The sequence below is a fragment of the Leucoraja erinacea genome, chromosome 35, assembly GCF_028641065.1.
Source record: "Leucoraja erinacea ecotype New England chromosome 35, Leri_hhj_1, whole genome shotgun sequence".
NCBI lineage: Eukaryota > Metazoa > Chordata > Chondrichthyes > Rajiformes > Rajidae > Leucoraja > Leucoraja erinaceus.
Genome location: NC_073411.1, coordinates 5,779,694 through 5,851,782, shown reverse-complemented (window position 1 = coordinate 5,851,782; position 72,089 = coordinate 5,779,694). Strand labels below are relative to the sequence as shown.

The following is a 72,089-nucleotide window of genomic DNA, read 5'->3' as shown; positions in this document are numbered from 1 at the left end:
TGATTTTCTATGGACATAACAAAAAAGCTGTGATCGTGGACAGTCAAAAGCCCATAACCTTCTTAAAAATTAAGAGAACTGAATGAAATGTTCAGTTATCATGGATTGAAGCATTCTGAAACAAATATAAAATAATCTTACTTGGATGACCTGAAATTAAAGCATATAATTAGTTAGTTACCCAATTGTAGCTAATTTCAAACTTCAATTACTAGATCTAAACATCTATCCATTTCTTAACAAATGATTAACATTTTTAAATAGCCCAAGTGTCCAAATAATATTCACAAATAATTCACAATAAAACATGATTTTTAAATCTCATTTACATCAATTTATAGGCCAAATGGAAAGAATTTAGTGTTCAATTGCTGTAAATTAAAGTCAATTTAAATCAGCTTTCTAGTGGGTTCCTGTGAACGCGCTGGTTTAGAACGTTCACATTGCGCTGGATTTGTGCCCTCAAGTGCCCAGAAAAATACTGCGGGATATAAAGAGCCCAAAATGAACTACTCGCTATAGAAAACTTTATAAACAGGGTTCTCAAGAAGCCCCATTTAATGTAAAAATAAGGTACATACCTTTAATTGTTTGCTTTATAAAACCCTGGGGCTGCGAGAGGTTGAGGGTTGAGAGAGTGATTTTTAAACTACTATAACTATTATACAAGGCCATAAAAACTAATAATACCTTTTGCGACGGGGTCTTTCAGTGATTTTCCGTTAATGATTTACTAGGCTGAACATTTTCGATTGCAACAGCCTAGTAAAAATCGCGTTTTAAACCCGCCCCCTCTAAACAGCGCCAAAATCGCGCACATGGGGTAGGGCAGATGCTCAGCCACGATTCAGGTAGGTTTTGTAACATACTTAAATGGGGTGAGTTCAAATGAGCCATCTTTAGACTATGGTCTTTAGAGATACAATGTGGAAACAGGCCCTTCAGCCCACCGAGTCTGTGACGACCAGCCATACTATCCTACATACTCGGGTCATTTAACAATTTTTTACCAAAGCTAATTAGCCTACCTGTAGACGTTTGGAGTATGGGAAGGAACCAGAGCACCTGGAGAAAACCCACGCCATCACAGGGAGAATGTACAAACTCCATAGAGGCAGCACCCGTAGTCAGGATCGAATCCAGGTCTCTGGCGCTGTAAGGCAGCAGCTCTACCTACCTTATCTATGCCTCTTATAATTTGATATACTTCTGGTAGGTCTCCCCACAACCTCTGGCGTTCCAGAGAAAACAATCCAAATTTGTCCAACTTCTCCCTGCAATCCTGGTAAACCTCCTCTGCATCCTTTCCAAAGGCTCCACATCCTTCCCATAATCGGGTGACCAGAACTGTATGCAATATTCCAAATGTGGCCTCATTTCTCTGGCACTGCATGGCAGCAACTCCAGCAGTGCAGCACAGTGCTACCCTACATATACATAACTTTAAGGTGAGAGGGACAAAGTTTAAAGGGGATGCACGGGGCATCATTTCTACACAGAGGAGGATGAGTGCCTGGAACACACGCTGCCAGGGTTGGTGTTTGAGGTAGATGCGACAATGGCATTTAATGGCATCTGGATATGCAGGGTAATGGAGGGGTATGGATTAGGCAGAGGTATATAAGAGATGGTCTTGGCATCATGTTTGGCACAGACATTGTGGGCCGAAGGGCCTGTTCGTGTGCTGTACTGCATCTATATTCTATGATCTATCCCGCTGTTGTTAAGGATCGTGCCATTAATTGTACATTTTCCCCTTGCGTTTGAAACCCAAAGAGCAACACCTCACATTTGCTCGCTTTAAGCTCCAGCTGTCAAACATACTCTATCTACTTGAAGTCGGGGAGTTCAGTCATTAGTCTAGAAGGTGGCAACATGCCCAGAAGTGAAACAGGATTAGAGTAAATGGGCATCTGATGCTTGTTGATGATGTGGTGGGTGGAAGGGGCAGCTCATGTGCTGTAAGTCACTCTGACTCTAATAGTATTGGGCAGAGTTAAAATAGTGTAACGAAAAGTAAATTACATTTGACAAATCACTGCAGGTGTTCCTCGGGGCAATGTACTATGCATAATTATCCTCAGTTGCTATATTAATAATGCCCTTTCTTCTGTTATAATGTCAGAATGGGACATTTTCACAGCTTTAGATTTTGGATGCAACTCGGAAACGGGTTCTTCGGCCCAGCGACTAGCGATCACCCCGTACACTAGCACTATCTTACACACAAGGGACAATTTACAATCCACAAATTACAATTTACAATTTACAATTTTACCAAAGCCAGATTATCTACAAACCTGAACAGCCTTTGGAGAGAGTTGTGCGGGGCTGGTCCCGACATTGTATTGTATTGTATTGTATTCAAATTTATTGTCATTGTCTCAATTAGAGACAACGAAATGAATTTCCCTTTACAGTCAGTATCATAAAAATAAATAAATAATAAATATTAAAACATATTAAAAAAATAAAATAGAATTTAAAAAAAAGCACAAACACAGAAAGTCCACGACACAACCCAACATCGCGCGGGGCTTCCGAAAAACTGACCGTGTTTAAAAATTCCGCGCGGCGACGGTCTGGTTTGGTCCCGCTTGCCGCATGCAGGTCGCATGCTGGTGGGACCGGCCCTTAAGGCAGCAGGTCTACTGCTGCACCATTGTACCGCACCGATGGCACAGTGCTCAAATACATCCACAATTCCACAGAGCATGAGCAGGCTAGGGCATTATTCCTGGTAGCGCAGTTGGTTGAGGGGTTACCTTATAGAGATGTACAAAAATCATGAGAGGAATAGATCAGGTAAAAGCACGGAGTCTTTTGCCCAGAGTACTGGAATCAAGAACCAGAGGATTAAAGTGAGGGGGCAGAGATTTAATGGGAACCAAAGGGTGGCGGGTGTATGAAATGACCTGAAATGAGGAGGAAGCTGGGGCAGGTATACAGCAACATTTAAGAAACATTTAGACAGGTACATCGATAGAATAAGTTTAGTAGGATATGGGCCAAAGATAGGCGGGTGGGACTAGTGTAGATGAGACGAGGAAACACTTTTTCTCACAGAGAGTGGTGAGTGTGGAATTCTCTGCCTCAGAGGGTGGTGGAGGCGGGTTCGCTGGATGCTTTCAAGAGAGAGCTAGATAGGGCTCTTAAAAATAGTGGAGTCAGGGGATATGGGGAGAAGGCAGGAAAGGGGTACTGATTGTGGATGATCAGCCATGATCACATTGAATGGTGGTGTTGGCTCAAAGGGCCGAATGGCCTACTCCTGCACCTATTGTCTATTGGGACATATTGGGCGACGTGGGCAAGTAGGGTCGAAGGGCCTGTTTCCATGATGTATGGCTCTCTGACTGACTGACTGAGGCAAGACCTGGCCAACATTCAGATGTGGACTAAAAAGAGGAAAGTAATATGCATGTCACAGAACTGCCAGGCCAACTTTTCATCGACGTTGGCTCTAAACCCTGGAACTGCCACCCAGCACAGTGGGAGCAAGGACCTCACCACAAGGACCACAGAGATTCAAGGCAGCAGCTCACCGCCACAGGCCATTAGAGATGGGCAGTAAATACTGGCCTTTCCCAGATACCAAAATAATGAATTAATAAAAATTGGGCTCAATGGCACTGTTGGCACAAGGGAGAACCAGCGGATGTTTCCAAACGCCTTGGTATGGTGCCATGCAGGACATTGTCAAACAAAGTTAAAGCATAAGCTATTATGGGTAATGTACTGCATTGAGATTCAAGATTGGCGATCGTATAGAAGAAAAGGGAGTAGGAATGAACTGGAGATTTTTGGTCTGGAACACCTATACCTCTTTCGAGTCCCATCTGGACTTGTATTCCAACAATACAATTATAATATATAATATAATAATAATAATAATCTTATTTATATAGCACATTTTTAGTCAACTTGCATTGACCCCAAAGTGCTTCACATAATTACATTACATTTACACACAGGCAAAGGTGGGTGAAGTGTCTTGACCCAAGGACACAACGACAGTATGCACTCCAAGCGGGATTCGAACCGGCTACCTTCCGGTCGCCAGCCGAACACTTAGCCCATTGCACCATCTGTCATTCCCTGTCTAAACCCTAGAACTGCCACCCAGCACAGTGGGAGCACCTCACCACAAGGATATAAAGACATAAGGAGTGGAAGCAAGGATGGGCCATTTAGACCGTCAGGCCTGCAATGCCATTCAATAATTTGGTGTCATTTGTTATTCTAACACAAACTTACTGCATTGGGACCATTATCATTATTATCTAAACATCCATCAATCTGTAGATACAAGGAACTGCAGATGCTGGTTTACAACAACAAAAAAAGACAAAAGTGATGGAGTAATTCAGGGATCAGGCAGCATCCCTGGAGAACATGGATAGGTGAAGTTCTGGATTGAGACCTTTATTCAGAAGAAGGGTCCTGACCAGAAACGTCATCTGAGAAGGGTCTGGACACAAAACCTCAATCCATAAGGGGTTGAACAGGCTAGATGCAGGAAGATTGTTCCCGATGTTGGGGAAGTCCAGAACAAGGGGGTCACAGTTTAAGGATAAAGGGGAAATCTTTTAGGACTGAGATGAGAAAAACATTTTTCACACATCTCTGGAATTCTCTGCCACAGAATGTAGTTGAGGTCAGTCCATTGGCTATATTTAAGAGGGAGTTAGATGTGGCCCTTGTGGCTAAAGGGATCAGGGGGTATGGAGAGAAAGCAGGTACAGGATACTGAGTTGGATGATCAGCCATGATCATATTGAATGGTGGTGCAGGCTCGAAGGGCCAAATGGCTTACTCCTGCACCTATTTTCTATGTTTCTATGCTTCTATCCATGTTCTGCAGAGATGTTGCCTGACCTGCTGAGTTACTCCAGCAATTTATGTCTTTTTTTGTCCATCATCATTGCCTTGAACTATTCCACAGATTCCCCAATTCTGGGTGAAGCAATATCTTCCCATCTCTGTCCGGAATGGCCGAGCTCCAACTTTGACTCCTAGTTCTAGACAGGGAAACATTGATCAGACTTGCTGAACACATCGAGCATTTCCTGGGTTTATGCCCCAATTTGGGAATCTCTGCCTTTCTTCCCTGTCCGTGCTGTGAGCGAGAGTGGGGGTAAAAAGGGACCAAGGGAGTAACAGGGAAATAAATATTACATGTACATTTAATATTACATATTACATATTAAATATTACATGTCCCGGATACCTAACTGGCTCAGCTACATGAAGCCATTGGCTACATGCCATGGTTCCTTTAAGACATCTTTTTCCCAGATTGGAAATTTCCAACACCTGATGGAATAGCTACATGGTGGAAAGGGCGGCAAGTTAAATGGAGATGTGTGGGACATGTTTTTTACACAGAGAGTGGTGGGTGCCTGGAACCCATTGCCAGGGGTGGTGGTGGAGGCAGATATGATAGTGGCATTTAAGAGGCTTTTGCAAAGTCCCATGGAAGTGCAAGGAATAGAGGGATATGGATCACGTACAGGCAGATCATAATAATAGTAATAAACTTTATTATGGACTCGAGGTCCAGACAAGGGGAAACATTACATAAAAATGCATTGCATATTAAAAAATATCATAAAGTACGTATAAAATCTTAGTATATCACTTATAAAAGCATCATATATATATTAACAAAAAACCACAATACATGAGTTAAAAATCCAGATTAAAAGAATGATCAATGTCCTACAACGAGACAACGATACCAGTGTCTCCACAACTGGGATTCGTAGCGTGTAGCGTTTTAGAGTCATTTATCCTGCAAATGAATTGATACATGTGATTTCTTAGGATAGCTTCTAAAGTACTGACTCCTGCAGCCACAAACATATCAGATCAGTTTAACTTGGCATTGTGTTTGGCACAAACATTGGGCCATAGGGCCGGTTCCTCCGCTGTGCGCAGTGTGCTATGTGAGGGTATGGAACTGCAGATGCTGGTTTACACTGAAGATAGACACAACATTTTGGAGTGACTCGGTGGGTCTGGCAGCATCTCTGCTGGAAAGGAACAGGCGATGTTTTGGGTCGAGACCCTCTCATTGACTGAGGAAGGGTCTGAAAAGTCTGAGAAAGGGTCCCAACCTGAAACGTCACCTATTCCTTTTCTACAGAGATGCTGCCTGACCCGCTGAGTAATGCCCATTGTCCCACTGAACGGAAACCTCTGGAGACTTTGCGCCCCACCCAAGGTTTCCGTGCGGTTCCCGGAGGTTGCAGGTGGTTGCCGGAGGTTGCAGTTAGTGGAGACTGACAAAAACCTCCGGGAACCGCACGGAAACCTTGGGTGGGGCGCAAAGTCTCCAGAGGTTGCCGTTCAGGTTTCCTAAGTGGGACAGGGGCATTACTCCAGCATTTTGTGTCTATGGACAGTAGACGGTTCCAGCAATGCTACGATAGCCTCGTGCATCCAGGACAAAGTGATCCACGATTTGGTACTAAGTGCGATTTGAGGAATAATATTCCTTTCAAAGCATCTTTGTCGTTCAGTCTGTTTGTCCTTGAGGCCTGCGGGTTTCAACTGCCGATGAACACAGCAGAGGAGGAGGGAAGAAGTAAATTGGTTGGCTGAGTAATTTTTGCACATAATCAAACCCATGCTTATTAAGTTTGACTTTGCTGTTAGTACACTGCTGCTCGAAGGTATCGGAAGGCCTTTAGAATGTGTGTAGGCGTTCAGAGGAACACAAAAGTCAGTCTCTGAGGAAGAATTGAATGTGCGTGGGTTTTGCTGTAATAACCAAACTTACATGGAACTTGAGCTCGCTCTGATGCAGTTGGCTGTAACTTTAAAGTGCAATGCTGCACCGAAATATGAATGATCTTTGTACAAAAGTTTCGAGTGGCTCTTAATCCATGTAAGAAACACCAATGGGGTGAGAGACTTACACTGCAGGCTTTATTTCTCTTGATCCTTCGTTGAATATGAGTCATGATAAAAAATATAAAATGGTGAAAGAAATTAAAATCTTTCATTTATACCCAGTACGGGGGAAAGACAATGAGTCCTATTGAGATGCGGTTGCCGTTGAATTGCAGATGGGAGTCAAAGCAATGCAGCATGGAAACAGGCCCTTCAGCCCATCTTACCCATGCTAACCTTGCTGCCTATTTGAGCTGGTCCCACGTGCCTCCACATCACCAGTATCCCTCCAAACCTTTCCTACCCAGTGGCGGACTGGGTCTAAAAATATTGGTTGCCAGGAGACAAAGGGGGCCCGCTTCATCAGAGGCCCACTTGATATCGGGGGCCCAGTTCATCAGGGGCCCACTTGCCATCGGGCAAGCTGACACCCTGGCCAGTCCGCCACTGGATGTACCTGTTCAAATGCCTTTTCAATTGTAGCTGCCTCCAACACTTCTTCCATCAGCTAGTTGCACCAGATACCCTGACTAATGATGGCAAGTGTGCCAAAGTGTAAGTTCATGTCATTGGGACAGATTTAGGCTTTTTGGCCCATGAAGTCTACTCAGCCATTCAACCTTGGCTGATCTAGATTTCTCCTGCCTTCTCCCCATAACTCTTGACACCCTTACTAATCACAAAGGGTGATCACTAATCACAAACCTGACAACCTTTGCTTTAAAAATACTTGGACTCCACAGCCATCAGTAACAATTAATTCCACACATTCACAACCCTCTGGCTAAATCAATTCCTCCTCATCTCCTTTCTAAAGATATCCTTATTATGAGGCTGTGCCCTTTGGTCCTAGACTCTCCCACTAGTGGAAACATCCTCCCCACTTCCATTCAATTCAGGCCAAAGTTTTCTTTGCATCCTATCAACCTGTATCGCTGTTTTCATGGGAATATGTAGGTGCATATGTAGGTGCACCCAGATGTATCTCTGGAGTACAAACCAAAGATCCTATAGCAAGCAAGATAGATCACTCGACGAAAAAGACGGAGTACGGTCATGGGCAGATTCATGGGTAATTTTGGGCCCCATTTGCGTAACCGGCTTCCGTCTCCGCACCAAAGATCCCATAGCGGAGCAAAGATAACTAGTGCGGAGACGGAAGTCGGTTAAGGAAACATCCTCGTAAAAATAAAAGTTATTTGATAAAAATCTTCTCCTCATTTTCAGAATTTTAATTAACACAAGCTGTTCCCCCACAACGTTGATTACACCGCGAGTCGGGTCGGGTTACGGAAATGGATGGAAAAAAAGGCCCACGTTCCACTCTGTTGCGTACTACACGTCCGCCCATTGCATTTAGCGGGAGTAGTCTATCTTGCTCCGCTATAGGATCTTTGGTACAAACTCCCCAGGTCCCTACCATTTACTGTGTAAGTCTTGCCTTGTATGTCTCACCAAAGTACAACCCCTCATAATAATTTGTCTTAAATTCTACCTACCATTCCTCAGCCCACGGGGTCAGTTGATTCAAATCCCGTTGTGATCATAGATAGCCTTCTACACGGTCCACTATACCACTCATTTTAGTGTCATCTGCAGACTTACTAACCATGCCATCTACATTCTCATCCAAGATTCAAGATTCAAGAGAGTTTATTGTCATGTGTCCCTGATAGGACAAATAAATTCTTGCTTTGCTTCAGCACAACAGAACATAACAGGCATGAAAAGCACTGGACCCAGAAATAAGAATCCCTCTGGCACACTAGTTGTTATAGGCCTTGAGTCTGAAAACAACCCACTGCTTTCCCTCTCTCTCTCCACCCCTCCCACACACTAGTCGTCTTACTGGTTTCACTGCTATATCCCTATATGTCTCAACCTGAAACATCACCCATTCCTTCTCTCGCCTGTCCCGCTGAGTTACTCCAGCTTTTTGTGTCTATCGTCCCTTTATTATCACCTCTTGCACAGCCAACAATGGACCATTGTGGGCTCCACCTTCCTTGAGTCATCGGTGCCAGCTGTGATTGCTTCTGTGCTATTTCATACCTCTAGTTTCCCTCTCCCCTGACTCTCAGTTTGATGAACGGTCTCGACCCGAAACGTCACCTATTTCTTTTCTCCAGGGATGCTGCCTGACCCGCTGGGTTACTCCAGCATTTTGTGTCTACCTTCAGTATAAACCAGCACCTGCTGTTCCTTCCCACAACACTACTATCACCCTGGTAGACAAAAGTGCTGGAGAACCTCAGCGGGTGCAGCATCATCTACGGAGCGAAGGAAATAGCCAACGTTGCCTATTTCCTTCGCTCCATAGATGCTGCTGCACCCACTGAGTTTCTCCAGCACTTTTGTCTACCTTCGATTTTCCAGCATCTGCAGCTCCTTCTTAAACACTACTAAAACCCCGTGTCTCCTACAATACCTTCAAGCCCATTTTGCATCCAACCTGTTTCTGGATCCCTTGTGATCTAACCTTCCGGACCAGACTACCATTGTCAAAGGCCTCACTAAAGTCCACGGAGACAGTGTCTAATGCACTGTGCTGAATATCCTTTTTGGTCACCTCTTCAAAAAACTCAATCAAATTCATGAAACACAATTTTCCAAGTTTAAAACCAAATTGACTATCCATAATCTCAACAGAAACACTGACTCATAGTGTGTTACAGCGGGTAACAGGCCCTATAGCCCAACAAAACTATCGAGCAACCATTTGCAACTAATCCTGCATTCATCATATTTTATTCTCTCCACATTCCTAACAACTCTCTCCATATTTCCACCACGCACTGACATAGTAGGGGAAATTTATAGTGGCCATTTAACCGACCAATGTTTTATCTCTAGCATGTGTGAGGAAACTGGAGTTCCAATCGGAAACCCACAGGGTTGCAGAGAGAGCATAGAAACCCAACACGGATAGCCCAGAAAATAGAGGACAAGTCACACCCTGGCCATTCCCTCTTCTCCCCTCTCCCATCGGGCTAAATGTATAGAAGTGTGAAAATGCACACCTCTAGATTCAGGGACAACCCTAGTTTCTTCCCAGCTGCTATCAGACAACTGAATCATCCTACCAACAACTAGAAAGCAATCCTGAACTACTATCTACCTCATTGGTGACACTCGGACTATCTTTGATCGGACTTTACTGGCTTTACCTTGCGCTAAACGTTACCCCCTTATCATGTATCTGTACACTGTAAATGGCTCGATTGTAATCGTGTATTATCCTTCCACTGACTGGTTAGCACGCAACAAAAACTTTTCACTGTACCTCGCTACACGTGACAATAAACGAAACTGAAACTGAAACTGAGGTGACGACTGAGCCCAAGTCATTGCTGTGAGGCAGCAGCTCAAGGCACCAGCAATGTGTCCACAGCAATCTCCCACAAACAGCAAATGCATGATAACCAGATGATATTATAACAGAGCAAATAATCCCAGAGTAATTCACAAGGACATTATCAAACAAACTTCGGCAAGCTAGGTAAGTGGTATTAGGAATTGATCAACGATTCAGCCAATGCGGAGTATCTTAGAGTGGTAGAGAGGTAGATGGGAAGACATTATGACAGCTAAACTGTGACCAAAGATGCCACATTGATTAAATGGTCCTTTATTGTCACGTGTATCGAGGTACAGTGAAAAGCTGTTGTTGCGTGCTGACCAGTCAGCGGAAAGACAATACATGATTACAATCCAGCCATTTACAGTGTACAGGAGCATGATAGGGGAATAACGTTTAGTGCAAGCTAAAGCCAGTAAAGTCCAAACAAAGATAGTCCCAGGGTCACCAATGAGGTAGATAGTAGTTTGCGACTTCTCTCTAGTTGTGGTGGGATGATTCAGTTCAGTGCTGCATGAAATGAATGGTCAAGAGGTCGGAAATGGAAGAGAAATCTCAGTGTTATCTGGAGAGAGATGGACATAGAACAGTACAGCACAGGAACAGGCCATTCGGCCCAACGTATCTGTACCGACCATAATGATATTCTAATTCATTCCATCCACATCCACATGGGAGTATCTGTCCATTCCCTATCTCTTGTTGTGTCAAATTGGCTCTTAAATATTGCTATTATATCTATTAAGTGTATCTTCTACTTCCTAGGCAGTGTGGCCAAGCACCTAACACTCATGTGACACTTGCTTCTCATTTATGAATCTATGCCCTCTAGTGTTTCATGTTTCCACCCTACTGAAAAAAAACGGTGACTATCTAAGCAATGTTGCACGTAGCATATGTGCATTTTATATATTTTGTTTGGGCAGTGGGCAGGAGCTATAGACCTACATGGCAAGGTAGACGCTCCCGTCCCCACGAGTCTCGGGCAGATGGGGCTCATCAGCCTGGGGGAGAGGCAAAACTAGTCATGGAAAAGGCTCCTGGAGAACACCTCAAGAAAATCTGGAATCGGAGCCCCTAAGGCAGTTCGTCGTTGTCTACGACCTCGCTCTGGCAGCTCCTGCGATGGCGCTGGTGCCAAACTGTAACGGCCCTGCTGTTCCTTTGGATCGACCAGCGATGTGGAGAGGGAGGGACGTGCTGCATGGGCAACAGCCTGTCCTCCATATGACATCGGCCAGGCTTGCATCCGACCAGGATGCATCTCCCATTGTCAGTTATGACGTAAGGGGGCCTAATACATATTTGATCAGGACACTCCTCAGCCTCCAGTGCTCCCTAGTCCAAAATCTGTGCGTAAAAGGGTTACCCCCTCAGGCTCCTAATAAATCTCTTCCATCTCATTTTAAACCTATGAATTCTGGTTCTCAATTCCACTACTCTGGGCAAAAGACTCAGAGTATTTACCCTATCTATTCTTCTCATGATTGTGTGCACCTTTATAAAATCACAGGTCATCATCTGACCTGTGCCCCAGGTCAGATGATGAATAAAGTCGTAGCTTGCTCCACCTCTCCCTATAGCTCAAGCCCCTTGCAACATCCTCGTAAAATCTTCTCTGCACCCTTTCCAGCTTGACAACATTTTTCCTATAACATGGTGACCAGAACTGAAAACAATACTCCAAATTTGACCACATTACCTCTTAAATAACCCAACATGACCTCCCAACTTCTAAACTCAGTGCTCTGACTGATGAAGGCCAATGTTAAAGGGAAAGACCAGGTTACAAGCCAAATGCTAGGGTGAGACTCAAGGCCATTAATACAGTAAGCAAAGGTACTGGGCATCGGATAGTGCACACACCACTTTGGCTGGTAACACCATTAGATAGTTCCTTCCTCTGTGACTGTGGTGCACCTTAAGCTCTGAAGGGTTAAGTTACTTAGCTCATGGTCGAGTAACACTCTGGAGTTTAGAAGGATGAGAGGGCATCTTATTGAAACATATAAGATTGTTCAGGGTTTGGACACTCTAGAGGCAGGAAACATATTCCCGATGTTGGGGGAGTCCAGAACCAGGGGCCACAGTCTAAGAATAAGGGGTAAGCCACTTAGAACGGAGACGAGGAAACATTTTTTCTCACAGATAGTCTGTGGAATTCTGAGGGTGGTGGAGGCCGGTTCTCTGGATACTTTCAAGAGAGAGCCAGATAGGGCTCTTAAAGATAGCGGAGTCAGGGGATATGGGGAGAAGGCAGGAACGGGGTACTGATTGGGGATTATCAGCCATGATCACAATGAATGGTGGTGCTGGCTCGAAGGGCCGATGGCCTACTCCTGCACCTATTGTCTATTGTCTATTGTCTATTGTCTATTGTAAGAGAAAGTAATTTTTACCTCTCAACATGGAGGGAAGGAGTCCAAGGGGTTACGCAGTGTGACGAAGGTTTGCCTTTGCTCTTAATTTCCTGCTCATTCTGCCATACTAAGAATAGAAGGTGTGAGGGGATTGAATGATACAGTGACTCACAAGGGCAGCTTCAAGTTCCCAGAGGCAGAAACACAACGCACGTCAAGGCTGTGCGCAGACTGTGATTTAGAAGATTAGGATCCTGGTTGTCTTCGAGTATCCCATCTCACCATTAGCTCAAATCAAGTCAATCGAATAAAGCCAGCATTCAGTCATCAATGCACCCTGGAAGAATCTTAGGTCTAAGGGTGAGAGCCTGCCCGTGGGAGGTGGGCAGTCGATCTCAGATTACAACTAAATTGACAATGTTTGCATTTCCCAGATCACTTTACGAGCCTGCCACTTATTGAAGCCAACTGTTGTTTGCAATAAAGATTTATGATGCCTAAAAGCATTGAGACAGAGGAGCATTTCCTCTTGGTTATCAACATTTCGGAAACTGCGGTTTTTATTTTTCCACCTACAGGCTGAAGTGGGACGCACATAAACCACCCCTGCACTTTACTGATCTTTACTCCACAAAGCCATGGTTGTGGATTGTGAGGCTCAGTTGTAATTATCGGATAACCCGGAGGCCTGGCTCCTGAAATCGCAAAGTCAGGCAAGAAGATTTGAGGAGGAGTTGAACGACCCACCGATCTTTGGATTGCTGTTACACAAAGTCCAGCATTCTTGCGGTGCCTCTAGACTGCATTGCACTGCCTCAGGAGGCTATATGTCCTTTCCTGCTCTCTCTCGAGGCACCATTTGAAATGAGGTGACTGGTCGGGTGCAATTAATTTGTGCACAGCATAGTGCTATGTACAACCCATGCAGGAGAACCTCGTAGTCAGTTTTTTAGTGACAAAAGTTGTTTGAAGCAGGAAGATGAGATTCCGAGGGGCAAAAGCTTAAAGGAAGTTTTTTTTCAGGGCAGCACAGTGGCACAGCAGTAGAGTTGCAGCCAACACATCACCAGAGACCCAGGTTTGTTCCTGACTATGGGAGCTGGCTGCACAGAGTTTGAGCATTCCCCCCGGGTTTTCTCCGGGAGCTCCGGTTTCGTCCCACATTCCAAAGACGGTGCAGGTTTGTAGGCTAATTGGCTTGGTGTAATTGTAAACTCCCTAGTGTGTAGGATAGTACATGTGTGCGGGCTGATCGCTGGTCGGCAGTGACTCGGTGGGCCAAAGGGCCTGTTTCCGCGGTGCATCTCTAAACCAAACTAAACTGAACTACATAGTGGGTGCCTCGAACATGCTGCCAGGGGTGGTGGTACAGGCAGATGCAAGAGTGGTGTTTAAGAAGCTTTTAGGCAGGCACATGGATATGCAGGGGATGGAGGGATATGGATCACATGCTGGCCGATGAGATTAGTTTATCGTGGTATCAAGTTTGGCACAGATATTGTAGGCTGCAAGACCTGGTTCTGTTCTATATTCTACATTCTAAATGAAGTAGAGTCAAAGGCAATTTCTGTCGTGGGGCCAAACATTTTAACTCCTGGTCCCATTCCCATACTGGCCTGGACCTCCTCCACTGTCAGAGTAAGGCCACAGAACGTTGATTTCTCTGATTTCAAGTAACTCCTGCATTCCCTCCACTCCCCTCTCTCCTCCACCCTAGTCCCACTGGTCGCACCATCTTGTTATCATACATTCCCCAGCCAACAATGGGCCATTGTGGGCTCCACCCTTCCAGAGGTCATCTGTTGCCAAACCCCAATTTGTTCTGTCCTTTTCTTACCTCCACTTTATCCCCCCTCCCCACCTCTACTTTCAGTCTGAAGAAGGATTCTGATCAGTCAGAGGTTATGGGGAGAGGGCAGGAGAATGGGGTTAGGAGCGAGAGATAGATCAGCCATGACTGAATGGCGGAGTGGACTTGATGGGCTGAATGGCCTAATTCTGCTCCAATCACTTATGATCTTATGAAAACGTCACCTATTCTTTTTCTCCAGGAATGCTGCCTGACCTGCTAAGTTATTCCAGTACTTTGTGTCAATCATTACACTCAGAAACAGGCCCTTCAGCCCATTGAGTTTGTGCCAAGCATCAAGCATATATTTACATCATTCCTATTTCATTTTTCCACATTCCCATCAACAGGTCCCAATTTTACTGCTACCACACTACGTACTTTTACAATGGCCAACTAACCTACCAGCGCATCATTTAGGATAAGGGTGGAATCCAGGGTCCCCGTGGGAAATGCATGCATTCACGGGGAGAGTGAGCAAACTTTACACAGAGAACGCCACAGGTCGGGATTGGACCTGAAACACTGGAGCTATGAGGCAGCTATTCCACCAAGTGCCCTGCTCGGCTTCAAACTGTGCCAAAGTAACTGTCGCTGCCCAATGTAATCTCAATCAATAACACCTCATCCTTCGACCATGCACATTGTAGCCTTCTGGAATCAATATTGTTTAGCAATAATAAATATAAATGGAAAATGCTGGAAATACTCAGCGGGTCAGCCAGCTGAACTGTTCTTCCCCGAAGGAAATTGTTCAACAATTTCAGATAATTAGCAATTATGCCATTTTCCACCATCAATTCCACATTCTCCTGGCATTTCTCAGATCGTTGTTCTGCATTTCCACCTCCTCCAGGCTCATCCTTTATCCCCCTTCCAGCTCAAGAGGCAAGAGAGTCAAGAGGGTTTTATTGTCATATGTCCTAAAATGGAACAATTAAATTCTTAGCTGTGGTAGCATAGTAACATACAATAGTACACACACAATAAACATTTTTTTTTAAAGTTCAGTGCATTCTGTATGTGTGTATGTAGGTATAAATATAGAATTGTGTGTGTATGTATATATGTATGTATGCATTTACACATGTGTGTGCATGTGTGTGTTGTCCATTACATTGACAAGAGACATTGTTTTTGTCTTTGCACTACATATATATACATACTTATATACGCACCCACACACACACACATATATATATATATATTGGGGGAACAGACCCAACGGGTCTGCACCTGGTCTAGTATATATATATATATATATATATGTGTGTGTCTGTGTGTTACTTTATTCAGAAGCAGCTTCTTATATGTACAGTATATATATATATATATATATATATATATCTATTATTATATAAAAGTCTGTGGCTGCCGCCTGCCGTCCGTCCGTCCGGGCTGCCTTTCTGTCTTTTGATTCGCTGCTCCTTCCTATCAGCTTCCAACACACTTCAAAACAAAGTTGCAAGGCAGGAACACTCTGAACTTTTCACCTCAATGGGATATCACAGCAAGTGCTTCAACAGGAGGGGGAGGGCCAATTGGTATTGCAATTGGAACTGCTGCAGCAGGCAGGGTAGGTGAAATTTGAATTTTTTTTAAATCCACTGCTGAGGGAGGCAGGGGAGTGCTGGAATCTTACATTTGGGAACGGGTTCAGTTCCGTTGGAGGAGACGGGTGCAAGGTGGAATATTGGGTTGGGGATCACACCATTGGGGGAACAGACCCAACGGGTCTGCACTTGGCCTAGTGTATATATATATATATATATATAATAAGGAATTGCTCCTGAACCTGGACACTTCAGGTTCCTGTGTGTTCTTCCTGATGGCAGGAGTGAAATGAAAATGTGGCCGGGGTGGTAGCTGGGTCTTTGATGATGCTGGCTGCCCTTTTGAGGCTGAGAGTCCTGTAGTCTGTAGTCCTCTACGGAGGTGTGGAGGTCAGTACCTGTGGGGGACTGGGCAATGTTCTGTTTCTCACTTTGTCCCTCCTTTATAACCTCTTCCTTTGGCCAGGTCAGATCTTTTGTGGTCTCCATTCCCCACTCGATTTTATCCAAAGCTTAAAACTTGTCATATTATCACTTCTTATGTAAAGTCACCAGTCGGAAATTTCACATGGTTTCCTCTCCATAGGTGCTGCCTGACCAGCTGTGTATTGCCACAATTTTCCCTCTTTTTTGTCTTTAATTGCTTATTGAGTTGGTTTTCTTAGGAATAGCAGAATCTCTGACAAAGCAACCCTCTCTCAGCTTGGTACTAAGGTCAATAAGGGACTTGTTGAATTTTCCCGCCAACTTTCCAAAATGCCACAGTACTTTACTTTCGACTTTACACCCTACTTTAGACTTTACACTGTAGAAATACAGCCCATGCCAATCAACAATCCCCGTATGCAAGCACTATCCTACACAATTTTACTGAATACAATTAGCCTACAAACCTGTGTTTAAGAAGGAACTGCAGATGCTGGAGAATCGAAGGTACACAAAAAAGCTGGAGAAACTCAGTGGGTGCAGCAGCATCTATGGAGCGAAGGAAATAGGCAACGTTCTGAAGAAGGGTTTCGGCCCAAAACGTTGCCTATTTCCTTCGCTCCATAGATGCTGCTGCACCCGCTGAGTTTCTCCAGCTTTTTTGTGTAGCCTACAAACCTGCACGCCTTTGGAAACCGAAGGACCCGGAGAAATCCCACGCGGCCATGAGGAGAGCATACAAACTCCGTACAGACAGCACCCGCAGCCAAGATGGAACCAAGCTCTCTGATGCTGTAAGGCAGCAAGAACAGAGGATCGTATAACCATTGAAACAGGCCCTTTGGCCCCTCGAGTCCATGCTAACCATTGACCACTCATTTACACTAATCCTACAATAAACTAATTCCATTCTTCCCACATTCCCACATACTGATTCTGCTACTCACTTGGAGCGACTTACAGAGGCCAATTAACCTGCCAATCTACACTTTGAGATGTGGGAGGACCTTTAGCCCATTCTATGAAGACCCAATGGAAACACATGTGGTCATAAGGAGAACGTGTGAATTACACACAGTCAACATGAAGGTCAAGATTGAACACAGGTTAGCTTTGTTTTTAGTTTAGAGATACAGCGTTGAAACAGGCCATTCGGCCCACTGAGTCCGCACCGACCAGCAATCCCCGTATATTAACACTACCCGAGACACACTAGGGACAATTTTTACAGTTACCAAGCCAATTTATCCACAACTCTGCACGTCTTTGGATTGTGGGAGGACACCGAAGATCTCGGAGAAAACCCACGCGGTCATGGGGAGAACGTACAAACTCCGTACAGACAGCACCTGTAGTCGGGATCAAACCCGGGTGTGCGGTGCTACAAGTGCTGTGGGGCAGCAACTCGTGCCACCCCGCCACCCACTTTAGTTGCTGGAACTATGAGGCGGCAGTTCTACTCCCTGTGCCACTGTGCTGCCCAAATCTCCATAACGTCCCCCCTAGGCCTATGGCAACAGAAGCAAAGTACAGCTTGTTTACGCAGCCTTATTTAACATTGGGCATTGAGGAAGGAGAACTTCATTCCTCTGGGACCCACGATCCAGGTCCACAACTTGGAATAATTGGAATTTTTGAATTATAAAGATTGGCTACCAGACCAGAATCGCACAAATCTCCTCAGCCAGTATCCTTTCTCTAATTGTTGAATTACAAGCAAAATATTTTAGTGACTTCACTTGTCCTTGTGACATGGACTTATTTATTGACCACCTGGCATTCCCCAGGGACAATGATGGGTCAACAACTTAGTAGGGGGACTGTAGAGATAGAAATGTAGAAACATAAAAACATAGAAAATAGGTGCAGGAGCCCTTCGAGCCAGCACCGCCATTCAATATGATCATGGCTGATCATCCAAAATCAGTGCCCCGTTCCTGCTTTTACCCCCAATACCCTTGATTCCACTAGCACCAAGAGCTATATCTAACTCTCTCTTGAAAACATCCAGTGAATCGGCCTCCACCGCCTTCTGTGGAAGAGAATTCCACAGATTCACAACTCTCTGGGTGGAAAAGATTTTCCTCATCTCATTTCTAAATGGCCTACCTCTATTTCATAAACTGTGACCCCTGGTTCTGGACTCCCCCAACATCGGGAACATTGGAATTGGATAGGGGTGGCCAAATTCTTCCCTGTAGCTCGGTCATGGTAGCTTTTAAGGTAGCTCTTAAGGTCTTTTCCCTTTGTGATACCAACCCTCAACTTGCTATCAAGACCTGGGATACAGGCCCTGAAATAATGTGTGAGCATGCTGTTATAAGGAGGAAGGAATCAAGGATTTGGGAGGTGCAATGTGTAGTCCCTAATATGTTTCAGTAATGGGATCCCCAAGCAAGTTACAGGGATTCCCCAGAACCTGGGCATTGTATTGATAGCAATTACAAGACTGTCACCAGTTAGGTTCGCCAGACTGATTCCTGGGATGTCAGGACTGTCTTATGAAGAAAGACTGGATAGACTTGGTTTATACTCTCTAGAATTTAGGAGATTGAGAGGGGATCTTATAGAAACTTACAAAATTCTTAAGGGTTTGGACAGGCTAGATGCAGGAAGATTGCTCTCGATGTTGGGGAAGTCCAGGACAAGGGGTCACAGCTTAAGGATAAGGGGAAAATCCTTTAAAACCGAGATGAGAATAACTTTTTTCACACAGAGAGTGGTGAATCTCTGGAACTCTCTGCCGCAGAGGGTAGTCAAGGCCAGTTCATTGGCTATATTTAAGAGGGAGTTAGATGTGGCCCTTGTGGCTAAGGGGATCAGAGGGTATGGAGAGAAGGCAGGTACGGGATACTAGGTTGGATGATCAGCCATGATCATATTGAATGGCGGTGCAGGCTCGAAGGGTCGAATGGCCTACTCCTGCACCTAATTTCTATGTTTCTATGTTTCTATGTTACAACACTTCAATAGCTTCCCATCCCAATTCAACATGTAATTAGTTGCCCATCTCAACTAGACGATATAGTCTTTAAATGATTGCACCAAGCTTACCAGCTAGGTTATCAGGATGTGTAGGAAGGAGCTGCAGATGCTGATTTAAACCAAAGATAGATACAAAAAGCTGGAATAACTCAGCGGGATAGGCAGCATCTCTGGAGAGGAGCAAAGGGTGATGTTTCCGGTCGAGATCCTTCGTCAGACCCGACTCTAACCAAAACGTCACCCATTCCTTCTCTCCAGAGATACGGCCTGTCTCGCTGAGTTACTGGTGTTTATCTTGGGTTGTCGGGATGAATGGCAAAACAATTATTCATGCTTTTGCGTAGTTTAAACTTGACCCTGAGCCCGCTCCAGTATCTGAACAATCTATCAATTGGTGCACAATGCAACCCTTGTGTCCCCCAGTGCTAGCGTTTGTTATAATCCCCTGCCGCAGAGTGCCGAGGGATTGCAAACACTGTGACGTTGCAAACTACAACAGGACTTGGCATTGTTCAGTGTCAGAGCAGATCTATGAGTGTATGATACCACCCTGTGGAGTGCACATGCCGTTGTGTGCAGCCCAGCTCCCAAAGATTGCTTGACAGAGACAGTTACTGCCTGGGGTCAGAAATGTTGAGGGAGAATGCAGGATGGGCTTGCAAGAAAAACACATAGCTTGCACCAAAAACAAGATATAAATAGAGTGGAACATGGTGAAAATTGTCAGAAACCATTACTTTAGTTTAGTTTAGCCTAGATTAGTTTATTGACCATTGAGTACAGAGATACAGTGAAAAGCTTTTCATTGCATGCTAACCAGTGGGAAGACTGTACATGATTACAATCGAGCTGACCACATTGTACAGATACGTGAAGGGGATAATGTATAGTGCAAGATAAAGTCCAGTAAAGACTGATTAAAGATAGTCAGAGGGTCTTCAATCAGCTAGATAGTGCTCAGGACTGCTCGTTTCTTGTTGGAAGGATGGTTCAGTTGCCCGATAACAGCTGGGAAGAAATTGTTTCTGAATCTGGTGGTGTGCGTTTTCACACTTCTGTACCTCTTACCTGAGGGGAGGGGGGAGAAGAGGGAGTGACCAGGGTGAGACTCGTCCTTGATTATGCTGGTTGCCTTGCCGAGGCAGCGTGAGGTGTAGATGGGGTCTACAGAAGGGCGGTTGGTTTGGGTGATGGTCTGGGCTTAACAGGGAAGGAGAGAGTGTGACAGGAGAAATAAAGAGATGGCTAAGACCAAAAGAATGGGCTGTTTGATATCAAACCCCATAGAATGAAATGAGTCCGCTTGCTTTTTGTGTTTTGTAACACATGGAGCCACAGCCTGCAGTGTTGTGTCTGTGCTGTTCCAACTTGTGTAAACGGGGATGAAGGAATTTGATTGTCAATCCCCTGCATTAATAGCAACGTTGCAATAATTGCAGGTGCTGCAACATCAAGCCTCCAAGGGGCCGGATTAGCCCACCACTCAATTATGCAAGTTGGAATCCATCTAGTCGTTGATTCCCTTCTCTGCCAGTCTCAGGAGCTCCAGCCTCTCTCCGACACACTCGCTCTTGGCTACTCCTCAAGGTATGCCAAGCTTAAAAAAGCTCTCGTCCTCTCTCCAACCGGTTCTGCTTGTCCCTCTGTCACTGTTTCCCCCCTCTGTGATTCCTCCTGCTCTTCTGCTCTTCGAATAGGATCCCGACCCAAAACGTCACCTATCCATGTTCTCCAGTGATACTGCATGACCCGCTGAGTTACTCCAGCATGTTGTGTCTTAATTCCCAGGTCTCTACCGTCTACTCTGGGGGGTCCCTCACCTCCATTCCCAGGGTGATTCAGCCACCACGTTGTACGACACGGGTACGCCCTTTTTCAGACCACCTTTTCCATATCAATTGCAATGCCAATCTATGCTAATCCCCTTTGCCTGCATTAAGGGCCTGTCCCACGAGCATGCGACAAGCGCGACTTAACGTGGTCGCTTGAGCCGTACGGCCTCGCAGGGCCGGTCCCACTTCGATCGCTGGAGCCGTCTGGAGTTGTGCGGAGTTGGTCCCAACATCGTGCGGGGCTCCGAAAAACTGACACTGTCCAAAAATTCCGCGCGGCAACGGCCTGCCGGCCCGCAGCCGCATTGAGGCCGTACGCACCGCCTCGATGGGCGTGTGCAGCGTCTCGACGCCGTACGCAGCGGCTTGGCGGCGTACGCCTAGCGCGAACTTCTTGCGGACTTCGCTCGAACTTCACGTCAATTCGTACGGGATCACTCGACCTCCACGCGGCCCCCGCTTCCGGTTTGGTCGCGCTTGCCGCATGCAGTCGCATGCTCGTGTGACAGGCCCTTGAGGCCTGCATTAAGCCTTTCCTATCTGAGTACCTGTCCAAATGCCTTTTAAGTGTTCCAACTTCACTTTAAACTTTAGACTTCAGAGCTACATCACAGAAACATGCACTTTGGCCCACCGAGTCCACGCCGACCAGCGATCACCCCATACGCTAGCACTATCCTACACACTAGGGACAATTTACAATTTTACTGAAGCCAATCAATCTACAAATCTGAGCATCTTTGGAGTGTGGGAGGAAACTCCAATTTGAGTATAGGAGCAGGGAGGTTCTATTGCAGTTGTACAGGGTCTTGGTGAGACCACACCTGGAGTATTGCGTACAGTTTTGGTCTCCAAATCTGAGGAAGGACATTATTGCCATAGAGGGAGTGCAGAGACGGTTCACCAGACTGATTCCTGGGATGTCAGGACTGTCTTATGAAGAAAGACTGGATAGACTTGGTTTATACTCTCTAGAATTTAGGAGATTGAGAGGGGATCTTATAGAAACTTACAAAATTCTTAAGGGGTTGGACAGGCTAGATGCAGGAAGATTGTTCCCGATGTTAGGGAAGTCCAGGACAAGGGGTCACAGCTTAAGGATAAGGGGGAAATCCTTTAAGACCGAAATGAGAAGAACTTTTTTCACACAGAGAGTGGCGAATCTCTGGAACTCTCTGCCACAGAGGGTAGTTGAGGCCAGTTCATTGGCTATATTTAAGAGGGAGTTAGATGTGGACCTTGTGGAGATCAGGGGGTATGGAGAGAAGGCAGGTACGGGATACTGAGTTGGATGATCAGCCATGATCATATTGAATAGCGGTGCAGGCTCGAAGGGCTGAATGGCCTACTCCTGCACCTAATTTCTATGTTTCTATGTTTCTAACTGGAACAGCCGGAGAAAATCCACAGGGAGAATTGTGCAAACTCTGTACAGACAGCACCCATAGTTATGATCCAACATATCGCCCACGCCAACCAACATGCCCCATCTACACTAGTCCCATCTACCTGTGTTTGGCTCATATCCCTCTAAACCTATCCTATCCATGTTCCCATCTAAATGTTTCTTAAACACTGTGGTAGTACCAACCTCAACTACCTCCTCTGACAGCTCGTTCAATATACCTACCACCCTTTGTGTAAAAGAGTTGCCCCTCAGGTTCCTTGTAAATCTTACCCCCCCTCACCTTAAACGCAATGCACCTACAAACCTATAAAACCCACTGTGCTGTGAGGTATGTGGATCAAGGCCAAGGGTAAAAATAGCATCTGGGAAGCTTAGCTTTTTAGTTTTAGTTGAGAGATACAGCACGGAAACAAGCCCTTCGGCCCACCGAGTCCGCACCGACCAGCGATCCTAGGCTAGCACATTGATACTATCCTACACACACACTAGGGACAATTTACACATATACCAAGCCAATTAACCTACATACCTGGACTTTTTTGGAGTGTGGGAGGAAACCGAAGACCTTGGAGAAAGCCCACGCGGTCATGGGGAGAAGTAAGTAAGTAAGTACGTTTATTGGCCAAGTATTCACATACAAGGAATTTGCCTTGGTGCTCCACCCACAAGTAACACCATGACATACAGTGACAGTTACAAATGACTCAGAAAACACTAAACATTAATAACAATAAAACATTAATGATAAAACACCATTGATGTTTTATAGTCAGGATCAAATTCGGGTCTCTGGCAATGTACCCCTGCATCATAATACCGCACTATGCACACAGTTTAGTTTGGTTTAGTTTAGTTTAGTGTAGTTTAGTTTAGAAAGATAGCATAGAAACGGGCCCTTTGGCCCATTAAGTCCATGCCGACCATCAAACACCATTGATGTTTTATAAGATCAATGTTATACGTACAAACTCCGTACAGACAGCACCCGGAGTCGGGATCGAACCCGGGTCTCCAGTGCTGCAAATGCTGTAAAGCAGCAACTGTGCTGCTGCGCTACCGTGCAAGCAGTACCTGTCCGTAAGCTTGCAGCGGATAAATGGAAGATTTGCTGTTCGGTTGAGCAATGTTAGTTTATTTGCATTAATAACACTTCACCACTTCAACATCGATCTCCATCGGCCAGCTCTCGAACCCTCATTAACACAGTCTCCTACTTTTCATCCCCCGGATCTCCTGCCTCCTCCTCCAAGTTCACAAGTTATAGGAGTAGAATGAGGCCATTCGGCCCATTGAGTCTACTCCGCCATTCAATCATGGTTGATCTCTGCCTCCTAATCCCATCTTCCTGCCTTCTGCCCATAACCATTTTATTGCTACCTGTGAGGGTTTGCTGTACGCAAATTGAGTGCAGGTTTGTGAAGGTCCCAATGATGCTGCATAACTACAGCCTTTCTCTGCAGCTGGGCTTATTGATGTAGATACAGGTTATCAGAAGCTTGTGCACTACGCATTCAGGGATTGTTTTGAGAGTTGCAGAGAGGAGGTGGGGGGGGGGGGCTGCTTGTTTTTTTTTCTCACACCGCCGTCTAATTACGGCACATCCTCAGGAATTGCACGTTCCCTTCAAGTGTTAGCGGCTCGGACTAAAAAAACAAGTAATGTCGCACTTTGTGAGAAAGAGATTGGAGTGTGAGTCCCTCGTGTGTTCACACTGCACAAACAGGTCCATGTTTGGCACCAAACTTCAGTGTTGCATTAAAGCATGATTTCCCGTTTAATTCTGGCGTGAAACTCATGGCAGAGTGGAGTTCGATCCTGACTACGGGTGCTGTTGTGCAGACTTTGTACGTCTCCCTGTGACCATGTGGGTTTCACCCGGGTGCTCCAGTTTCCTCAAACATTCCAAGGCGTACAGGTTTGTAGGTTAATTGGCTTCGGTAAAAATTGTCAATTTGCCCTAGTGTGTAGGATAGTGCCAGTGTGCGGGGATCGCTGATTGACATGGACTCGGTTGTTTCCGCGCTGTATCTCTAAACAAAACTAAACTAGGTGCTGTTCAGGAAGGAACAGCAAATGCTGGAAAATCGAAGGTAGACAAAATTGCTGGCGAAACTCAGTCTGTGCAGCAGCATCTATGGAGCGAAGGAAATAGGCAACGTTTCGGGCCAAAACCCTTCTTCAGACTAAATGCTGGACCCTCTGAGTTATTCCTGCACCATGTGTCTTTTTCTGGATTTCGACATTTCTGACATGGGTCTCCCTTTATCTACTTGGTTGCCCTTGGAAGGAAGTGAGTTCTCTCCTGTCTGGTACAATTGAGCACTGTCTTAGGCAGTTAATGCGAGTTGGAAGTCACGTATGAATTAGGCTGGGTAAAAATAAATTCTCTTTTCTAATGGAAAAGAGTGAACTAATTGTTTTTTTCAAGCAATCCCAACAAACTCACTCACTTCACCAGTTAAGCAAGTTTTGAAAAGCTGAATTCAAATCCTCAAAGTAACCATTGTGTTATTTGAACCAACTCTTTCTGCATGTTGAACTTATTTTATAACCACCACCACCACAAACCTCAGACACTTATATTTCGCTTCATTTGATATCCAGTCCAGAGAAAGGGTCCTGGCCTGAAACGTTGCCTGTCTATTTCCCACCACAGATGCTGCCTGACTCTCTAAGTACCCTCAGCCCCCAGCAGTCTGTTGTTTGCACCACATTCCAGCATCCGCAGTCTCTTGTGTGTTGTTCTGTCATAATTTGATATGTTTAGTTTAGTTTCATTTGGTTTAGAGATACAGGGTACAATGTGGACAAATGCCCTTCTGCCTGCTGATCCCGCACTGACCAGCGATGCCTGTAAACCAGCACTGTCCAAATACACTCGGACCAATTTATAATTTTCTCCGAAGCCAAATAACCTACAAACCTGTACATCTTTGGTGTGTGGGAGGAAACCAGGGAACCTGGTGAAAACCCACACGGTCATGGGGAGATTGTATGTACTCTGTACAAACAGCACCCGTAGTCAGGATCAGATCGGGGTCTCTGGCACTGTGCCGCTGAGTCACAATGCCACACTATGTACACAGTTTAGTTTGGTTTAGTTTAGTTTAGTGTAGTTTAGTTTAGAGATATAGCATGGAAACAGGACCTTTGGCCCATTAAGTCCATGCCGACCATCAATTACCCATTCAGACTAGTTCGATGATATCCTACATTTTCATTTGCTCCTTACACACCACAGAGGCCAATTAACCTACAAACCCACATGCCTTTGGGATGTGGGAGGAAACCAGGGCACCCAGAGGAAACACGTGGACACAGGGCGAATGTGCAAACTCTCCACACAGACAGCACCTGAGGTCAGGATTGAACCCGGGTCTCTGGCGCTGTGAGGCAGCAGCTCCACCAGCCGCGCCACTGTGCACGTACAGATCTTGTCCGAAAGTGCATCATGAATTGCAAAGTCGATTAAAATTACATTAATAGGGACAGCACCAAGAGCTGAATTTAAATGTTAATATTTTCACAGGGAATTTAAAAAAAACAAGAAATGCTGGAAATATGCAGCAATGATGGATATAACAGTAAAGGAAAAGCTAGAGAAAAGCAGATTCTAAGGCGTAGAGAAGGAAGGGAGAGAGAAATTAAAACTAAAGATCTTTAAAAGGGCAGAGAGCTTGAGAGATCAAAGGACAAAAGGAATGATTGTGTAAAGCAGCAAAAGGGCAGAGTAGGTAAAAAAGCAGAATGATTATCCAAAATTACCCACTTGGAAAGAATGCTGGAATTAGAGTCATAGAGAGATATAGCACGGAAACAGGGCCGTCAGCCCACTGAGTACATGCCAACTATCAAATACCCATTTACACGTTACATCAATCAAATGTTTTTTCTTCGCCCATCAACTCCCTCAGATTCTACCACTCACTTACACACTACAAGCAACTTAACTTCACCAATTTACTTACCAAGATGCACATAGAGTCATACAGCATGGAAACAGACCTTTCGGCCCAACATGTCCACACCGACCAACTTGTCTCATCTACACTAGTCCCACATTCCTTCTTGGCCCATATCTCTCTGAACCATGTACCTGTCTAAATGTTTCCTAAACGTTGCGTTAGCTCCTGCCTTAGCTACCTCCTCTGGCAGCTTGTTCCATACAGCCACCACCCTTTAAGTAAAAAAGTTACCCCTCAGGATCCTATTAAATCCTTCCTTCCTCACCTTAAACCTATGTCCTCCGGTTCGTGAATGTGGGAGGAATATGGAGGACTGAGGGGATGGGGAGGGAACTACACAGTCACAGGGAGAAGCAAAGATCCTATAGGATACAGGATAGACCACTCCTGCTAAATGCAATGGGATGACGTGTAGTACGCAACGGAACGGAACGTGGGCCTTTTTTTCATCCATTTCAGTAACCCGACCCGACCCGACCCGCAGTGTAATCAACGTTGCGTGGGAACAGTTTGTGTTAATAAATTATAATTCTGAAAATGAGGAGAAGATTTTTGCCAAATAACTTTGATTTTTACGAGGATGTTTCGGTAACCGGCTTCCGTCTCCGCACTAGTATCTTTGCTCCGCTACGGGATCTTTGGAGCGGAGACGGAAGCCGGTTACGGAAATGGGGCTGAACATTACCCCATGAAGCTGCCCATGACCGTACTGTGTCTTTTTCGTCGAGTGGACTATCTTGCTCGCTATAGGATCTTTGGGGAGAACATGCAAACTCCACACCGACAGCATGGAAGTCTCTGGTGCTGTGAGGTAGCAGTTCCACCCACTGCAGGCCTGTGTCTGCCTGGCATTAAAATACTGGAATGCTGGATATTTATGTTGTCGGATTGAATGTTGAGTCTGGAAGTCTGGATGGTACCAAGTAAGAAGTTGAGTTACACCAACTTACATCAAGCTTGAGACAGAGCATGGGGCTAAGGGAAAGGAGGCTGTAGGGGGAGGAAGGTGGATGGTGGATTGTTGACGTGGCAAATTGGTGAGGTGACAAGTGAGTTCCAAGTGGGGTGGAACAGTGGCGCAGCGGTAGAGTTGGTGCCTTAAAACACCAGTTGGGTGTGTGGAACGAGCTGCCGGAGGAGGCAGTTGAAGCAGGTACTATCGCAGCAGGTCAAACGCAGCCAGGTGTGACTAGTGTAAATGGGGCATGTTGGTCGCCTTGGGCAAGTTGGGCTGAAGGGGCTGTTTCCCTTGCTGTATGACTCTAGTAATGGACAGCGCAGTGGCACAGCAGTAGAGTTGTTGCATTACAGTGCCAGAGACCTGGGTTCAATCCCGACTACAGGTGCTGCCTGTAGGGAGTTTGCATGTTTTACCTGTAACTGCATAGGTTTCTCTGGGTGCTCCGGTTTCCTCCCACATTCCAAAGATGTGCAAGTTTGCAGGTAAAATGGCTACTGTAAATTGTCCCAGGAGCGTAGGATAGAATTAGTGTAAAGGTGATTGTTGGTTGGTGTGGATTCAGTGTAATTAAGGGCCTATTTCATAGAAACATAGAAACATAGAAAATAGGTGCAGGAGTAGGCCATTTGGCCCTTCGAGCCTGCACCGCCATTCAATATGATTATGGCTGATCATCCAACTCAGTATCCTGTACCTGCCTTCTCTCCATACCCCCTGATCCCTTCAGCCACTGGCCTCAACTACCTTCTGTGGCAGAGAATTCCACAGATTTACCACTCTCTGTATGAAAAATGTTTTTCTCATCTCGGTCCTAAAAGATTTCCCCCTTATCCTCAAACTGTGACCCCTTGTTCTGGACTTCCCCAACATCGGGAACAATCTTCCTGCATCTAGCCTGTCCAACCCCTTAAGAATTTTGTAAGTTTCTATAAGATCCCCCCTCAATCTTCTAAATTCTAGCGAGTTTCCACACAGTGTCTCTAAATAAAACTCAACTAACTTAAACAACTAAACTAAACTAAGTGGAGAGCCATCCTGGTTGTTGCTGGAATGGACAGAAGGATGACAGCAGAAGTGTGGACATTTTTGAGAGCCCTTTCAACTCCGATGGAGAGGTGAGGAAAGGTTTGGTCACACTGGTGTGGAAGGTCGTATCATTAGGATAAGAGCAACAAAAAATGGGAAACCCAGAAAATGGAGCGGAAGCCAGATAAAAGCTCAGCTTTAGCGATGCAGTGTGGCAACAGGCCCTTCGGCCCACTGAGTCCATGCACACCAGTGATCACCCATACACTAGTTCTATCCTCCACTCTAAGATGAATTTACAGAAGTCAATTAGCCAACAAGCCCACACGTCTTTGGAAGGAAACCCACACACTCACTCCGCACAAACAGCAACCAAGGTCAGGATTGAACCTGGGTCTCTGCCATTGTAAGGCAGCAGCTCTACCAGCTGAAGGAGTTGTATCTGTGGGAGTAGTGGGGTTGCAATGGACATGTGTAGTTCACACTGTATTCAACATGGCCAGTGCCTGCATGTGTTGCCCATCCCTGGCTGGCTTACAAGAAGGGGACAAACCTTAACTTGAGACAACTTCTTGCACCACTGAGCAAAACATCAAGTGCTGGGGAAACTCAGCAGGTCAGGCAATATCTGTGGAGGGCACATGGACTGGTGATGTTTTGTGCCAGGACCTTTCTTCCGATAGTACGACGTGTCCCGACCTGCAACATTACCTGTCCATTCCCTCCCCAGATGCTGCAGGACCCACCACGTTCCTCGAGCTCTTTGTGTTTTGCTCAAGATTTCAGCATCTGCAGTTTCTAGTGTCTCCATCTTGAACCATTGCAAAAGGGAATGGCTACATAGGGATAAGGGAATGGCTACATAGTTCCAAGTCAGGGATGTGTGTGCATTTTGTAGGGGGGATTACAAGTGATGGCACCCCTCTGTATCTGCTGCCATTGTCCTTTCTGGAGATAGGGGCCTGGAGTTAGGGAAATGCACTCGGAGTAGCTTGGGTGAGTTGTTTAGCTTACTTTAGTTTAGTTTCAGGTATTTTAGAGATACAACACAGAAACAGGCCCTTCGGCCCACCGAGTCCACACTGACCAGCGATCCCCACACAATAACTCTATCCTACACACACTAGGGACAATTTACAATTATACCGAGCCAATTAACCTACAAACCTGCACATCTTTGGAGTGTGGTGGAAACCGGAGATCCTAGAGAAAACCCACTCAGAGAGTAGTTGTTCAGTATCTGGAACGAGCTGCCAGAGGAAACTATAGATTCGGGTAGAACGAGGATTTTCAAAATACATTTGGACAGAGGAGTGACACGTTGGCACAGTAGTAGAGTTGCTGCTGTTACAGCGCCAGAGATCCGGGTTTGATCCCATCTATACAGAATTTGTACGCTCTTCCTGCAACCTCGTGGGTTTTCTCCGGGTGCTCCGGTTTCCTCCCACATTCCAAAGACATGCAGGTCTGTGGGTTGATTGGCTTCTGTAAATTGTCCCCAGGGTGCAGCATAGAACTGTAAGGGGTGATTATTGGACAGCATAAACTCCGTGGGCTGAAGGGCCTGTTTCCACGCTGTATCTCTAAGACTAAAAAACAAAACCTAAAACAGATATATGGACAGGAAGGTTCAGCAGGCTGTGGGGCCAAATGCAGGGAAATGGGACTAGCCTAGAATGATAGTCAACATGGGCCAAAGGGTCTTTGATGATGTATAGTTCTGATGAAACTACATATATTCAGGCAAGTAGTGTGTACTCCATTACCTTGATGAGCATCTTGTTGATGGCGGAAAGGTTTCGAGGTGACAGAGGCACAAAGGCACAATGATTGCTGCCTTACAGCACCGGAGACCCACGTTCGATCCTGACTATGGGTGTATGGAGTTTGTGCATTCTCCCTGTGACCACAGGTGTTTTCTCTGGGTGCTCCAGTTTCCTCCCACTTTCTAAAGATGTACAGGTTGGCAGGCTTATTAGTTTTGATAAAATTGTAAATTGTCCCCAGTGTGTAGGATAGTGCTAGTGTACAACCTGATCACTGGTCGTCACGGACTCAGTGGGCCTGAGGGCCTGTTTCTATGCTGTATCTCTAAAGTCTAAAGGTAAGTCATTCACTGATGGTATCCAGCATACCTGTCCTTGCTACAGTATCTAAGTAACTGGTTCAACCTCTTACAGTTCAATTATAATGCACAGGATCTCCCAGAGGAACATTCTACAAAATCATAGCACTTTGAAAGCTAAATAGAAACATAGAAACATAGAAATTAGGTGCAGGAGTAGGCCATTCGGCCCTTCGAGCCTGCACCGCCATTCAATATGATCATGGCTGATCATCCAACTCAGTGTCCCGTACTTGCCTTCTCTCCATACCCTCTGATCCCCTTAGCCACAAGGGCCACATTTAACTCCCTCTTAAATATAGCCAATGAACTGGCCTCAACTACCCTCTGCGGCAGAGAGTTCCAGAGATTCACCACTCTCTGTGTGAAAAAAGTTCTTCTCATCTCGGTTTTAAAGGATTTCGCCCTTATCCTTAAGCTGTGACCCCTTGTCCTGGACTTCCCCAACATCGGGAGCAATCTTCCTGCATCTAGCCTGTCCAACCCCTTAAGAATTTTGTAAGTTTCTATAAAATCCCCTCTCAATCTCCTAAATTCTAGAGAGTATAAATCAAGTCTATCCAGTCTTTCTTCATAAGACAGTCCTGACATCCCAGGAATCAGTCTGGTGAACCTTCTCTGCACTGCCTCTATGGCAATAATGTCCTTCCTCAGATTTGGAGACCAAAACTGTACGCAATACTCCAGGTGTGGTCTCACCAAGACCCTGTACAACTGCAGTAGAACCTCCCTGCTCCGATACTCAAATCCTTTTGCTATGAAAGCTAACATACCATTCGCTTTCTTCACTGCCTGCTGCACCTTCATGCCTACCTTCAATGACTGGTGTACCATGACACCCAGGTCTCGCTGCATCTCCCCTTTTCCTAGTCGGCCACCATTTAGATAATAGTCTGCTTTCCTGTTTTTGCCACCAAAATGGATAACCTCACATTTATGCACATCTAAAATAATGCACATCTAAAATAAGTGAAAAACAAGACACAGCTTGTTTCCAACCTGTTTCGAACCCTTCACACCTGAGCGGGTCGTCCCCGTGAGAATCGTAAGATTTTTATTAAAATGCACAAATATTGGAATAAAGTTGGTAAAATCAAGAGACCCTTCTGTGCCCAAACACCCATGCAATCCTCAGATCACAATTGCAAATGTACGACAGGAATGTGCGGAAGGTTCTCAGCAGGTGAGGCAGCAACTGTGGAGAGAGTAGCCAAGTTCATGTTTCAGATTAGTTTGGTTTTGTTTAGAGATAACATGCGGAAACATGCCGTTCGGCCAGCCAGCGATCACCCTTGTACACTTATTCTATCCTGCACTCCAGGGACAATTTACGGAAGCCAATTAACCTACAAACCTGCACGTGTTTAGAATGTGGGAGGAAATCGGAGCACGTGATGGAAGCCCTCGCCGTCACAGTGAGAAGACCACACGTAGTTTTATGCCCCTGTCCCACTTGGGAAACCTGAACGGAAACCTCTGGAGACTTTGCGTCCCACCAAAGGTTTCCGTGCGGTTCCCGGAGGTTGCAGGTGGTTGCAGGTAGGAAGCAGGTAGGGAGACTGACAAAAACCTCCGGGAACCGCACGGAAACCTTGGGTGGGGCGCAAAGTCTCCAGAGGTTTCCGTTCAGGTTTCCCAAGTGGGACAGGGTTAGGATCAAACACAGGTCTCAGACACTGTGAGACAACAGCTCTATTGCCGCCAGTGTCGGTTAATCGAGCTTTTTAGTGAAAGGCCTGCATAAAATGGGCATGGACAAGATGGTTCCACTAGTGGGAGAGTCTAGAAACAGAGGCCGTTGCCTCAGAATTAAAGGATGCACCTTTAGAAAGGAGATGAGGAGGAATTTTTTTAGTCAGAGGGTGGTGAATCTGTGGAATTCATTGCCACTGACGGCTGTGGAGCCCAAGTCATTGGGTATTTTTAGGGCAGGGATTGATAGATTCTTGATTGTAAGGGTGTCAAGGATTATGCAGGAGAATGGGGTTGAGAGGGGACGTGAGATCAACCATGATTGAATGGCAGGGTAGACTTGATGGGCCGAATGGACTACTTCTGCTCCCATGACTTATGAATCTAAGGACATGCCTTTCAATGTTGGAGGAGTGACGGGAGGGATGTGGATCATGTGTAGGCAGAGATTAGTTTAAGTTGACATCATGTTCAGCATGGACGTTGTGGGCCGAAGGGCCTGTTCCTGTGCTGTACGTGTCTACGTTCTGTGTTTCCAAGTTAATCCATCACACTATATGGTTATAACTGATCATCCAAATTCATTATCCTATTCCACCATGATCCCTTGACCCCCTCAAGGTCTAAGACCAACATTAAATTCCCTCTTGTATACTTAATCCTGTGGCTTCAACTGCTAGGTGTACCATGAGGTCATAAGTCATAGGAGCAGATTTTGGCCATTCGGCCCATCAAGTCTACTCCCGCCATTCAATCATGGCTGATATATCTCTACCTCCTAACCCCATTCTCCTGCCTTCTCCCCATAAACTCTGACACCCACACTATTCAAGGCTCTATGTGTAGGAAAGAACTGCAGATGCTGGTTTAAATCAAAGGAAGATACGAAATGCTGGAGTAACTCAGTGAGACAGGCAGCGTCTCTGGAGAGAAGGAATGGATAACATTTCGGGTTGAGATCAGTTTGAAGAAGGGTCTCGACCCGAAACGTCACCCATTCCTTCTTTCCAGAGATGCTGCCTGTCCCACTGAGTTACTCCAGCATTTTGTGCCTTCCTTCCTTTCAAGACTTTATCTGCCTTAAAAAATATCCTGGCTTAGTCTCCACAGCCTTCCGTGGCAAAGAATTCCACAGATTCACCACACCTTGGCTAAAAAAAATCCTCACCTCCTTCCTAAAGAAACGGCCTTTAATTCTGAAGCTATGTCCTCTAGTTTCTAGACTCTCCCAGTAGTGGAAGCATCCTCTCCACATCCACTCTATCCAAGCCTTTCACTCACTATTCGGTAAGTTTCAATGAGAGGTGTAAGAGAGAATTCACCAGACTCTGGAGAAACAAGCAACCTTTTAATCTTCGTCTTAAATGACCGATCCCTTATCTTTAGATTGGGAGCTTTCCCCCTGAATTCCTGGGCCAAATTCTCTCAGAGTCAGTTCAGTCCTTTTAGAATGCAGACACGGGAGACTGCAGATGATGGAATCCCGAGTTAAAATCAAACTGCTGGAGGGACTTGGCGGGTTGTGGAGGGAAGGGCAGTGGACATTTCCGAATCGGGACCTGTCTATTTCCCTCCACAGATGCCGCCTAGTTCCTCAACCAGATTAATTTGAGTTTGCCCTTGCTGGATGCTGCCTATATTTCCAGCAGGATCTGTTTTTATTCCAGATTTTCAAGAAAATGTGTGTTTTGCTTTGGGATTCTGGATTGCAATTGCTCTCGGTAACATTGCCCTGACCGTGCAATCACACTACTAAAAACCTAGCACCGAAAGAGGCCGTTCGGCCCATCGCTGATATACTTACTCCTCGAGGTTTTTTTTTAGACTAACGTGCCTCGATTTCCCTGAAGTCCCCTCTACAACCCCCCCCCCCCCCCCCCCCCCCACCCACCAAAAAAAAACTTCCCTGCACAATCTTTTCAATGATGTTGAGACTCGTTGTAAAATAGGTCGAACGATCACGCTTGATGTGCCCGGGGAACAGATTGAAACTGCTTCATAATGTCAATTACACTGCACGGTTCTCTGTTAGTTGTGCTTCTCGTCCGTGTGAAGTTGCGCCGGATTACACCTGCGTTGCAATGCAAAAGCGAGATGGCAATCGAGCTTCGGGGAAGGGTTGTCAGCCAGCATGCTGCAGCTGGAAGCGAGCAGAGAGCTGCCGTTTGTGTGTGTGCGCACCCCCTTGGAACTTTTTCGGACACTGATTCCGTGCGCCAAGCGTGGGTATCGCCTCCTGAATGGACGCTTTCTCGGGGCTGCCTTTCATTGGTAGGTATGTCACTGCTTACGATCTCCCTGCATCTTCCCCCCACACCCACCCACCCCCCCTCCCTCCCCACCACCCCCCCCCCCCCCCCCCCCCTCGAGATAACACTTGTATAAATGTGACCGTGCAGTCCACAAAGTCACACGCACACACACACACATAATACACACACACATCTACACACACACTACTCTCTCTTTCTCTTATAAATGCACGTTTGAGCCTCTGGAAGAAAGTCAAAGACGGGGGGCGGAGAAGCCTCGCTTGAATCACAGCGATGTTGCACAGATCAATTCTATTCGCCTTCCTAGTGTGCATTCAACTCGGGAGCAGGTCGGCGGCAAATGAAATCGTCCCACAAGTTGAAGAGCAGAACGACCCAGCGGCGTCTCGAAGGACGAGGCTGTCGGCGCAGAACTCAGGTAAAAAGACACTTGCCAAATCTCGGCGTTGTTTAGCACGGGCAAAGCGGACGCGGACCCCACTTCACTTCGCCCTCTGCGTGCGAGCGAGCGAGCGAGAGACCAACTGAAGGCATTTCACTGCAGTTTTTGCCAGTCTTTCTTATTGTGTGTGTGTGTGGCCAAAACCTGCCTGTAGCCGGTAGAGATGCTGCCTCGCAGAGCCAGAGACCTGGGTTCGATCGCGACCTCGGGTGCTGCCCTGTGTGGAGTTTGCACCTTCTCCCTGGGACCGCGTGGGTTCCCTCCGGCAGCCCCCAGTTTCCCCCCCCACACCACCACGACGTGCATAAAGTTATAAGTTAAAAATTGGCCTCTGTAAAATTGCCCCCGAAAGTGTAGGGAGTGGATGAGAAAGGGGGATAGCATAGAAGTGTGAATGGGTGATCGATGGGCTCGGCGGGCCGAAGGGCCTGCTTCCATACTCTAGCTCCAAACTAAAACGAAAACCCAAATCATCTTTCGTTTATCTATATCGAGATGAGGCTGAGATTTTGTTAATAGCTAAGGAAATATTTGCAGTTTATTAGAAATCTGCTCATCTCGATTTCGAATTGGAACTGGCGTCCTTTCAAATGCATCTACATTAAATGGTTGTATGGAACATGGTTCTTTCTTTCGCTGCGAACTTCTACCGTGGGGGACGATTGGGTGTTCCGTGAATGCTTTCCTTTTTTAAAAAAAGAGCTGATGCTCAAAGGGGGGTTGGAAGTCCTAATTACAGTCACCAGTCATTTTTAACAGCTCACTGCGGATCCGCCTCCATCTCTCTGCAGTGCTGTGTGTGTGTGCGTGTGTCCGTGTGTGTGTGTGTGTGTGTGCCCTCACTCCTAAATGTGTTTATTGTAAGGGGGAAACCACCATCAGGACCGTCACAAATCAAAAACGCTGCCAATTTAAGGAGAAATTAATAAATAGTTGATTTCACCCCCCCAGTCAACGTGTGTGATAGAATGCAGAATGGGATGTTGAATGAGTGAACTTTGTCCCATTGAGGCTGTGACAAAATAGAGTGACCCCTTACCTTCCCCCCCCCCCCTTCTCTTATCTCCCCGCTCCCCCCCCCCCCCCCCCCCCAAGGGTACAGTACTGTGTGAACTGTGCTGTTCAATTTATAGTTTCACCTACAGACCCCACTGAGGCACCTGAGAACCAAAGATCTTATAGCTGAGAACTACCCTCATCATGCATCCCACTCTTCTAAAGGGGCAGGGTCACTGTTTGGTGTCAGGTTTAAACTGTGCAAGCGAGCCGTTGTATAAAGGCCATGCAGAATTTCACAAAGTAGGTTCCATATTCTCAATCCAGCCAAAGGAGAGGGTGATTTTTCTTCGTTGTAATCGAGTACTTGCTACCAGTACCCCAGGACTGTTGCATGTAATAATTTAACTATGTATTGCCCCAGATTTGAAGCATTGTTTGTGGGTATCAGCTATTGGACTCTTATCCTGACCTCTGGAAGTCTTTCTAATGCTTTTTCTCACTGCGATCTTTCATTGCATAATACATTTCTTTGTCGTGCTACCTTAATATTTCATCGCTTTGTATGAAGCAGGGATTTTTTTTTCAATAAATGCTGTAATTTGTGTCTTCCTCCTGTTGGTGGTGGAAAAGATATATTTTGTACAATCTGCTTGGAGGCATCTTCGAGCTTTACATCCCACCAGCTTAATATTTGATGTTATTAGACTGTGGAATGTCGACATCCTCAGCAGAAACTTGAGTTTGGGGGCTGTGATGTCCAACTGGAACCCTGCCTGTAAGATCGGTAATTAAGCCATATGCAGTTAGGTATTGTCCCTTCTCATATATATCCCATGAGAAATGCCATTAAACAGTTGATCTGATCAGTTCTCTCTCTCTCTCTCGTTTTCTCTCATTTTTTTTCTCTCTTTTTCTCTATCGCTGTCTCTCCATCTTTCTCTTCCCCCCCCCCCTCTCTCTCTCTTCTCCCCCCCCCCCCCCCCCCCCTCTCTCTGCCCGTGGGAGCTTCCTGCAGGCAAACTGACTGCTCCATTTCCCCACAAGAGCAGCCAAGGCTCTGTGGGTATTTCTCTCGCTTTCTAGGGCAGAAGGTTGCAGCTTCATGTTCTGTTTTGAACTAAAAGAAAATCTAGGTTGATGTTTTGGTGTAGCTCTAAGGAAAGGCTTTACTGCCACGTTTTGGACGAGGAGTTAAACCGAGCCCCTGTTTGCCATCTGAAGAAGGATCTCGACCCAAAACGTCACCCATTCCTTCGCTCCATAGATGCTGCCTCACCCGCTTAGTTTCTCCAGCATTTTTTGTCTACCTTCGATTTTTCCAGCATCTGCAGTTCTTTCTTAAACCCAGTTTGCCATCGAAAGTCAATGTAAAATAAAAGCTCACAGTGCAATTGTCATTCATGATCACCTTGTTTGCAGTAAAATACTGGTGGGATTTAGGTGCAGTAATACTGATACTGTCTCCTCCATACTGTAGCAATTCCACAACTCTACCTCGTTATAGAGGAGTTTCAATAAAGTCCAGGCCAATATTTATCCCATTCTAAACAGACCACACACAAAAAAGACAGTGTCATTCGGGCAGCACAGTGATGCAGCCTGTGGAGTTGCTGCTTCACAGCACCAACAATTCAGGTTCAATCCTGACCTCTGGCACTGTCTGTGTGGAGTTTGCACGTTCTCCTTGTGACTGTGTGGGTTTCTTCCAGGTGCTCCGGTTTCGCAAAGAGACGTGGGCTGGCGGATGAATTGGCCATTGTAAGTCTCCCGCTGTGTTGTGTAGCTGGTATTATTGATGGGATTATAGGGAAGGATAGGTTACACGGAAAATCAGTCGAATAGCGAGATTCATAAGTGATAGGAGCAGAATTAGGCCATTCAGCCCACTCTGCCATTCAATCATGGCTGATGTATCTTTCCAGCTCAACCCCATTCTCCTGTCTTCAACCCATTACCCCTGACACCGATTGCACAGTGGGCCAGCAGGGACTTGTTTGTCGGGCTGAATGGCCACTGATGTCACGTGGAAATTGACCATGTGTGTTGCTTGTGGGAGCTTGTTGTGATTGTTATTGCACCAGAGGCTGAAGTGGCGTGAAGTCAGATGTGCATGGTCCTTTCGAAACACAAATTGAACTCAGCCTATTTATTTGGTATTGGGAACAGCGGTGAAAACATTGCAGAGAAAAGCTGCAAGGTATACATGAAGGAGGTAACAGTGATCTTTTCCTCGGTAACCTATATTCATTATTGTGCATTGCACATTTACCTTCCAAGTGTTGTCCTCTGGTGATATTTACTGCTAATTTAAAAAAAAAATTAATTTAAAAATCTAATGTTCTGTGTTCAAGAGCCGAGAGTGTTTTATTGTCATATGTCCCAACCAGAACAATGAAATTCTTACTTGCAACAGCACAACAGAATACAGTATGTAACCATAGTACTCTGTAGACAATATAATGAATGAAAAGTAGTTCAGTATAAACATGTGTGTGCAAGAAGGAACTGCAAATTCTGGTTTACAACAAAGATAGATACAAAATGCTGGAGTAACTCAGTGGGTCTGGCAGCATCTCTGGAGAAAAGGAATAGTGACATTTTGGGTCGAGATCCTTCATTACAGATATATGTATACGTATGTATAGATATATGCACACAAACACACACACACATATATATATAATATAATCACTAATATATACAATTATCTGTTCACACTTGCAATGCAAACCACCTCTAAAAATCGATTTGAGTCTTATTGTAGTCCTTGAGACTACAGTGCCTCTGCTGGAAGGAAGGTAAATTATTGCCTCAAGGTTTCACTGAGCGATTGCAGGGGAAATGTTCCTTGTGATCAATGAAAGGAAAAACTAACAGGAACGGCTAGACTATCGTACAGGAATAAAAACTCTAAATTTGCTGTGTCTCGTGTGCAATTCCTTTCTGTAATATCTCAACGGATGTGTTTAAATTAATGAGTTGCTCCAAATTTGAAAGCAAGGAATTTTGCATTGTCTTGAGGCACTGGAGCAAGAATATCTGCAGTCTCCAAACTGCAGGTCTCTCTTCACTTGACTTTGAGGTGTGACCTCGAATCTTTAAAGGGATGTATGTAGTATTGCGCCTTGCATTCTCCGCATGAGCTTGCAGAGCTGGTTTCAGGAGCTAGGCGACCTTCCTCTGCTCATCAGAAACAAATTCCGACCTCTTATTATAAGCATCGCCTCGGGAGATGTGGTAACATTGGGACAATCATTCTGCTGTCCACCTCATGATTATATCACTGGGTTAATGATCCAGAATCCTGAGCTAGAGTCAAAGAAGGGTCTTGAGCCAAAACGTCACCCATTCCTTCTATGCAGAGATGCTGTCCATCCCTCTTAGTTACTCCAGCATTTTGTGTCTGATTTTTTTAATTTAAATCTCGCCATCAATGCTGGCATTTTAAATTAAGTAAATCTGCTCTAAAACGTTAGCAACTCCTGACAATGAAATTACGAAGAGTCCTAACGACCTGTCTTTGTTGATATAACACAATGAAGGAATTCCTCCATCTTTACCCAAGCCATTCTCTACATGACCTTGGTTCAATGCAATGTAATATTATCTCCCAGAAGTGGCCTATTAAGGGATAATTTGAGATGGATAACAGCTGTGATAATTACACAAGCCACATAACAACACCATAGTTATATATCGGGAAACTCCAATGAAATTAGCATGCATCTTGCAATTTCTATATCCTCTCACTGAGCTTGTACACTCCTTCAGATTAATCAAAGGTAGACCCTTCATCTGGTGACCTTTCATTAAGGTAAAGCCATAGAATTGCTGCCTTACAGCGCCAGAGACCCGGGTTCGATCCTGACTTTGGGTGCTGTCTGTATGGGGTATGTCCGTTCTCCCTGTGACCTGCGCAGGTTATTTCCCGGTACTCCGGCTTTCTCCCACACTCCAAAGACGTACAGGTTTGTAGGATAATTGGCTTTGGTAAAATTGTAAATTGTCCCAGGTGTGACAATAGACAATAGATAATAGACAATAGACAATAGGTGCAGGTGTAGGCCATTTCGGCCCTTCGAGCCAGCACCGCCATTCAATATGATCATGGCTGATCATCCCCAATCAGTACCCCGATCCTGCCTTCTCCCCATATCTTTCATATCCCCATGACTCCACTTTCTTTAAGAGCCTATCTAGCTTTCTCTTGAAAGTATCCAGAGAACCGGCCTCCACCGCCCTCTGAGGCAGAGAATTCCACAGACTCATAACTCTCTGTATGTAGGATAGTGTGGGGACATCGCTAGTTGGCACAGACTCGATGGGCCAAAGTATCTGTTTCCACACTGTATTTCTAAACTAAACTAAATTAAGAAGTATCCTGATCTTAAAAGTCACCTATTCATATTGTCCGGCGATGCTATCTGACCAGCTGACTTACTCCAGCACTTATACCATACACTAGCACTATCCTACACACTAGAGACTATTTTACCGAACCCAAATAACCTACAAACCTATACAACTTTGGAGTGTGGGAGGAAACTGGAGCTCCTGGAGAAAACCCACTCGGTCACAGGAAGAACGTGCAAACTCCACACAGACAGCACCCATAGTCAGGATCGAACCTAGGACTGTGACGCTGTAAGGCCATCGCAGCACCACCGTGCCAATGTAGTTGATACATTAATGATTAGGAAAGGCGTCAAAGGTTACGGGAGAAGGCAAGATATTGGGGTTGAGAGGTAAATATAGATCAGCCTTGATCGAATGGCACAGATGGGTCAGATGCCCTAATGCTGCTCCTATATCCTATGGTCGTAATGGGCACAGTGAAGATGAATGTACCAATTGGCCATTGTGGAGTTGTGTGGTGAGAGATTCTGTGATGGACGTTCTTGCTCCGTGCCCATCAGATGCTGCCACCATCTGTACAGAGTAGTCAGAGGAAGGGTCCAAACCCAAAACGTTACTATCCACATTGTTCAGAGCTGCTGCTTAACCTGTTGAGTCACTCCAGCACTTTTTGTCTTTATCTATAATAAGGCCCATCTTTCATAGTGTCGTTACTGCTTCAGGACTGGACTTGCCAAGGCTGGATATAATCTCCTGCCTACCTTGAAGAAGTTCTCCTCTTCTCTCCGGAGACAGTTTCACAACCTCCTCTTAAACACTGGATATAATCCTGTGACCTCCTCCTTGTATCCACTCCATCCCCTCTCTCCCCATAATGTTCGAGCAACAGGCCCATCCTTACAATGTACCACTTTCCTGTGCTGATTTGAGAGCCACGTGGATTATTCTTGTCACTCAATCAACATTGGCATCTGCATCATCACCACTTTGACATTTAGTGATGGAAAATGTTAAGTAAAGGAAGGAAAAACAGGTTTATGTTGAACATAGAATGGTACAGCACAAGAGCAGGCCGTTTGGCTCTCAATGTGTATGCCAAACACTATCCCAGGACCATCACATCCACTGTGTCCCTCCATTCCCTGTATATCCATATCAATGCAATGTAACATTATCTCCCAGAAGTGGCCTATTAAGGGATAATTTGAGATGGATAACAGCTGTGATAATTACACAAGCCACATAACAACACCATAGTTATGTATCAGGAAACTCCAATGAAATTAGCATGCATCTTGCAATTTCTATATCCTCTCACTGAGCTTGTACACTCCTTCAGATTAATCAAAGGTAGACCCTTCATCTGGTGACCCTTCATTAAGGTAAAGCCATAGAATTGCTGCCTTACAGCGCCAGAGACCCGGGTTCGATCCTGACTTTGGGTGCTGTCTGTATGGGGTATGTCCGTTCTCCATATAACCTGCGCAGGTTATTTCCCGGTACTCCGGCTTTCTCCCACACTCCAAAGACGTACAGGTTTGTAGGATAATTGGCTTTGGTAAAATTGTAAATTGTCCCAGGTGTGACAATAGACAATAGATAATAGACAATAGACAATAGGTGCAGGAGTAGGCCATTCAGCCCTTCGAGCCAGCACCGCCATTCAATATGATCATGGCTGATCATCCCCAATCAGTACCCCAATCCTGCCTTCTCCCCATATCTTTCATATCCCCATGTCTCCACTTTCTTTAAGAGTCTATCTAGCTTTCTCTTGAAAGTATCCAGAGAACCGGCCTCCACCGCCCTCTGAGGCAGAGAATTCCATAGACTCACAACTCTCTGTGTGTAGGATACTGTTAGTGTGGGGAGATTGCTAGTTGGCACGGACTCGATGGGCCAAAGTATCTGTTTCCACACTGTATTTCTAAACTAAACTAAATTAAGAAGTATCCTGATCTTAAAAGTCACCTATTCATGTTGTCCGGCGATGCTATCTGACCAGCTGACTTACTCCAGCACTTACACCATACACTAGCACTATCCTACACACTAGAGACTATTTTACCAAACCCAATTAACCTACAAACCTATACAACTTTGGAGTGTGGGAGGAAACTGGAGCTCCTGGAGAAAACCCACTCGGTCACAGGAAGAACGTGCAAACTCCACACAGACAGCGCCCATAGTCAGGATCGAACCTAGGACTGTGATGCTGTAAGGCCATCGCAGCGCCACCGTGCCAATGTAGTTGATACATTAATGATTAGGAAAGGCGTCAAAGGTTACGGGAGAAGGCAAGAGATTGGGGTTGAGAGGTAAATATAGATCAGCCTTGATCGAATGGCACAGATGGGTCAGATGGCCTAATGCTGCTCCTATATCCTATGGTTGTAATGGGCACAGTAAAGATGAATGTACCAATTGGCCATTGTGGGGTTGTGTGGTGAGAGATTCTGTGATGGACGTTCTTGCTCCGTGCCCATCAGATGCTGCCACCATCTGTACAGAGTAGTCAGAGGAAGGGTCCAAACCCAAAACGTTACTATCCACATTGTCCAGAGCTGCTGCTTAACCCGTTGAGTTACTCCAGCACTTTTTGTCTTTATCTATAATAAAGCCCATCTTTCATAGTGTCGTTACTGCTTCAGGACTGGACTTGCCAAGGCTGGATATAATCCTGTGACCTCCAACTTGTATCCACTCCATCCCCTCTCTCCCCATAATGTTCGAGCAACAGGCCCATCCTTACAATGTACCACTTTCCTGTGCTGATTTGAGAGCCACGTGGATTATTCTTGTCACTCAATCAACATTGGCATCTGCATCATCGCCACTTTGACATTTAGTGATGGAAAATGTTAAGTAAAGGAAGGAAAAACAGGTTTATGTTGAACATAGAATGGTACAGCACAAGAGCAGGCCGTTTGGCTCTCAATGTGTATGCCAAACACTATCCCAGGACCATCACATCCACTGTGTCCCTCCGTTCCCTGTATATCCATATCCCTATCCAATTAGCTGGGAACCCTTCCTCAGAATTGCTTGCAAGACACGAGGTGTGTAACGGAAGGCTGGCAACTCTAACAAGCCGTTTGGAGGTAACGCTGTTTTCTTTCTCTGCAGCTGAAATCATCCGGTGCCTGAACAATGCTCTCCATGTGGGCTGTGGGGCGTTTGTGTGCCTGGAGAACTCCACCTGTGACACCGACGGCATGTACGACATCTGCAGGTCCTTTCTGTACAGTGCTGCTAAATTCGACACTCAGGTATGCCACACATTGACATGTCTCTTTATGGGCCCCGTGGCATAAATAGGTCAGCCACAACTAAGATGGTCGCTCTCCCGATCACTAACATTATCCCGCACACATTGGGGATAATTGACAATTTTATCAAGCCAATTAACCTACAAAACCTGAACATCTTTGGAGTGCAGGAGGAAACCAGAGCTTGCATGGAAGACCTACAATTAACCTACAAACCTAAGATAGACCCAAAAAGCTGGAGTAATTCAGCAGATCCCTTCCTCAAACCAGATTAGTAAATCCCAGATTAGTAAACATGCAGGTACAGCAGGCAGTGAAGAAAGCGAATGGCATGTTGGCCTTTATAACAAGAGGAATTGAATATAGGAGCAAAGAGGTCCTTCTGCAGTTGTACAGAGCCCTAGTGAGACCACACCTGGAGTATTGTGTGCAGTTTTGGTCCCCCAATTTGAGGAAGGACATTCTTGCTATTGAGGGAGTGCAGCGCAGGTTTACAAGGTTAATTCCCGGGATGGCGGGACTGTCATATGCTTAGAGAATGGAGCGGCTGGGCTTGTACACTCTGGAGTTTCGAAGGATGAGAGGATATCTCATTGAAACATATAAGATTGTTAAGGGTTTGGACACGCTAGAGGCAGGAAACATGTTCCCGATGTTGGGGGAGTCCAGAACCAGGGGCCACAGTTTAAGAATAAGGAGTAAGCCATTTAGAACGGAGACGAGGAAACACTTTTTCTCACAGAGAGCGGTGAGTCTGTGGAATTCTCTGCCTCAGAGAGCGGTGGAGGCAGGTTCTCTGGATGTTTTCAAGAGAGAGCTAGATAGGGCTCTTAAAAATAGCTGAGTCAGGAGATATGGGAAGAAGGCAGGAACGGGGTACTGATTGGGGATGATCAGCCATGATCACATTGAATGGCGGTGCTGGCTCGAAGGGCTGAATGGCCTACTCCTGCACCTATTGTCTATTATTGTCCCATCAATATCTTTGCATCCTCCCACTAATCTGTAAACTAGGGCAAATATACTGTGGCCAATTAACCTACCAATACATATTGAGTTTTAGAGTTTAGAGATACAGTGTGGAAACAGGCCCTTCAGCCCACTGAGTCCGTGCTGACCAGCAGTCACCCCATACACTAGCATTATCCTATCCAATTGTCCGAGGGATAATTTACAATCTTTACCAAAGCCCATTAACCTACAAACCTGTACGTCTTTGGAATATTGGAGGAAACTGGAGCACCTGGGGAAAACCCACGCAGTCACGGGAAGAACGCACAAACTCCATACAGGCAGCAGCTGTAGTTAGGATCGAGCCCGGGTCTCTGGCGCTGTATAGCAGCAACTGTACCATGCTGCCCTTTGTATTTGGGCAAGGGAGGAAACCGGAGCACCCGGAGGAAACACACTCGATCACAGGGAGATTGTGCAAAGTGCATCAGACAGCACCCGAGGCCAGGATCGAACCTGTGTTTGTGGTGATCTGAGTCAGCAGAACGTCTTGCTGCGTCTAGTGCTTTTGGAACTGCGCATGTCCAGGCAAGTGGAACATACTCCTGAACCTCATATAAACCAGTTGCATAGGATCATAGATGGATTGCAAGGACTGTGAGCTAGATTTGAGTGAAACATTGTACACTAGAAAGGAAGCAAAGAGGGAAGGAATCGATCAGCTGTGATCCTTTAGGGAAGAAATCTATTGCGCTGTGACTGGGTCTGGTCTGCCTATGTTTCCCAATCACTGTTTGCTGGTGTGGAGATACCCCAGATGTGGGGTACATTGAGACGAGGATGTATCTGGAGGTCCTCAGTATTGGCTTGGGGCTCCCCTGAACATGACTTGGGGACCCGCATCAAACATGACCTCCTACTTATCGCCTACCTTCCTCCCACACCCGAGATATCAGTGCTGCTCTGCTCTCTAGGGAGCAAGGGCCAAAGACTGCACCATGGATTGGGGGACTTCTGCGACCAACAAGACAGCATTCTTGGCAGTACTACCACTGGCAGAGCTGGCTGGATCTTAAAGAACAAGGCTTCTAATAAAATACTTTCCAAGAAAAAATAGTGATGCTGGCAGTTTAAGTTATCAGCCTCCTCTGGTAGATATAATCAAATGACTTCTTGAAATAAGTAACAGCCGTGGATCATATTATATTAGTCACCAAAAATGTTCAAATTCGAAATCCCTTTGATCTTTATTTTTAAGAAAGGCTTTCCGAGTGTTGAAGGATTTGGATAATGGAGACACAAGAAACTGCAGATGCTGGTATCTTGAGCAAAACACGAAGTGCTGGAGTGACTTAGTGGGATAGCCAGCATCTGTGGAGGGAATAGACAGATGGCATTTCAAGATGGTACCGTTCTTCAAACTGAAGATGGGTACCGAAACAAAACACTGTCTGTCATTTGCCTTCATGGATGTTGCCTCACTTGCTGAGTTCCTCCAGCAATTTTTCTTCATTAAGTTAATTGCTGGAATAAGAGGTGTTGTCCTAATCCGAGTAGCTAAAGAAAGTGGATCTAAATTATTTGTTTCTGTAGAATGAGGGGGTGTTCTCATTGAAACATATTGGATTCCATGGGGGTAGATGTCGATATGTTTCCATTAATGGGATGGTCTTGTACAAGGGAACATAGTTACAAGAAAGGTTGAGGTCGTTTAAAACCGAGGTACACAGGGGTTTCTTCTCTTGGAAGTGGAGCATCTCTGAGTATTGTGGACTTTGGATCACTGGAGGTATTAGCAGAAGACATTTTTAGAAGATTGGGTAACAAAGGTTAATGGGGAACTGCTGCCAAAGATGGGTTGAGTGCTGGTGTAGATCAGCCATGATCATGTTGAATAGCACGCCAATCTTGAGTAGTCGACTCCTCTTTGTTTCTCTTGCATTCACGTGCGTTCTGGTGAAAATGTCCACCTTCTGTGCTTGCTCTATCCTGAGAGGGCAGCATGGTGGCACAATAGTAGAGTTACTGCCTTACAGTGCCAGAGACCCGGGTTCGATCCTGACTACGGGTGCTTGTCTGTACGGAGTTTGTACGTTCTCCCCGTGACCTGAGTGGGTTTCCTCCAGGAGCTCCGGTTTCCTGCTACACTCCAAAGACATGCAGGTTTTAGGCTAATCGGCTTTGTATAGTTGTAAATTGGCCCTAGTGCGTGTTGGGTAGATTAGTGTGTAGGGATCGCTGGTCGGCACAGACTCAGTGGGCCGAAGGGCCTGTTTCCCCATTTTATCTCTAAACTAAACTAAACTAAAGAGGCAACTATAATTTTCCCTCATGGATGTTAGACCCATGAGCCTATAATATCTCATGTTTCGCAGATGCATATTTCTCCAGTCAAAATGAATGGTTCCCAAAATGAGTTAAAGCAGGAAGGCCATAATTAAGGCATCAGCATTGCTCTTACATCCTTTAAACCATCTGCTCACACTTTGGTGTCGCAAGAGAATCCTCTGGGATTCTTCCAAACTATTCCTGTGAAGACTATTATGCCCACAATCCATGTAAGGAAACTGCCACTGGTCGGGACTGTGTAAGGAATGTTGAATGTAAATGAGGAGAAAGGACTTTCTTTTTTTTTCTTAAATCGTTTCCCCATTGTACTGCCTCGGGCAATAAGAACTTTTGAAAGTACATGGAAGGACTGGTGGTGAAAATGATTCAGATGGAGTTTAATGTGGTCCAAACTAACTGAATCACATATTCAGATGCAACTCATTAACCCTATATCACTGCTAAAAGCAAGGATTAAAACATTGATGGTCATAAATTAGGAATTGGATCTTCACACAAGGCGAGCTGAAGAGAACAAAGGACTTGAGATAAAATTCTATCCAGCAATCAGCCTATCTGGTAATCTCCTTGCCTGAGATCCCAGATTTAGTTTAGTTATGTTTAGAGATACAGCTCGGAAACCAAAGATCCTACAGCGAGCAAGATAGATCACTCGACGAAAAACACATAGTACGGTCATGGGCAGATTCATGGGTAATTTTCGGCCCCATTTCCGTAACCGGCTTCCGTCTCCGCACCAAAGCTCCCGTAGGATACTAGTGCGGAGACGGAAACCGGTTACGGAAACATCCTCGTAAAAATAAAAGTTATTTGGGAAAAATCTTCTCCTCATTTTCAGAATTTTAATTTATTAACACAAACTGTTCCCCTGCAACATTGATTACACTGCGAGTCGGGTCGGATCGGGTTACTGAAATGGATGATAAAAGGCCCACGTTCTGCTCCGTTGCGTACTACACGTCAGCCCATTGCATTTAGCAGGAGTGGTCTATCTTGCTTGCTACAGGATCTTTGGCCCTTCAGCCCACCGAGTCCGCACCGACCAGCGATCCCCACACACTAACGCTACCCGACACACACTAGGGACAAATTACATTTATGCCAAGCAATTTAACCTATAAACCTGTACGTCTTTGGATTTGTCCTGATTTTTTCTTCACTTCCAGTTTTTTTCCCCTCAGTCTCTTTACGATAATCAGTCTGTTGAGGGTCATGACCCAAAATGTCATATTCTCTATATGGCAGAGATTGACAGATTCTGGATTAGCAAGTGTCAGGGGTTATGGGGAGAAAGCAAGATAATGGGGTTCAGGGAGAAAGATAGATGAGCCATGATTGAATGGCGGAATGGACTTGATGGGCTGAATAGCCTAATTCTGCTACTAGAACTTATGAAAAATGTTACTTATCCTCCTTTTCCAAGAGATGCTCCCTACCCCGCTGTTAATCCAGCATTTTGGGTCGATCTTCGGTATAAACCAGCACTTTGCAGTATAATTTCATTACATTGAGATAAAATCCACCATTTAAGGAATATATTCTTTGTTTATACTTGTTTGTAAGCCACACGTTTGTTTTGTGCCACAGGGAAAAGCCTTCGTTAAGGACAGTTTAAAGTGCATCGTCAACGGCATCACATCCAAGGCCTTCTTCACCATTCGTAGATGTTCCGCTTTTCAGAAGATGATCGCAGACATTCAGGAGGATTGTTACAGGAAGCTGGACATCTGCACAATGGCCAAACGTAACGCCGCTGCAATAACAGAAGTGATCCAGCTCCCTGCACGTTTAAAGAACAGGTAGGCTGGAGGGGAGAGGATGTGCCTGGCAGTGTGGGGGTCTTTGTGGAATTCTCTGCCACAGAAGGCAGTGGAGGCTAATTCACTGGATGTTTTCAAGAGAGAGTTAGATATAGCTCTTAGGGCTAACGGAATCAAGGGCATGGGGATAAAAGCAGGAACGGGGTACTGATTTTGGATGATCAGCTGATTTTCTATGTTTCTAACAGTCCAAATTAATTTTAATACCAATGATTCTTGAATCAGAGTGGTGGTGAATCTGTGGAATTCATTGCCGCAGAAGACCGTTGAGGCCAAGTCAATGGATATTTTTATGGCAGAGATAGATAAATTCTTGATTAGTACGGGTGTCGGGGGTTATGGGGAGAAGGTGGGAGAATGGGGTTAAGAAGGAAAGGTATACCAGCCATGATTGAATGGTAGAGTAGACCTGATGGACCAAATGGCCTAATTCTACTCCTATCACTTATGAAAGCTTATGAACTTATTCAAGGATTCAATGATGCTCTGTTTTTGCATACAACACGGTAGAATCATACACCAGACGTCCCCCAGGCAGTACACAAAGAGTTGCCACAGTTCTGGTGCCAACTATGTTACAAACTATTCATCGAACAGTCTACATGTCCTTGCAGCAGCGAACCACACGAGGCAGCAGACAGCTCCGCACAGGGCCCCCCTTTGTTCTTGATGTCCCCACTTGATCTGGGCAGCCTCCGTGCTGTGTCCCCCTTTCGTTCTTGGCAGCCCCTTCACCGGGTCCCCCCTTCTTTCTCGGCGGCCCTGAGACTCCTTCAACGTCTTGGGAGAGTTGGGAAGATGGTGAATTTTGGTGAATGGTGATTTTTGTCACCATTCTGCCAGCATGTCTGAGAAACATGGCATTCATTTAGTTTGGAGATACAGAGCCTTACCTTTGACCAAAGCCTTACAATGCCTGGAGTTAAAGAGGGAACTGCAGATGCTGGAGAATCGAAGGTTACACAAAAAAGCTGGAGAAACTCATGCCTGGAGTTTGCTGTCACCTAGCCCTAGGTAGACATAGAAACATAGAAAATAGGTGCAGGAGTAGGCCATTCGGTCCTTCGAGCCTGCACCTCCATTCAATATGATCATGGCTGATCATCCAACTCAGTATCCCATACCTGCCTTCTCTCCATACCCCCTGATCCCTTTAGCCACAAGGGCCACATCTAACTCCCTCTTAAATATAGCCAATGAACTGGCCTCAAATACCTTCTGTGGCAGAGAATTCCACAGATTCACCACTCTCTGTGTGAAAAATGATGTTCTCATCTCGGTCCTAAAAGACTTCCCCCTTATCCTTAAACTGTGACCCCTTGTTCTGGACTTCCCCAACATCGGGAACAATCTTCCTGCATCTAGCCTGTCCAACCCCTTAAGAATGTTGTAAGTTTCTATAAGATCCCCCCACAATCTTCTAAATTCTAGCGAGCACAAGCCGAGTCTATCCAGTCTTTCTTCGTATGAAAGTCCTGCCATCCCAGGAATCAGTCTGGTGAACCTTCTCTGTACTCCCTCTATGGCAAGAATGTTATGTGACCACTTAATTCCATTCCCCTGAGACTGATAGGGTGATGGGCAGATGTACGAGATAGCTATTTCGACGTCCATTAACCCCGCTTTCCAATGAAAATTACGCAAGTTGATCCATCAAACCGTGACCTGAATATTTTCTGTGTCAGATTCTCGCTGTAGGGCACTGCGACTCTTCATATCCGTCCCACTTTTCATGAAGCAGCTCTGTAAGTCACTGCTGCATCGTAAGCATGAAGGCGAATAAAGTCCCAACCTGTTGCTTAAATATATGAACAGGTTATTTAGTTTAGTTTAGTTTCAAGATGTAGCACAGAAATAGAGTGATTTCACCAAATGTCAAATGAGCGTAGATCCCCCCCTCACGTGACCGAAATTTTTAACTGGAGGACATATGTCACATCGGTACATGTTAGTGAATGGGGAAACACACACTTTCACACCCGTTTAAAAACATGGAAAACGGCCGATTTTTGAGCTGACATTTTCTGTGCTAGTCGGGGTGATCGGGAATTATCGCGTTTGCTCGCTGAATTTCCTCAAAAGTAAGGCATTATTAACTTACTTTTGATGAAATTCAGCGAGCAAACGCGATAATTCCCGACATTTTGGATCTTTAAGTCTCATGTTTAAGGCAAATGTTTGCTGTTCACTTCCGCTGTTTTTCCACCTTCAGTTCCCTCTTGTAATTACCTTACTTTCTATCTTTTTTTTTGCCTGAAAATTTAGGTCGCTGTGCTTCACGGTCACCCCGACTAGCACAGAATATTTCAGCTCAAAAATCGGCCGTCTTCCATGTTTTTAAGGGTGGGAAAGTGCGTGTTTCCCCATTCACTAACATGTACCGATGTGACATATGTCCTCCAGTTAAAATTTTCGGTCACGTGAGGGGGGATCTACGCTCATTTGACATTTGGTGAAATCACCCTATAGACCCATCATCACGCTGGGACTACACCGACCAGCGATCCTCACACATTAACACTATCCTACACACACTAGGGCAATTTACATTTATACAAAGGCAACCAACCCACAAACCTGCACGTCTTTGGAATGTGGGTGGAAACCGAACGTCTCGGGGAAAAAAACCACAGCTGTAACGGGCTGATGGTGCAAAGTCCGTGCAGACAGCACCCGTAGTCGGGATCGAACTCGGGTCCCTGGCGCTGTGAGGCAGCAACTCCACCACTGTGCCACTGTGCCACTGCCGTTATCATTGTGGGAGCTTCAGTGAACTCTTTCACTATTCAAGTTCTTGGCTTTCAAATTCAGGAATTTCTCCATTGTCTTCACGCCACTGAGGAAACCACACCCAGAATGAGAGAAATCCCGAGAAGTCAGGGGCTGAGTGTGACTCGGGGAAAGGGGGTTCCATGCTCCAGTAGCGATCAGGGTGGGATCCCTGGCTACCATCAGATGCGTGGAAAAGCTGCCTCAACACTACTTTGAAGAACACGGGTTGAGTGCCCCTAGAGGCCACTACAGTATTTACCCCTCATATAACATTGCATTAAAATTGCATTAAGGACAGCGCAGTGGCGCAGCGGTAGAGTTGCTTCATCACAGCGCCAGAGGCCCGGGTTCGATCCTGCCTAAGTGGGTGCTCTCTGTATAGAGATTGTCCATTCTCCCTGTGTCCGCGCAGGTTTTCTCTGGGTGTTCCAGTTTCAAATACGTTTCGGATTGTAGGTTAATTGGCTTCGGTAAAAATTCTAAATTGTCCCTAGTGTGTGTAGGATAGTGCCAGTGAACTGGTTGGTGCGGACTCGATGGGCTGAAGGGCCTGTTTCCATGTTGTTTCTCTAAACTAAGCTGTATAGTTACTGCCTCATAGCGCCAGAGACCCAGGTTCGATCTTGATCACGGGTGCTGCTAGTATGGAGTTTGTACGGATTCGATGGGCCGAAGGGCCTGTTTCAGCACTGTATCTCTAAATCTAAAATAAATGTTCTAGCCCACATCACATTGTACTCATGGAACATAGACCTTCGGCCCTGCCTGTGCGAAGACCATCACTTATCTTCCTCCGCATTATCCATATCCCTCCACTCCCTGCATATCCATATACAGTTTCAACCCAAAAGTATTTTAACTGCCATTAATGTATCTGCTTCAACCACCACCGCAAGCAACATGTTCCAGGCACTCAACCCACTGTGTAAAAAAACTTGACCACTCTCACCTAAAAGCTATAGCCTCTAGTAATTGACTTTTCCATCCTGGGGAAAAAGATTCTGGCTGTCTAGCCTAGCCATGCTCATGTGATCCAGCTGTGCATCATTAGGCCAGTGCACTTACTGCATTGCAACAGTGCATATTCAGGCTCGAAAGCCCTATAAGAGACTTTAACACTGTGAAAAGTCCTTCTGTCTGTTACTTGACTGGATTGTGATGGCATCCAGGCTCTCGGGCAGCTGAGCACCATATCAGGTCTTTAATTTGTTGGTATCACGTAGTTGGAAGGGCACAGTGGTGCAGTTGGTAGAGATGCTGCCTCACGGCGCCAGAGATCCAGGTTCGATTCCGACCTCGGGTGCTGTCAGTGCAGAGTTTGCACGTTCTCCCTGTGACCTCCTGTTTCCAACATCTGAAAGGCGTGCGGGTCGGTCGGTTAATTGGCCTCTGTAAATCGACTTTAGTGTGTCGGTGTGGGGGTAGAATATGAGGGAGTTGAAAGCAACACATGAAGAATAAACAATGGGGTTCATGTTGGATTGGTGTAAATGGGTGGTTGACAGACAGCACAGACACAGTGGGCCAAAGGGCCTGTTTCCGTACTGTGTTTCGCGCTGATACCATTGCATCTCCTTGCCGTTCACTCTATTTCCCCCTCAACCTGCAACAAGCATTGTGGGGGTGCGGGGGTGGAGGGTGAGAGTGGTTATTGAATCAGCATTTAGACACTGGAAACATTATCTGCTGCCAAACTGGTTAAGCAGCTTGCGTGTGCAGGAAGGAACTACAGATGCTGGTTCGTACCAAGCAAAGACGCAAAATGCTGGAGTAACTCGGTGGTTGAGGCAGCAACGTCTGAAGAAGGGTTCAGACCATATTCCTTTTCTCCAGAGATGATGCCTGACCCACTGAGTTACTCCAGCATTTTGTGTCTATCAACAGCTTACATGTCAGGCAGTGAAGTACAGTTGCCCCATTGCATTTAGTGAGTAGGGATTGTTGTGAACTGTGCAACTCTTTCATACAGTGCCCGTCTCTCATTCACAAGGAGGTTACAATCAATGGACAGTAGAGCTGGAGGTATGAATCTCTGCAGTCAGGTTCAGGGCTCCAGCCCAGGGGAAGAATCGCAGAAGGAGTTTACCGTGACTTGAATGAGGTCTGAGAGATCATGTGAAAGTGTCCAGGCCAACGTTCTCCCTCAAGTCATGTAGATTGTTTGTGGGATCGCACTGTGCATCTTTGGCTATCAAATACATTAGTATCTGCACTCAAGGATATGGTGCTGTAGGTAGACAAAAGTGCTGGAGAAACTCAGCAGGTGCAGCAGCATCTATGGAGCAAAGGAAATAGGCGTTTTGGCCCTATTTCAGTAGTTTAGTTTCCTACATTGCAACTACATTAGTTTAGTGACACAGCGCGGAAACAGGCCCTTCAGCCCATCGAGTCCGTACCAACCAACAACACCTGTACACTTACACTATCCTACACACTAAGGACAATCCACAATTTTTACCAAAGCCAATTAACCTACAAACCTGCATGTCTTTTTTTTTCATACAAAATATTTTTATTCAGAACAAACAAGAATACAAAGTAGTAACACGATCAAGGAATACCTATATTGGCATTTTACAAACAAAGTTATGAAATTAAAATATTAACATTTATATCAACAATACATTCGACCTCCCTCGGTGACCAGCATTCACGGACGGTCTCCATAGTCCCCGTGGGCACTGCGTGTTCCCTCTCCAGGGAACCTGTATGCCTTTGGAGGGTGTGAGATACTGGGAATTGATATGAGGAATGGGGTATTATTGTATGTAAGTGTGATTTATCACGTATGTCGGGAAGTGCATGCACTTGCCGTTACATCTTCCTTTTAAATGTTTGAAACTAATGGGCGCTCCCTTTACACAATTGCCTCCAGGTATTACAACAAGCTACTGAGAAGCCTTCTGGAGTGTGATGAGGAGACAGTGAACAGCATAAGGGAGAACATGATGGCGGGGCTGGGCTCTCACCTGTCGGGCTTCATCCACTTGCTGCAGAGTGACCGCTGCCTGACCTTGCCCAACCGGGGAACCTTCAACAGCCGCTCCTCGGCCGAACACCAGAAGCTCCGCATCTTCCTGCGAAATCTCAGCAGTAACGAGTCTCCCCCCCGGAGAGGCCCCAAGCTGAGCTCGGCTGAGAACGAGTGATGATCGGAGGGGGGGGGGAGGGGAGGGGGGGGGTTGAGGTTGGAGGGGGAGGGGTGGATTAGAACGGGAGGCCTGTAACAAGCTGCAGAACCAAGGTGTCACCAGTGTAACTCATGAATGGCAGGGATTAAGTCGGGGCAGCTGATAAGTACCACGTGCCCCCAACTCGAGCAACTTGAGTGTTGAGCAGTGAGCGTTGGTGCGTTGGCAATGCGTACGCGAACATCTCTATTCTTGGCTTGCGTCCGGTCCAAATCATCACATTGCCTTGACAAGGTGAGCCCTCCATTTGAGCTGCTGCCTGAAGTCCCTCGACCCCATAGAACCAAGATCAAACACCCAAGTCACCAAGTGGTCTGAAGCTGCTCCAATTTCCCAAAGTTGAACGGGTGTCAGGGGGTCATTGGGAGAAGGCAGAACAATGGGGTTCGGATGGAGAGATAGCTCAGCTAGGATTAAATGGCGGAGTCGACTTGATGGGCTGAATGGCCTAATTCTGCTCCTATCACTTATGAACATGAAAATAATGATCTTTTTTGGGAAGTTGGAGGCCTTCTCGGTCTACGTAATATCCTTTACCATAAAGAAAAGAACCGTTATTTCAGGTTTCTTCCTGTCAGCTGACCAGCAGAATGACACCTGCCCAGGACCAGTGAGGAGCAGTCCATAAATATCTTGTTGTTTAATTAGTGGCTGGAAAGACGCAGCTAACAGGCCATAGTCGTGCAACCTGAGGATAACATGAGCCCCCAGTAAAACCTTGCCCATGGGCCATTCAGCCCATTGCAGCTTGCAGGGTCTAGTAGCATGACTCAAAGGGGGAGCCCAGCAACATATCCTGTGCTTCAACATGTCTGACCACTCTGGCATTCAATGTGATCATGGCCGATCATCCCCAATCAGTACCCCGTTCCTGCCTTCTCCCCATATCCCCTGACTCCGCTATTTTTAAGAGCCCTATCGAGCTCTCTCTTGAAAGCATCCAGAGAACCTGCCTCAACCTGAGGCAGAGAATTCCACACTCTCTGTGAGAAAAAGTGTTTCCTCGTCTCCGTTCTAAATGGCTTACTCCTTATTCTTAAACTGTGGCCCCTGGTTCTGGACTCCCCCAACATCGGGGACATGTTTTTTGCCTCTTAAGCCCTTAACAATCTCATGTGTTTCTCACTTGAGGTGATTCAATCAGGTCCTCGATAAACGCAAGGGATGGCACCGTTCACATGCATTATAGCGCGGCATATTATCCCCTTTACTCACCCTCCTCAGAACCAATGTGAAAATTATGGATGGCCCCTAACTAACTTGAGAGATGCCAACTTGTCAGGTAGAGTCCAAACACATTTCAATAATGATATTATATGTTATTTATTTTCCATTCCAAACATCGTAATTGATGGTTTTTCCTTTCTTGTGCCTTGTTTCTCGATGCAGATGCTGCACAATTTATTTCCCTGTGGGTCAGTGTTTTGCACTCAAGGCTTTCTGAATGTTGTCTGTTTTGTAACTGTATGTTTGTAACTTAAATATTAAAGTTATAATTACATTCATTAATATGGCAAATAAATCTGTGATGGTCTAATCACATCCTGTTGCGTGGAGCTATCATTTCTTGCATTATAAAAAAAAACCTGAGATTGAGTGTGGTTTAGTTTAGAGATACAGAGAGGAAACAGCCCCTTCGACCCACCGAGTTTGCGCCGACCAGCGATAATAATGCCCCTGTCCCACTTAGGAAACCTGAACGGAAACGTCTGGAGACTTTGCGCCCCACCCAAGGTTTGTGCGTGCGGTTCCCGGAGGTTGCAGGTGGTTGCCGGAGGTTGCAGGTAGTGGAAGCAGACAGGGAGACTGACAAAAACCTCCAGGAACCGCACGGAAACCTTGGGTGGGGCCCAAAGTCTCCAGAGGTTTCCGTTCAGGTCTCCTAAGTGGGACAGGGGCATCACACTATCCTACACACTAAGGACAATTTACAATCTTTACCGAAGCCAATTAGCCTACAAACCTGCATGTCTTTGGAGTGTGGGAGGAAACCGGAGCACCTGGGGGAAACCCACGTGGTCATGGGGAGAATGTACAAACTATACAGACAGCACCCGTAGTCAGGATCGAAACGTTTCTGGTGCTGAGAGGCAGCAACTCTACTGCTGCACCACCGTGTTCATACATGTTATTTATTTGCAACCATCCTCCACTCAGTGCATTTCTTTTCAGGAAACATAATGACGCTGTTACTGGGAGAAATTGCCGTTGTTTATCCAATCCTTAAAATAGACTCAAATTTCAAAGGAAATCAGCATTGGATTATAGACAATAGATAATATGTGCAGGAGTAGGCCATTCGGCCCTTCGACCAGCACCGCCATTCAAAGTGATCATGGCTGATCATCCCCAATCAGTACTCCGTTCCTGCCTTCTCCCCATATCCCCGCTATTTTTAAGAGCCCTATCTAGCTCTCTCTTGAAAGCATTCAGAGAACCTGCCTCCACCACCCTCTGTGGCAGAGAATTCCACAGACTCACCACTCTCTGTGAGAAAAAGTGTTTCCTCGTCTCCGTTCTAATTGGCTTACTCCTTATTCTTAAACTGTGGCACCTGGTTCTGGACTCGCCCAACATCGGGAACACGTTTCCTGCCTCTAGCGTGTCCAAACCCTATTTTTTTATTTTTTTTTTTATTTTTTTTTTATTAGAAGTACGGTAAATTAGAATCCTACACAACACAGATATCTTAATACATTTTTTGTACCGCTTCATTTTTTTTTAGCTTTAAGAAAAAGGTAGAAGTAAGGAAAGTAAAGAAAGTGCGTGAGAGTCGTGAAGTGCAAGAGTGTTGGGAAAAGAAAGCCCCTTAGAAAAGAAGTTAGAGAAGGAAGTAAAGTGAGAAAATAGACCCTAGAAAAGAAAGAAAGAGAAAATAGAAACAATCGCTCTATTATAACATTAAACTCCGCAGAACATGTTTCCTGCCTCTAGCGTGTCCAAACCCTTAACAATCTTATATGTTTCAATGAGATCACCTCTCATCCTTCTAAACTCCAGAGTGTACAAGCCCAGCTGCTCCATTCTCTCAGCATATGACAGTCCCGCCATCCCGGGAATTAACCTTGTAAACCTACGCTGCACTCCCTCAATAGCAAGAATGTCCTTCCTCAAATTAGGGGACCAAAACTGCACACAATACTCCAGGTGTGGTCTCACTAGGGCTCTGTATATGAAAGAGCAAGAAAGTCTGAAGAAGGGTCTCGACCCGAAACATCCCCCATTCCCACTCTCCAGAGATGTTAGTTTGACCCGCTGAGTGAGTTACTCCAGCATTTTGTGTCTACCTTTGATTTAAACCAGCATCTGCAGTGCTTTCCTACACAAAGATATGTTTGGGAGCTTTGGAGACAGCATTCCGATGCCTGAGGTCTCAATTGTGAAAGACACAACCAAAAGTGGTTAAATCCAGGGATGATTTTATTTTGTACTGGGGCTGCACAGTGGCGCAGCGGTAGAGTTGCAGCCTTACAGCACCAGAGACTCAGTTTCGAACCTGACCCTGGATGCTGTTTGTATGGAGTTTGCACATTCTCCCAGTGATCAAGTGGGTTTTCTCTGGGTGCTCTGGTTTTCTCCCACACTCCAAAGACATAAAGGTTTATAGGTGGTAATAATGATAATAATAATAATAATAATAATATCTTTTATTGTCATTGCACATGTTTCAATGAGATTTGGTATGCAGCTTCCATCCGATGTCATAACTTAAACAACTAATAACATTTAGATAAAATTTACATACCCCGAGAAACATGATTTATAAAAAAGAACAGTAAAACAGTATAAAGTGCAAATAGGTCTGTGCTGGGTCGATGTGCAACGTGACCATCCGAGGGAGACAGTTCATGGAGGTGGGGGGCACTCAGCAGGTCCGGTTCAGAGCAGCTATAGGTCTGGGGATGAAGCTGTTCCTAAGTCTGGAGGTGCGGGCGTAGAAGGCCTTGTACTGTCTGCCGGAAGGTAGGAGTTGGAACAGTCTATTACAAGGGTGTGAGGAGTCTTTGTGGATGCTGACGGCTTTCCTGAGGCACCGTGTGTAGTAGATGCCCTCCAAGGCTGGTAGCTGTGTCCCAATAATCTGCGCTCTGTGGACGACGCGCTGAAGAGCTCTCCTCTCCGCCTCAATTGGCTTTGGTAAAAATCACAATTTGTCCGTAACGTGTAGGATAGTGCTAGTGTGTGGGGTGATCGCTGGTCGGAGCAGACTTGGTGGAGCCTGTTCCGCACTGTGTCTCCAAAGTCTAACGTGAAGTCTAAAGGCTAAGAGGCTGGAACTAGATGAATGTGGAAACCTTGGAGGATCAGAGGGTTAGAGGAGGTTTCACTCGGTGAAGGAATGATTCAATTACACCTCCAGAGCAGCCAGTAATTCCACGGGGTTATGAAAACCATTTTGAACTCATGAAAAGTTCCAATACCCAGGCTGTATCCCCAACCTCCCGTTTAGCCGTTGCTTGTGAACCACAGGACCAGGGGAAACACAAAAGCTTTGAAGAGTTACCAGTAGGCCAAGTTATTGGAAGTTCAAACAGGGTTAAAATACATCAAAAATAATGTTGCATGATTTCACAATTAAACACAGCTGTAGGCATCAAACTACAGAGCATCTGCAGCCAGGATTTACAACTTTAAATGTATCTGTCTACTTCCCAGGACTAGATTTAACGGTTTTGAACTCCAGAGTAGATAAAAGTGAAGTACTATAAATGCTGGGAGTGATGAGGGAAGGCAGCTAGGCTCTGGGAATGCACAGAAAGACAGGCGGCGTCTTTGGAGGTAGAAGCAGGGTCTACGTTTCGGATTACAGGTCTCCACGTTGGAGCTCTCCCATGGTCTCCATGTTGGAGCTCCCCCATGGTCTCCACGATGGAGCTCCCCACATGGTCTCCACGATGGAGCTCCCCCCATGATCACCATGGTGGAGTTCCCACCTGGCCTCTGTGATGGAGCTCCCCCATGGTCTCCGTATCGGAGCTCCCACATCGAATAGTAGATTTACACATGCACAGTTGCCCTTCTGTTTCTGACTGTGGGTACAGCAGACTGCAGGTACACCCTGGGTTGCATGTCTTTGAAATATATGAATATACAATTGCAGACCATTTATGAATTTTTAAATATTTTGGGGGAATACAGCGGTTATAATGAAATCAAAACCAACCATTTTAAGGAAGGTTCTGGAAATAATTCTCCAAGAGAGTAAGTAACATTACAAGACTCTGGCCCACAAATTGCATTATATTTCAGTGCAAATAAGTCACTAACCAGGGATCAGTAGATCATTTTTGACAGCCAGTTTTAGTTTTAGAGATACAGCACGGAAACAGGCCCTTCGACCATCGATCACCCATTCACATTAGTTCCATGTTATCCCACCCTCTCCTCCACTCCCTACACACTTGGGCAATTTACAGATGGCCAATTAACCGACAAACCCGCACATCTTTGGGATGTGGGAGGAAGCCAAAGCGCCCGGACGAAACAAAGTTACGAGAAAAACATGCAAACTCCATATAGACAGCACCTGAGGTCAGTATTGAACCCGGGGCCTCTGGCATTGTGAGGTAGCAGCTCTACCAGCTGCGCCACTGAGCCACCCTTTAAATCCACCGATAGTCTTTCAGGTTCACCAAGCTTTGGGAAACCGCACCAACATGTATCGCCTCTCAAGCAAAGCATCAGTTTGTTTTCCTTGTCTGCTAGAGTTCCTGCTAAGTTCTCTGGAGCGTCTGTAACGATAGAGTGGATGTGGGGAAGATGCTTCCACTAGTGGGAAACTCTAGGACTAGAGGTCACAGCCTCAGAATTAAAGGATGTTTTTTAGGAAGGAGATGAGGAGGAATTTCTTTAGACAGAGGGCGGTGAATCTGGGGAATTATTTACCTCAGAATGCTCTGGAGGCCAAGTCAGTGGATCTTTTTAAGGCAGTGATAGATAGATTCTTAATTAGTATAGACGTCAGAGGTTATGGGGAGAAGGCAGGAGAATGGGGCTAGGAGGGAGAGTTAGATCATCCATGATTGATGGCGGAGTAGACTTGATGGGCCGAATGGCCTAATTCTGCTCCTATCACACGATATTATGAACGAAACAAATTAGAACACAAAGCGTTGGAGTAGCTCAGTGGGTGATGCAACATCTCTGAAGTTTTGCATTGTGCGACCTTCTTCAGACAATGGTAACATGTTTTCCCAAATCAAAGGCAACACTGTGACTCAAAGTCATGGGGATCAAAAACCATTATATTTATTCTCCCTTCATGAGTTATCAAGAAACCCACGCCATTGAAACGGCAGCTTAAACAGTTTGTGTGCTGCTTGTTATCTCATTGTTTCTTGGGGTTTACCACAACCACAGGCCCCGTGCTTTGACTCCACAGTAACAAACAACCCTTGGAGTCCAGTTCCCTTTGTTCAAAGCATTCAACCCACCCGCTTGGAGCCTGCTGTCTTTGGTGGGGTACCACAATGCTGACAGTTCAAAGATGGTTCTTGCTGATTCAATGCCTGAAAGGACTGTCTCCGCTTCCTGTCTCATCCCATGCACCCCACCCCCCTATCCCCCCCCCCCCTCCCCCCCTCGCTGTCTCTCCCTCCCACGTCACCCACTGACTTCCTTGGGCTGTGATGGCCATTCAAAGGGAAGCCACAAACCACAAGGGAGCCCATCAAAGGATCACAGCAACAGCAAACAAGGAGGTGAATCGAGGACCAGAGGACATGGGTTTAAGGTGAAGGGGAAAAGATTTAATAGGAATGTGAGGTTAATGAGAATTAACATAAGCTGCACTCCCCCAATTGCAACAATGTCCTTCCTCAAATTAGGAGACCAAAATTGCACACAATACTCCAGGTGTGGTCTCACCAGGGCCCTGTACAACTACAGTAGGACTTCCTTCTTCCCAAACTCAAATCCTCTCACAATGAAGGCCAACATGCCATTTGCTTTCTTCACCGCCTGCTGTACCTGCATGCTTACTTTACTGATGTACAAGGACACCCAGGTCTCGTTGCACCTCCCCTTCTCCTAATATGACACCATTCAGATAATAATCTGCCTTCCTGTTTTTGCCACCAAAGTGGATAACCTCACATTTATCCACATTATACTGCATCTGCCATGCATCTGCCCACTCACCCAACCTTTCCAAGTCACCCTGCAGCCTCATAGCATCATTATCGCAGTTCACATTGCCACCCAATTTTGTGTCATCCGCAAATTTGGAGATTCCCTCGTCTAAATCGTTGATGTATATTGTGAATAACTGGGCCGAGCCTTGCGGTACCTCAGTAGTCACTGCCTGCCATTCTGAAATGGATTCCTACTCCTACTCCTCCGTTAATTCCTACTCTTTGCTTCCTGTCTGCAACCAGTTCTTTATCCATGTAAGGTTCCATATATAAGGTTCCAGGCAGGTTATTCAGCATCTCTGCCGGCCGTCACTAGGTGGCAGTGTCACACAGCGAATGACAAGATCCAAGGTGTATATTCAACCCGTCCACCAAACATCCGCCACCCCTCCCCTCTCATCCTGCACTACCCCCGCTGGCTTTGGCAGCAGTACTCAGTTAAAGGGGCTTTGACGGTGGAGGGACACACTTTGTTGTGTCGGCGTATGTTATAATTGTGCCAGGGCGTCGCTATAAAGTGCAAGTTGGATCAGCTGGCACCGCAGGAACTCGAGTGGACCCTGGATCATTGAAACGACATCTTAATTTCTATTTAAGAAGGATCTGCAGATGCATAGATGCCGCCTCACCCGCGGAGTTTCTCCAGCATTTTTGTCTACCGTCATTTTTATTGATGTTTTCATACAATTATTTTAAACTGAAGAACCGTTCATCAATATACATCTTGGATGCCAAGATGGACACAAGCCAAGCGACCCTCCGCGTGCTGGTCCCAGAAGTGGATCTGCAATTACACGTTACAGTCCTCCACTATTTTCAACCCCTCCACTCCAACATCTCAATTTCCTGTCTGTACACTGTGGAAGCCTCGGTTGTAATCATTGCATAGTGTTTCTGCTGGCTGGTCAGCACGCAACAACACGCCTTTCACTGTACAAGTGATAATAAGCTAAACTGAAGTGTAGGAACTGCAGATGCAGGTTTAAACCGAAGATAGACAAATGCAGGGGTAACTCAGACAAAAAAAATGCAGGGGTAACTCAGCTGGACAGGCTGCATCTCTGGATAGAAGGAAGGGGTGACGTTTCGGATCGAGACACTTCTTCACACTATAAATATACTATAATATCCAGGTTCAGGAATAGCTACTTCCCCACAGCCATCAGGCTATTAAACCTGGCTCAGACTAAACTCTGAACATTAATACCCCTTTATCTGTTATTTGCACTATATCAGTTTATTTATTCATGTGTGTATATATTTATATAATGGTACATTGACACACTGATCTGTTTTGTAGTCAATGCCTACTATGTTCCGTGTGCAGAAGCAAAGCAAGAATTTCATTGTCCTATCAGGGACACATGACAATAAGCTCACTTGAATATAAATAGGGGCTTAACATTATGGTAAAAGAGCAAAGTTTGGCCCAAACGTGTCCGCGTTGAAACATCTTTGTCAAACGACGTTCTTGGTCAGTTGCTTGTATTAATTACCCTGAGGTTGCCCCAGTTCTACATCACACTAACCCGCTCATCTGTCGCCCATGTATTTGTTGCCCTTTTGATTTCTGGTTAGGTCACGATTTAAATATCCTCAATATTAATAATTCATATAAACTTGCTCACACCGACCAACACGTCCCATCTACACTAGTCCCAATTGTCCGCGTTTGACCCATAGCCCTCTAAACCTATCCTGTCCACGTACCTGTCCAAATGTCTCTTAAATGTTATGATGGATGGTACCTGCTTTCAGGGTGGCTAATTCTCCAAGTAAGGAGTGGTTTCGTTTCAGTTCAATGTAAATATGGCGTCGATGACTATCAACCGAATTAGCAGCATTTTAACGATCCTTGTATCTCGTTCTGCACAGCCATTGCAGTCATGTATTTGGGGGGGGGGGGGGGGGGGGGGGGGGGGGGGGGGGACGACTCTCATTCGACCATCAGTTTGCGAATAATCCGAGATGGGTCGGTGGCAAAACCATGTGTTTTATTTTTAGAATTACAGAGATTCGTTCTTTGCGTGTAATAATTGTTCAGTTATAGCCACCGTTGCACCAAATGCATTTAATTCTAATGAACATATCCAGAGAGTCATTTGAATTTCCAAGTCATCAAACGACACGTTGATGGCTGAATGCAGTAATAACATCACACTACACAGATTGCTAATTAGTGCTGGCTATATTATAATTGGCATTTCGTATTTTAAACAGTTTTATCATCATCATTTTGTCTTTTCCACATATTGAGTGTTTCCGGGTAGACAAGCAATTTATTTTAAAACTCAAGGCTGGTGTAAACATTTTACAGTGTTGTGGCTGATTTTCTTTTGGAAGGGAAAGAGGGGGGGGGGGGGGGGGGGGGGGGGGGGGGGGGGGGGGGGGGGGGGGGGGGGGGGGGGGGGGGGGGGGGGAACGATCAACCAAAGACTGCCCCGAGATTTGTGTGGATCAATAACAGCATCGATATTTGAACGCAGCAGAAAACATTACAGAACTTTCAGTGTTTTGGCAGGAGCCATGTCAAATACAATTGGACGTTACATCTCATAACGTTATATTAAAGTCTGAGAGGTAATCTTAAAGCGCGCTGAAGGACGTCGTTAAACAAATTAAAACGGGAGGAAGCTCCTCTCCCAACACTCCAATGGGATGTCCATAAATCGAGCTCGTATCCTGGGGCCGACGTGTATCAGAGTGATTCAATGAACGGAAATGCAAGGCATGTAAATTGATAATCCCGATGGCAACCGGTAGGAACTGGCATCGAGTCTATGCAATTCAGCATCGAGCAATTTCAGTAGTGATTATTTCGAAATTAAACACAAATAGCTGGAGTACCTCGGCGGGTCCGGCAGTATCTCTGGAGAATGTGGATAGGACCCCTTCATCATACGGAACATTATTTGTGTCGTTTTATGGTAAACCAGCATCTGTAGTTCCTTGTTTCGACACTTTACAGTAGAGTTTAGAAGGTAGAGAGCCAGCACCGCCATTCAATGTGATCATGTCTGATCATCCCCAATCAGCACCTCGTTCCCGCCTTCTCCCCATATCCCCTGACTCCGCTATTTTTAAGAGCCCTATCTAGCTCTCTCTTGAAAACATCTAGAGAACCCGCCTCCACCTGAGACAGAGAATTCCACAGACTCACCACTCTCTGTGAGAAAAAGTGTTTCCCTCGTCTCCGTTCTAAATGGCTTACTCCTTATTCTTAAACTGTGGCCCCTGGTTCTGGACTCCCCCAACACGTTTCCTGCCTCTAGCGTGTCCAAGCCCTTAACAATCTTATATGTTTCAATGAGATCACCTCTCATCCTTCTAAACTCCAGAGTGTACAAGCCCAGCCGCTCCATTCTCTCAGCATATGACAGTCCCGCCATCCCGGGAATTAACCTTGTAAACCTACGCTCCACTCCCTCAATTCATGTACCGATTTGGATTTAGTTAATAATTAGAATTAGATCATTTATATCGTGTTACTGGTTCAAACGAATTCCCGTGCATTTCCGAAGAGTTTACGCTTCTGAGCTCCGACACATTACAGAAGTTTTAATGTAATCTAAGCTCTTGGTGCACAAACTCAGATCTTCAATGAGAAATGGTCACATTTTAGCGATTAAAAAATGTTAAATAAAAATATTCAGAATCTGTTCATCGTTTAATGTTCCCGACTCTGGTGGGAAACTCGTTTAATTTCACACAATAATAATAATAATCTTTATTTATATAGCACTTTTCAACAAAACCAGTATTACAGAGTTTGATTAAATTAATAGAACAGACAAGACTAAACAAAGGCAAACGTTCAAAATGTAGAATTACTACCTTATTAGTTAAGTTCTGCCCGAAAATTGGTAAATATCTTTTTTTTTCGTTGCGTATTTCGTTTCAGGAACCACTCCAAATACTCGTTTCATTTTCAAAACTCGGACAAACTTCCTTAAGTTCATTAAACGCGATGATTAGACCGTGTGAGGTCCACAATTGTGATAAGCTGTGTAGAGGAATGAATGATTCTCAAGGATTGGGAGATGAATGAGACTTTACAACGGGTGCCGGTGGGCTACGTGTAGCAAGGAACTGGTTTACACCGAAGATAGACACAAAATGCTGGAGTAACTCAGCAGGACAGGCAGAAGCAAAGATCCTATAGATCCTATAAGATCTTTGGGTAGAAGTCCGGTGGGTTCCGCCGGAATCTATCCCCGTTAAGACCCCTCTGTTGGTTTGCATTTATTACAAAGCTGTACGTCTTTGGAGTGTGGGAGGAAACCGAAGATCTTGGGGGGAAAAACCCACGCAGGTTACAGGGAGAACGTAGTCAGGATCGAACCCGGGTCTCTGGCGCTGTGAGGCGGCAACTCTACCTGACGGGAAAAATTATCTCAACTTTTGGATACACAAGAGACTGCAGATGCTGGGATGTGACGCTCAAAACAAAGGAACTCAGCGGGTCAGGCAGCGTCTGTAGAGAGGCACAACCAGTCGATGTCTCTGCTTCAGGGTGGCTTTCCATTTAGTCTCACTTGCCCGTTCTTCGTTTATTAATCGCAGGTGCGGATGTGAGGGGCTGATCAGGTTCTCTCTGTTAAAGCAATACTCTACTTCATCTCTGGGCGGCGCTCTCCCCCACTCTTTGATGCAATTGCCTTCCTCTCCGCAGATAAGCGCAAAAAAGCTGGAGTAACTCAGCGGGACAGGCAGCCTCCCCCGAGAAAAGGAAGAGGTGATGTTTCGGGTCGAGACCCTTTTTCAGACCCCTTTTCATGGAGTTATGCAATCGGTAACTGGTCTTTGCACAAACAGGGTTTCATCCCTGGCATCTGACCCATATACATCTAAACCTTTCCTATCCATGGACCTAGTTCAATATATGTAGCTGTTCCCAGCTACAGTTCCCATTAACGTGTCCCATAGAGCTACCACTCTCTGGGTGAGATCCTACGACCCCAAGGTGTCCTTGACTTTCTCCCCTCTCATCTTAAACCCCTGTCCTCTATATATAGACTTGGCGTTGTGTCTGATAATCTATCTGTGGCCTTGTCTGCTTTCAGCCAACTTTACGCTCTATTGTGATAAGGTGTGCTTGCCTTCATAGTTCGGGGCATTGAGTTTGGCTCGAAGGGCTGAATGGCCTATTTTCTATGTTTCTATGGAATGCATATCTTTGAACTGCGTGTTTAGTTTAGAAACTCGGAGAAAACCCAGGTCACCCGTAGTCAGGATCGAACCTGGGACCCTGGTGCTGTAAGGCAGCAACTCTACCGCTGCGCCACCTGTTATACTCGTGTTTAGCTTGATCGCACACATGTATAGTATATTTGGACTGGACAGCACGCAAATATTTTCACTTGCCAATAATACCAATAGATGATACCCCCAGCAACCTCTGCAAGTACTGTAGTGTACTGTAAGCCTTGTTGTTATTTCTATCTCGTGTATGGGACTTGAACTCACAACCATCTGAATCAGGAGACGTGAATATAAAGCCACAGCTTGAGCCAGCGATTGTTCTGAATGAAGAGGCCAAATAAGTAAACAGGAAGAGTTCAGCTGAACGAGTACATTTTTAGGACACAATGAAACAAGCTGAAGCATCAGGTCTGCAGGCAGCATCTGCAAAGACGGGGATATTTTTATTTGAGCGGAAAAGGCCAACCGGGGTCGTGTGTGGGAAAACATACATTCAATGGGCTTCAGGGTAGTTTCTGCTGTGAGAACGGCGGCGACGAACACAAACAAACAGAGGCAATCGGTTGTGCAGGTGAAGCGGTGCAATGGGGGCTGCTCGCTAAACTGTTGGCCAGACTTGCAGGAGTTAACGCGGACCACCCAGGATGGAGGCAGTTTAGTCCAGCAAGTAAAACAAGGTGCTGGGTAATGGGCAAACAGCAAGCAGGCACTCTTGCATTGCGAGGGCCAGCTTAGGGTCATGTCAAAGCAGCCCACCAAGACTGTCTTTCGGGATCAAGTTTCCCAGATAGATGCAAAATGCTGGAGTGACTCAGCGGGACAGTCAGCATCTCTGGACAGAGGGAATGGGTGGCGGTTCCCGTCGAGACATCTTCGGTTTAAACCAGAATGTGCAGTGCGAAGAAGGGTCTCGACCCGAAACGTCACCCGTTCCTTCTCTCCATAGATGCTGCCTGTCCCGCTGAGTTACTCCAGCTTTTTGTGTCTATCTGCGGTTCCTTCCTACAAACTTAAGTTTCCTAGGAGTTGTTTTTCACGCCTAGCATTTCATTGGAACTGGGAGCTCGGGCGGGAGGAACAAGTCGGGGACCATTCCCGGTCTCAGAGGAGGCACACGAGACTGCAGATTATGGAGATATGAGTGAAACACAAAGTGCTAGAGGATCTCGAACGGTCAGGCAGCATCTGTGGGAGGGAAATGGTCAGAGGGCATTTCAGGCTGTAATGTTACGAGCTTTCTCTTCAGGAGCGAAGAATACTACAAAAAGTAACAAACACTGCAAACAGAGTCCATCATCGGCTCTGACCTCCCTACCATCGAATCTGAGGAGTAACTTTTTCACACACAAGGTGGTGGGCGGATGAAACAAGCTGCCACAGGAGGTAGTTGAGGCTGGCATTATCCCCAACGTTTTTAAGGAACGGTTAGACAGGTACATGGATAGGGCAAGTTTGGAGGGATATGGACCAATCGCAGGAAGGTGGGACTAGTGTAGTCGGTGCAGACAAGTTGGGCCGAAGGGCCTGTTTCCATATTGTATCACTCTATGGCTAAATCAATGAAAGATATGCAAAAAGTAACGATGATCAAGGAAAGTTGTTCAGCTGTTGGCTGTGGGCTAGGTTATACAGACAGTGAAACTCAGTGAAACAAGGTTAACACCCAGCCCATGTACAACAGCGGACCCTTCTTCAGACTAAAAGTAGAGGGGGAAGGAGGGGGGGGGAGAGGGGGAGAGGAGAGAGAGAGAGAGAGAGAGAGAGAGAGAGAGAGAGAGAGAGAGAGAGAGAGAGAGAGAGAGAGGAGAGAGAGAGAGAGAGAGAGAGAGAGAGAGAGAGAGAGAGAGAGAGAGAGAGAGAGAGAGAGAGAGAGAGAGAGAGAGAGAGAGAGAGAGAGAGAGAGAGAGAGAAGGGAAGAGAGAGAGGGAGAGAGAAAGAGAGATAGAGAGAGAGAGAGTAACAGATTGTCACGAAATGGTTAGGCCCACGGTGGCCCATAGTTGGCTGAGGAAGAGTGACATAGGAGGGGATACGGGAATATTATGTTTATCCTCGGTATAAACCCGCATCCTGCCGTTCCACCCTGTCTATACATCTATCTGTGTAAATACTTCAGCTGTCGAGGGAATGAATCACAAGGGTTAAATTCCAGTGAACGCAGTAAACGACTCCAGAAGTATCAGCTGACTTTTGACTGCCTGACACTGTAGAAGCTTTGAGGAAGGGGAGGAAGGGGAGGAGGGGGGTGGGTGGGGGCGAAGGAATAAGCGCGGCCGGTGTTTCCAATGCCCAGTGTAGCATTAGCTGCATCTGGAGAGGAACTTGACTCCGCCCCCCCTCCACCACCTTGGTTACCCTTCGGGTATAAAACCCCGCTACGGAACCCACCTTGACACTTTCTGTCTCTGGCCTAGTTCACCTTGACCGTGGAGGGAGAGAGTGGGCTCCACGCTACAGAGATGTCAGTCTCCACGAAACCCTTCACGTCCTTCCTCATCCAAGATATTCTAGCCCACAAGGAGGTACCGGGGGGTGCCAAGCAGAGGCCGGCCCCTTCAGAAGGCGACGTGCCGGACGGCGGCCACTCAGCCGGCGAGACGGCCAGACGCGGCCGGGATCCGAAGTCCGTGCTCGGGACTGGAGGCGAGGAAGCGGCGGGTCTGGAAGTCGGAGGTAAGATAGTTCCCCGATGGGCGGATCCGCTCTCTCCGCCTCGACTGTTGCTCCCGCTAACAAACCCTCGGCACCTGCAGACTACCGCTCCGGTACAAGTCAAACAAGTCGGTGCGTTCAATTTAGAAGATTGCGGGGGGGATCTTATAGAAACTTACAACATTCTTAAGGGATTGGACAGGCTAGATGCAGGAAGATTATTCCCGATGTTGGGGAAGTCCAGAACAAGGGATCTTACTACAGTTTAAGGATTAGGGGGAAGTTTTTTAGGACCGAGATGAGAAAATCATTTTTCACACAGAGAGTGGCGAATTTGTGGAATTCTCTGCCACAGAAGGTAGTTGAGGCCAGTTCATTGGCTATATACTCTCTAGAATTTAGGAGATTGAGAGGGGATCTTATAGAAACTTACAAAATTCTTAAGGGGTTGGACAGGCTAGATGCAGGAAGATTGCTCCCGATGTTGGGGAAGTCCAGGACAAGGGGTCACAGCTTAAGGATAAGGGGGAAATCCTTTAAAACAGGGACGAGAAGAACTTTTTTCACACAGAGAGTGGTGAATCTCTGGAACTCTCTGCCACAGAGAGTAGTCGAGGCCAGTTCATTGGCTATATTTAAGAGGGAGTTAGATGTGGCCCTTGTGGCTAAAGGGATCAGGGGGTATGGAGAGAAGGCAGGTACAGGATACTGAGTTGGATGATCAGCCATGATCATATCGAATGGCGGTGCAGGCTCGAAGGGCCGAATGGCCTACTCCTGCACTTATTTTTTATGTTTCTATGTTTCATTAAATGTGCAGTGTTAGAACGAGAAGCGTTCAAGATGGGCTGTTTGCGTAGACAGTCAGAGCTGTTTTTCCCCACAGGGTGAAAATGTCAAATACGATAAAGCACAGCTTAAGGTGAGAGGGGGGAACGTTAAAATTGTGTGGGGGGGGGGGGGGGAGTTATTTTACACAGAGGGTGTAAGGGTGCCAGGTGTGGTGGTGGAGGCAGATACGTTAGGGGCGCAGATGGAAATGAAAGGATTGGAGTATGTGGATCACAAGCAGACAGAGGAGGTTAGTTTGTCTTACAGTCAGAACGGACATTGTGGGCCGAAGGGACGTTCCTGTGCTGCACTGTTCTATGCTGGAAAATCGAAGGTAGACAAAAAGTGCTGGAGAATGTCGGGGGGTGGAGCAGCAGCTAGGAAGGGAATGAAAGAGGCACCCGCTGAGTTTGTCCAGCACTGTTCTATGTTCTGTGTGTGGTCTGGTAGCGAACCTAAGGTCATCAGTTATATGAGTAGAATTGGGTCATTCATGGCCGATCTAGCTTCCCCTCCCAACCCCATTCTCCTGCCTTCCCCCCTCCACCCCCACATGTCGTGTTAACGGGTGGAATGGGATATGGCCAAAGCAATTTCATGTGCTTTCTGTCGCGTTACCCCCCCCCCCCCCCCCCCTTAATGCAGGTGGGCAAAACAACGAATTCAGGGCGATCAGAAAATGTGAGGGAGAGGTGATGTACACCGCGCCCAACTGCTTTAATAGTGAAATGACATTACACAGGACACGGGTTTTTGGTAGAAACATAGAAACATAGAAAATAGGTGCAGGAGGAGGCCATTCGGTCCTTCGAGCCTGCACCGCCATTGATTGTGATCATGGCTAATAGCAACCCGAAAGAGCGGTGTCCGTGGACGAGCTGCCGGAGGAGGTAGTTGGGGCAGGTACTATCGCCGTGTTCCAGAAACATTTAGACAGGTACACGGATAGAACAGGTTTAGAGGGACAAACACAGGCAGGTGGGACTAGTGAAGATGGGACATGTTGGGCGGTGTGGGCAAGTTGGGCCAAGGGGCTCTATGACTCTACCTCGCTTTAATAAACAATAGACAATAGGTGCAGGAGTAGGCCGTTCGGCCCTTCGAGCCAGCACCGCCATTGAATGTGATCATGGCCGATCATCGCCAATCAGTACCCCGTTCCTGCCTTCTCCCCGTATCCCCTGACTTAATATTCCCATACGCATCGTTCTTCATAGGTAAGTGCACTGCAGGTTCCTGAATATCCCCATGGAATACACATGACATTGGACCCGATCAGAGTCCCAGGTATTTCAATTGGAAATGGTGGTATGTGGGGCCTCAACTGCGTTGATTTTTAAAGCCTTGGTGAAATAGTTTGCAACTCGCCCAATGGGAACGGACTGGGGTGTCGAACTAATACTTTGTTCTTA

The 72,089-nt window shown here is 46.0% G+C and overlaps 2 protein-coding genes across 2 annotated transcripts in view; both read left to right on the top strand.

Annotated features, from left to right (window-relative positions):
* Positions 1–34,830: 34,830 nt before the first annotated feature.
* Positions 34,831–54,840, top strand: LOC129713225 (stanniocalcin-1-like). The gene is made up of 4 exons (XM_055662159.1): positions 34,831–35,128; positions 43,634–43,776; positions 48,664–48,875; positions 54,544–54,840. Exons 1-4 carry the CDS (start codon positions 34,984–34,986, stop codon positions 54,815–54,817), a joined length of 774 nt encoding a protein of 257 aa, XP_055518134.1. The 5' UTR covers positions 34,831–34,983; the 3' UTR covers positions 54,818–54,840.
* A 14,769-nt stretch (positions 54,841–69,609) lies between these two features.
* Positions 69,610–72,089, top strand: part of LOC129713226 (homeobox protein Nkx-3.1-like) — a 4,392-nt gene continuing 1,912 nt past the window's right edge. The window contains exon 1 of the mRNA XM_055662160.1: positions 69,610–69,867. Within this exon, the coding sequence (XP_055518135.1) occupies positions 69,654–69,867 (214 nt within the window). The 5' untranslated portion in view covers positions 69,610–69,653. The remainder of the gene's footprint in view (positions 69,868–72,089) is intronic.

Bases quoted from the DNA above. Each gene is read 5' to 3' on its own strand.
- LOC129713225 (XM_055662159.1), top strand. From the start codon at position 34,984: ATGTTGCACAGATCAATTCTATTCGCCTTCCTAGTGTGCATTCAACTC. The intron at 35,129-43,633 runs GTAAAAAGACAC...CTTTCTCTGCAG, and splicing joins GCTGTCGGCGCAGAACTCAG to CTGAAATCATCCGGTGCCTG. The intron at 43,777-48,663 runs GTATGCCACACA...TTTGTGCCACAG, and splicing joins CTGCTAAATTCGACACTCAG to GGAAAAGCCTTCGTTAAGGA.